The sequence below is a fragment of the Phaseolus vulgaris genome, chromosome 11, assembly GCF_051622355.1.
Source record: "Phaseolus vulgaris cultivar YP4 chromosome 11, ASM5162235v1, whole genome shotgun sequence".
Lineage (NCBI taxonomy): Eukaryota > Viridiplantae > Streptophyta > Magnoliopsida > Fabales > Fabaceae > Phaseolus > Phaseolus vulgaris.
Genome location: NC_143508.1, coordinates 30200565 through 30272653, shown reverse-complemented (window position 1 = coordinate 30272653; position 72089 = coordinate 30200565). Strand labels below are relative to the sequence as shown.

At 38.9% G+C, this 72089-nt stretch overlaps 1 protein-coding gene across 1 annotated transcript; it reads right to left on the bottom strand.

Annotated features, from left to right (window-relative positions):
• Positions 1-61314: 61314 nt before the first annotated feature.
• Positions 61315-66355, bottom strand: TPS7 (trehalose-phosphatase/synthase 7). The gene is made up of 5 exons (XM_068612825.2): positions 66102-66355; positions 65938-66003; positions 63338-65378; positions 62528-62801; positions 61315-61810 (listed from the first exon to the last, which is right to left on the bottom strand). Exons 3-5 carry the CDS (start codon positions 65329-65331, stop codon positions 61490-61492), a joined length of 2589 nt encoding a protein of 862 aa, XP_068468926.2. The 5' UTR covers positions 65332-65378; positions 65938-66003; positions 66102-66355; the 3' UTR covers positions 61315-61489.
• Between the last annotated feature and the right edge of the window lie 5734 nt (positions 66356-72089).

The following is a 72089-nucleotide window of genomic DNA, read 5'->3' as shown; positions in this document are numbered from 1 at the left end:
CGGCGTCGAGGTAACATGGCACACATTTCTCCGCTGCTTGAGGCTGTTCTCATAGCAGCGTCGGGCTTCCTTTTGGTCTGATTTAATGGTGATCACCACCCCCTCCATCGACGACAGCTTTAGCTTCATGTGCCTCGTCGATGGTACGACCCCCAACCTGTTGAGCGTCGGCCTTCCCAACAGTATGTTGTAAGCGGATGGAGCATTGACCACCAAGTACTTGATTTTCTCGGTGCGGGCCACGACACCATCCATGAAAGTAGTCCTTAGCTCTAGGTAGCCTCGCACCTCCACTTGGTCCCCTGCGAAGCCATACAAGCACCCCGGGTACGGCTGCAGATGGTCAGGAGACAACTGCAGCTTGCTGAACGTCGGCCAGAACATTACGTCTGCCGAGCTTCCTTGGTCCACAAGGACCTTGCGCACCCTCCTCCCTGCCGTGACGAGGGAGATAACTATTGGATCGTTGTCGTGGGGCACAACGTCCTGGAGATCTGCCTTGGTGAAAACAATGTCAACGTCAGGGGAGTGATCTTCCTCCACCGAGTCGACTGCCATCACCGACCGCACGTACTTCTTTCTCTGAGAGGCCGTACATCCTCCTCTAGAGAAACCTCCTGCGATCGTGTGCACCTCCCCGTGCACCAGCACTTCGTGCTGCGGATCCTCTGCTGGTGCCCCTAATGCTCGATCACCTTGCGTCTCCCGCAAGTAATTGTTCAGAAAGCCACTCTTCACCAGCTCCGCGAGTTGGTGCCCCAGTGCCAAGCACGTATGGAGTGGGTGGCCATAAGCCTGATGAAATTCACACCACACGTCCTTCTTCCGCCCCAGTACCTTGTCGGTCTTCTCCGGAGCTCGCAGCCTTGCTGCTATGGTTGGAATGGCGATCAGCTCCACCAATTCCACCACAAAATCAAACCTGGGGGGCGCGTTGCTCTCCCTCGTGCGCCCCCTGTTCCGGTCCTGGTCCCTCTGAGGCTCGTAAGGGCGAGGTTTCCCCTGAGCCTTATTCCCTTCTTTGGCCTCATGCACCCTCATCGGCTGCTGAGTCCTGCTCGGTCCTGCGCGCGACTTGGTAGGGATCGCGCTCTCCCTCTTCTCAGACACTGCTGTTTCTGTAGCGATATGCGCCACAGCACGACGCCTAATCTCCGCGAAGGTGCTGGGGCGATTCCTGATTAAAGATTCACTGAAAGGGCCCGCCAGAACCCCTTTCTTGAACGCATGCACCAACATGTCCTCATACTTGCTGGGCAGCCTTACCACTTGAGCCCCAAAACGGCTGAGATAGTCCCGGAGGGACTCGCCTTGGCTCTGGCGGACGTCAAACAGGTCATACGACACCACTGGAGGTGCCCTGTTCACGATATACTGCTCCATGAATAGCTTCGAGAATTGTTGAAACGAAGTGATGTGGTCGTCTGATAGGCTCACGAACCACTCTAGCGCAATCCCGCTCAGAGTGCTCATGAACAATTTGCAGTATACTGCATCTGAGCCTCCAGAAAGCATCATCTGGGTGTGAAACGCCGTCAGGTGCGCTTCTGAATCCTCCACCCCTGTAAACGAAGCCTTCACCCCCACCAAGGCTGGTGGCACTACTGCACCCATGATCTCAGATGAGAAAGGCATGGGAAAGATCCTGGGGGGAGACGGGGGCGGCGCCACTCCTTCCTCCGCCACTCGCTCTTTCTGCGTCTGTAAAGTCATGTGCAATTCTTCGTTAACTCGATTTAATTCTTCATTCCTGCCCTGCGATGCAGCCAAGTCCGCTTGCATCTTTTCTTGCTCCACTCTTGATGCCGCCACATCATCTTGTAGCGCTCGCATTATCTCCAAGACTTGCGCCATTGTCACAGCTCCCTCTTCAGCTGATGGCGCGGGCGAAGTTTGCCTTGTCTTACTCATTCTTTCAACAAAGAATCTCAAGAACACACGTAATCTAACAACACAGTGGATGGGATCACAAATTCACACGGGCCCCACGGTGGGCGCCAAATGATCTTGCAGGTGACTTGATCGTTGAAGGTCTCACCACGTCAAATTCCGTCTTCTACAAGTACGTTCCAGCTAGCTCCGAGCGAACCTGCGAAAACACCACAAACGGCGCCTCTAGCGGCCGATTGCACTCCGATGCTCAAGTCAGTAAACAAGACCACCAAAGAACTGTGTACTCAGAATCTCGGTGAGACTCGTGCACTCTGTGATTCTCCCTTTCTCTCTCTCTGTGTAAAACTAGTCACTTGCCAGTATGAAAACGTACCTTCGCAATGAGCGTGGAACGCCTTTATATACCCTGCCGCGCGCCCAAGTTATTCGCGTACGAGTAACTTAGCGTGTTTCTTTCATTGGATGTCTCGTGCAGCCTCAGCGTGAGTACCAGGTGCGACTTGGACAAGCGCGCATACCAGGCATTACCTATCGCGTGAACGATCACCTCTGTTCTGTCCCATGCATGTTATGGGCTAAGAGAGGTTCAATCACCGACCGACTGCTAGCTCCCTTAGACCATTCTCATGCATGGTACCGTAGAACGCATAACCTCTCATATCTCTGATACTCCGCCACACGAGGCTCGCATGCAACGCTCTCACTGGGAATCCCCTCTCGTTCCTGGCTCAACTGCGTGTGACACGACGACCGATAAGCCTCGTGGCTCATCTGGACGACGATTGTGCATCCCCTCTGATCACCGATCTCCGCCTAACCACCGATCACCGCCTGATCACCCTCTTCAAGCCACATCAGCTTCCTTGACCCACATGTCCCGCTAAGAACCGCCCACGTGGTCATCAGTCGCTGACGTCACCCTAAACCGATGACCGACCGGATCAAATACAACTAGATATTTAGATTGAGAAGTGAAGTTCAGAGAAATCACTAGAGAAAGAAATTATCAATATAGTATAAATGTTGAGATTGAAATAACTTTGTGAATTTTCTTTGTTATTTTTATTTATAAATAACAATGTTTTATTCAAAATCTCTGTTCCTGTTTTGGCAAAACCAAGTCGATTCCTCGCGCAAGGTTATTTAAAGCAATTAGCCATTATTATGACTTATCTCTACATTAAGATGGATCAGTTTAACATAGTCTCAACTTCACGCTAGGAAGTTGCCTTATGGCCTCATCCATGACCTATGGACAATCAATGGTTATTCTTCACCATTAAGCCTTAAGAACACTACCAAACCCAAGGAATTTGAATATAGAAGAGAAACATGCATTCATAAACAACAATAATTCCAAAAATATCACAATCTCATTAAATCCCAATAAGTTAGATTTAGCAACTCATGATAAGATCTTACAGATAATGCCCAGGATGAAAAAATAAATTACAACAAATATGGATCCTTGAGTGTTGCTACCAACTTGGCTTCAAGGGTTCCTCCTTCAGAGATGAATCTTTACTTCTTTTGAGGCTTTGCCCTTCTTAGCCTAATAGATTATGAAGTTCATACTCTCTTAGCCAAAACCCGTAGAACCTTTATATCTAAACCTCTTATAGGATCTCACTTGATCCTTTTAAATCTCTTAAATTTCTCTTTGAGAACTCAAGTTATTTTACTTCTCACTACCTCTCAATGCTTAGAATGTTGCCCCAATGCCCTTATTTATAGATTTTTTGAATGTGATTAAAAATATTTCAAGGATATTCATTATTCGCTTAGTGTAGGCCAATCCGCTCAACAAATTGGCTTTCTTCATCCTTAAGTACTCTTTTTTGGCTTCAGTCCTCAATCCTTTGGCTTTTGGAGATTCGAAAGTCAGAGATTTGTCAGAGATTCACTCCAAATCCTATCAACCCTTGAGATTTCTTGATCATTCAACAAAATTGGCTTGACTTAGGCTTCAAGCAAAATCTTTATATCTCGGTTGTTTAAGTTTAACATGTTTGTCAGTAGTATTCAAATTAATTAAGATTAAGACAAGAAATGTGGGATCGATAAAAGCTTCACTGAATTACTAGAATTGTTGCATTAAATGCTTCCAAAAGGTAATACATTGTTGACTCGTCATTTTGACGCAAGAAGATATTGTGTATGATGGGTATGGAATATCAGAAAATGCATACTTGTCTCAATGATGGTATATTGTATAGAAAAGAGTTTGAATCATTGCACAAGTGTCCAAGATGTGTGGTATCACAATACAAAATGAAGGATAATGATAGTGAGAAAGATTATGTGAGAAAAGGTCATCCTGCAAAAGTACTATGGTATCTTCCAATCATATCGCAATTTAAACTTTTGTCTACCAATGTTAATGATGCAAAAAAACTGACGTGGTATGCAATTGGAAAAAAAAATCTGATGGATTGTTACGACATGATGCCGATTCACCGCAACGGAAGAAAATCGATTCTTTGTATCTTGAGTTTGCGAGTGATCCAAGAAATCTTAGACTTGTTCTTGCAACAAATGATATGAATTCTTACGATAGTTTAAGTAGTAAACATAGTTCGTGACCTATTTTGTTCATTATTTATAATTTTTTGTATTGGTTGTGTATAAAGAGAAAGTATACGATTTTGTCTATGGTGATAACTGTTGAAGATGGTTGCTGCCCCTTCAAGATTATGTTTGATGAAGACTTATATGTAGTGTTTGATGAAGACTTGTATGTACTTTCCATGTATTTGTGCTTTGCTTTAAGTGTGTCTTAGTTAAGTGCTTAGAGGTTGTCTAAGAGTAGCTTTTTGCTGAGTATCTCACCTCATAACCACTGGCCATGTGTTAAGAACAAGCATGAGTTTTCTAAAACTGTTTTTCACATGTTTTACACAAAAACACGCTTTACTGCATAAAAATAAATCTGTTCTTTTCTAAATAAACAGATTCATTTTCTTCACTGATGCCTTGGCTAAAGTCTTATAAAAATTTTGATTTTGTGCATCAGGTATTTTGACTAAGTCTTCTTCTTTTCAAAACGACTGAGTTTCAAATAGTTAAACTTCCTCTGTTTTCGTTTTGAAAAATAAATCTGTTCATCTGTAAATGAATAGATTCTTTTTGCCTCTGGTGCCATGTCATGCTTAAACGTTTTTCAGTTTTATCTCAGCACCAGAATGGTTGACTAAGTCTCCTCACTTAACAGATTCTCTAACTGCTTTTGAAAATAAATCTGTTCATTTTATTTTCAATCTGTTCATTTTATAACAGCTTTAACTGTTTTTCAAAATTCTGTTATAAGCTGGCTTTCTATAAAATGCAAACTTGTTTCTGAGTTAAATAACGATTCAAACAGTTTATACATTTACAAAAAACAAGTTTTGACAGCAGAGAGTTAAGTGTTTTCAAGGATTAGCATTTGTTCTTCAAAGATTTCAAAAATCACAAAGTGCTTGTTCTTGGTTTGGTTCCAAAAGCTTGGTGTGAGGTGCAGCTACTGTTCTAGCAATCTTGCCTACTGGTTTAAGGCTGATCTTTGTTACCTCAATCAGGTGTAGTCGTTTCACTTCTTATTACTTGCAAAAGTTTGGTTGAATCCTCTTCTTGATAGGTGTTCTTGGAGAGTGGATGTGTGTGTATGAGTGCTGAAATAGGTTTTTTCAGCAATAGTACCTAAGTTCTTGTAGGTTTCAAGAACAGTGGGAAGTGTACTTGATTGTACTGTGTGTTAGTGAATTCCACCTGTTGTTGGTGAAGACTGGATGTAGCTCAGGTTGAGTGAACCAGTATAATTGCTTGTGTTCATTCTCTCTCTCTCTCTGCAATTTCGTTTCTGCATAATTGATAAAACAGCGAAGAAATAAATCTGTTCAATTGAAAATAAATCTGTTCTTTCTGGGCACAGTGCATACTGTTCTTGATTTCTGAAAAAGCTGTTTTAATCTGATAAGAACATATAAAATCTGCTAAAAGCCACTGGAACAGATTGATCGTGATAGGTTGCTCAAGAAAACTGTCAACGTCATTAATTGAACCTTAAACAATTGCTTAAAATTAAAGCTTGCTGTTCTGTGATTAAGTGTTCTTAATTTCTGGAAAATTGCTTAACATCAAGAAGAACATTCATAGTCTGTTAAAAGCCACTGAAACAGCTTGTTTGCAAAGATCACTCAATTAATTAGCATGCTACCAATTGAACCTTAATCACTTGCTTGAAATTGAAGCTTGCAGTTTTGTGTTTCACTGTTTTTCAAATCTGATATTTGTGTGTGTGCTGCTGAAAATTTTCACTGCATGATCTTGTGATTAATCTTGCTGAATTAAAAGCTTTTCAAACAAAAACAGTGCTGAAATAAATCTGTTCATTTTTACATAAATCGATTTATTTTCTGTAAAACTGGATTAAACACTGTTTCTGCGAAGAAGTTTTAAAAGGTCAATTCACCCCCCCTCTTGAACTTTGGCACTATTAAACCCAACAATTGGTATCAAGAGCTAGGACTTGTATTTTAATCAAGTTTGTTTGTAATAATGTCTGAGTTCAATGTGCTTTTTGCTGAAGGTTCTGCTGTTAATAGACCATCTATGTTTAATGGAATGAATTATGCATTTTGGAAAGTTAGAATGAGAATTTTTATGGAATCCATTGATGCATTAATTTGGGAAGCTGTGGTCAATGGACCTTATGTGCCAATGCAGGTTGTCAAGGATGAACAAGTTGAAAAGCCAAGATCAGAATGGAATGAGACCGAAAGGAGGAAGGCTCAACATGATCTTGTGGCCAAGAACATCATAACCTCTGCATTGACCATGGATGAGTTCTTCAGGATATCTCAATGTAAGTCAGCTAAGGAGATGTGGGAAGTCTTAGAAGTGACTCATGAAGGTACTGAAGATGTGAAAAGGTCAAGGAAACATGCACTCATCCAAGAATATGAGCTGTTCAGAATGCAACCCGAGGAGAGCATTGCTGATGTGCAGAAGAGATTCACCCACATTGTGAATCACCTCACTGGCTTGGGAAAAGAATTTGACAGAGAGGAGCTCAACACAAAGATATTGAAGTGTCTCGACAGAAGCTGGCAACCAAAGGTGACAGCTATCTCTGAAAGCCGTGACCTGTCAAAATTGGAAACTGCTGCACTGTTTGGAAAGCTGATGGAGCACGAGCTAGAGCTTAAAAGACTTAAAGAGCAGGAAACAACAGAGAGAAAACCCAAAGGTCTTGCACTGAAAGCAACTGAATTGGATGAGATCAAGGAAGAAAAAGAAGATGCTGAAGATGATGATACAATCAGCCTTCTTACAAAAAGATTCAGCAAATTCCTGAGGAAGAAAAGCAAAAACAGGAACCAGCAGAAAAGAAGGTATCCTAAACCCAATGATTCAAATTCCTCTAAATATACTTGCTTTGGATGTGGCAAAACAGGGCATATCAAAACAGATTGTCCAGACAATCAAACTAAGGACAAATCTGCCAGCAAGAAATTTGAAAGGAACAAAGGAAGAAGAGCCTACATCTCATGGGAGGAAAATGAAGTATCCTCAACTAGCAGCTCTTCAACAGAAGATGAGGAGAACAATCTGTGTTTCATGATGAAGGATGAGGAGTCAAGCTCTGAATCAGTAAGTAATTTTTCTGCTGATTCTGATAACTATGATGATTTGCTTGCTGCCTTCAAGGAAACACATGAGGAAGCCAATAGGCTAGCTGTAATATGCAATAAGCTGCAAAAGGTAAATAATGTGCTTGCACCTAAAGTAAAAACACTTGAGGAAGAATTGCATAAGGCCAAAACAGATTTGGTAAGCCTTGAATTGACTTGCTTGCATGCCTCTATTAAAAACTGTGAAAACTGCAAAAGATTGGAAAAACAAGTGGAATATTTGCTGAAAACTCTTTCCAATTTCACCAAGGGCAGAGAAAATCTTGAGTCTCTCCTTGGATCACAGAATGCTGTTTTCAATAAGAATGGACTTGGTTATACCCCTGGAAATACAACCAATGTCAAAAAGCTTTCAAGTTTTTTTGTTCCAGCAAAATCAGTTTTTTCAGCTTTTAACAGTGGCAAAAAGGCATCTCATGTAACCTGTTTTTACTGCATGAAATCTGGTCATACATCTAGGTCTTGCATTGCTAGAAGACATCTTGTGCCTAAGAACTTAGCTAAATGGCTACCAAAGAGAAGGTGTTAATCTGTGCTGGACCCTATACTGAAAAGGGTACCATTTGTATATTTTTTATTCTGTTTTGCAGATTGGAAGCAAGAAAAACCAGTGGTACTTGGACAGTGGCTGTTCCAAGCATATGACTGGAGATCTTACAAAGTTCACCAGCTTAAAGCTCAAAGCAGAAGGACATGTGACCTATGGTGATAATAACCGAGGGAGGATTTTGGGCAGAGAAACTGTTGGAACAGGGAATTCAACAACCATTGAGAATGTGCTGTATGTAGAAGGACTCAAGCATAGTCTTCTCAGCATAAGTCAGCTTTGTGACAAAGGATACAAAGTGAATTTTGAGTCAAGTGGCTGCACAATCTCAAGTAATTCATCTAGTAAGGCATTGTTTACTGGTAAGAGAGTGAATAACATTTACTTGTTGAATATCATGGAAACTAACTCTTCAAATGAGTGCTTGCTGTCCAGAAGTGATGAGTCTTGGTTGTGGCACAGGAGGTTAGCTCACATACACACAAATCACTTGAATAAATTGAAATCTAAAGATTTAGTTTCTGGTTTACCTAACATTAAATTTCAGGATAACAGGCTTTGTGATGCTTGTGTGAAAGGTAAACAAATCAAATCCTCTTTCAAGTTAAAGGATATTGTCTCTACAAAAAATCCATTGGATGTGTTACATATGGACTTATTTGGTCCATCTAGAGTTGCTAGCTTGGCTGGAAATTTGTATGCTTTAGTTGTTGTGGATGATTACTCTAGATTTACATGGACTTTATTTCTTGCACATAAACATGATGCTTATTATGCTTTTAAGAGATTAGCAAAAATTCTGCAAAATGAAAATGGTTGCTGCATTAAATCAATTCGAAGTGATCATGGGGGAGAGTTTCAAAATGCTAAGTTTGAGAGGTTCTGTGAGAAGCATGGGATAGCCCATACCTTTTCAGCCCCTAGGACACCCCAACAAAATGGTGTAGTTGAAAGGAAAAATAGATCACTAGAGGAACTTGCTAGAACTATGTTAAATGAATCTAAGCTTCCTAAGTATTTTTGGGCTGATGCTGTTTATACTGCAGGTTATGTCTTAAATAGGACCTTAATAAGACCAATTCTTAAGAAAACCCCATATGAATTGTATAAGGGCAGAAAACCTAGTGTAAGCCACCTTAGAGTATTTGGGTGTAAATGCTTTGTATTGAATAATGGCAAAGAAAATCTTGGTAAGTTTGATGCTAAATCGGATGAAGGTGTGCACATTGGTTATGCTTTGAATGGTCATGCATATAGAGTCTTCAATAAAAGGCTGCTTATAGTAGAAGAATCAATGCATGTTGTTTTTGATGAAACTGATCATAGCCTATCTAAAACTGCTGATGAACCTGACAGTAATGAATTTAAATCTGTTTTAAATCAAAATGAATCGATTCATTTTGATACTGTTGATACACATACTATACAAGAATCTACTGCAGCTGCAGGTTTGCCAAAAGAGTGGAAAACCCCAAGAGACTTAACCCTTGATAATGTCATTGGGAACATTGAGAAAGGAGTGTCAACTAGAAAATCCTTGAACAATTTCTGTGAAGCAATGGCTTTTGTATCTCAAGTAGAACCCAAGAATTTGAAGGAAGCTCTAAAGGACAGTAACTGGATTTTAGCTATGCAAGAGGAACTGAATCAGTTTGCTCTCAATGAGGTCTGGACTCTTGTTCCTAGAATACCTGAGATGAATGTTATTGGAACAAAATGGGTATTTAGAAACAAAATGGATGAGCATGGAGTGATCACCAGAAACAAGGCTAGGCTTGTAGCTAAAGGGTACAATCAAGAAGAAGGAATAGACTATGATGAGACATATGCACCAGTGGCTCGGTTAGAAGCTGTTAGACTGCTGCTTGCCTTTTCTTGCATCAAAGGGTTCAAGTTATTTCAAATGGACGTGAAGAGTGCCTTTCTAAATGGTTATATAAATGAAGAGGTATTTGTCTCACAACCACCAGGTTTTGAAGACCATCAACATCCAGAATATGTGTTCAAACTCCAAAAGGCTCTCTATGGACTCAAGCAAGCTCCTAGGCAATGGTATGAGAGGCTAAGTGATTTTCTCACCTCACAAGGCTATGACAGAGGCACATCAGATAAGACCTTGTTCATTAAGAAGAAAGGAGATGACTCAATTCTAGTCCAAGTATATGTGGATGACATCATTTTTGGTTCAAACAATGGAGAATTGTGTGAAGCTTTCGTGAAGGTCATGAAGAGTGAGTTTGAAATGTCAATGATGGGTGAGTTGAACTATTTTCTAGGCTTGCAGGTCAAACAACTCAAGGATGGCATTTTCCTAAGTCAAGCCAAGTATTGCAAGGATTTGCTGAAGAAATTTGAAATGGACAAGTGTAAACCAATCAGCACACCCTTCTCAACAAGCTGTCATTTGGATCATGATGAAGCTGGAATTTCTGTTGATGAAACCAAATACAGAGGACTCATAGGATCACTGCTGTATCTTACTGCCAGCAGGCCAGATATAATGTTTGCAGTGTGCATGTGTGCAAGGTTTCAGTCTGCTCCTAAAGAATCACACTACAATGCTGTCAAAAGGATTTTGAAGTATTTGCAAGGAACTAAAGAAGTTGGCTTGTGGTATCCAGGTAATATTTCATTAAGCTTAACTGGTTATTCTGATTCAGATTTTGCAGGTTGCAAAATTGATAGGAAGAGCACAAGTGGAACCTGTCATTTGCTTGGATCAAGCTTGATCTCATGGCAATGCAAAAAACAGGCTTGTGTAGCTCTTTCCACTGCTGAAGCAGAATACATTGCAGCAGGGAGTTGCTGTGCTCAAACTATATGGCTAAGACAACAATTGAATGATTTTGGTATCTTACTTAACCATATACCTCTGCTGTGTGATAATACAAGTGCAATCAACTTAACCAAAAATCCTGTCATGCATTCAAGAACCAAACACATTGAAATAAGGCATCATTTTCTAAGAGAACACATATCTAATGGAACATGTGATATTAAGTTCATTGGTACTGATTTACAACTTGCTGATTTGTTCACAAAACCATTAGCCAAAGATAGGTTTAATTTTCTGCTTAATGAATTGGGTATTTTAAATGTCAATTGTACCTAGCAGTGAAAAATTAAATCTGTTTATTCGCAATTAAATGTGTTTATTTTCTGCACTGATACGCATTGATGACTAGGAGAGAGAAATTCTGATCTTTGACTGCTTTACTGACTTAGTGGGCATTAACCTCTGTACCTTTGACGGTTTTGGTCATGGTTATGTAACCGATTTGATGGTTTGGGTGCTCAATAAGAATTTGAGTGTATGCATCGTGACCCTAAAGATTTGGTGCTTATTTTCAAAGATACTCTGCACAAAATTCAGAAGCATAAAATCTTCATGCATATCTTCTCATAACTGCCATATCAATCCATTTATTCTGCTATAAATCTGTGTGAATACTTGCTACCCACATTGGCCATTCTCTTTCTATTCTCACCATTTGAAATCAAGAAAAGAATTCAGGTTACCATGGCTTCGTCTTCAAGACAAAAACATAAAGGCAAGGGAAAGCAAACCACTTCTCAAGGTGTGTTAGAAGGATGGTTCGCTGGAAATGAAGAAGGCATCAATGCCTACATTCATGAAACAAGCAGGAAGCAGATCAACATACCCAAGGTGCTGGATTTCAACTGGCTGAAATCTGAAAAACTGGTAGAAACAAGGGCTGTGTTGAAGCACCAGAAACTGAAAAAGATGCTGGAATTAACGGGTAATGTCTATCCTGACTTGGTTAAGGTGTTTTATACTAACCTCACATTGGATGGGAATAATGTTGTCTCTTATGTAAAAGGGACAAAGATGAAGATCACAAGTGAGGTGTGGAATTCTGTGGCTGGAATAAAATATGCTGGACTGAAAGTAGGGAAAGGGAACACCAGTGGAATTTCAGAATTCAACAAGCTGCAATATTACAAAAGTTGCATGAGGAATCCTACAGAAAGCATAAACAGATTCCATGCAGGGCATTTGAACCTCACTCCACGTCTAGTTGCATACATCATAGCTTGGCAACTGATTCCAAGAGGAACAAACCATGCTGTCCTACATGAAGAGGATCTCATTCTCCTATATTGCATCATGAACCAGATTAAGGTAAACTGGGTGTTCATTGTCAACGAACACATGCTCAAGTCAAAAAGGTTGGCTGATTACAGATTTCCCTATGCTATTCTTGTTTCCAAATTAATTGATTACTTTGGTATTGATGTTACAAATGAGAGAAATGACCCTATCAAAGCTGTAAGTGAGATTGATACTTCAACTCTCACCAAAATGGGTTTCCACAAGATTGAAAACAAGTGGGTGGTCCTCAAGGAGAAGGACACTCCAGCAGAACATGAAGATGAGGATGAAGCTATTCCTATGGATGATGACTCACCTGCTGCCCAATCTGAACATGAGGAAGTTGCTGCAAATGCCATAGTTGCCTATCAAAGTCCAGAATACCGTGGAGAACCAATGTCTATGTTTGAGAGGCAAGTGCTGTACCGTCTTGATGTCATGTCTGCAGAACAAAGGGCACACTTTGAGGCTACTCATGCAAGGTTCCAACACCTTGATAATCAGATTGAAGGAGTTCAGGCACAACTTGCAGAGCTTTACTACAAGGATTAGTAGTTTTCTGTTTTTAATGCTTTCATTATCAGTTTTCAAGTTTCTGTAATGTTGAACAATTTGGTTTTTTGTTTCTGAACTATTATGATTGTGGTTTTTGCTTTATATCCCTGTATTCCCTATGCTTATATGCTGTTTGATGAATCCAAAGGGGGAGAAAAATAGCTCACCATGCTAGGTGATGCTAGCTGTAACAGGGAGTTAATTCTGCACCTTTAAATCAATTCATATGCTATGCAATACTGCTGTTTTTTCTGGTTTAAAATCTGGTGCAGTGCAGGTGCTATTTTGGTTTAAAATCTGGTGCAGTACAAGTGCTTAAAGCAACAATGCTATGAGGTTAGCTATGGGGATTTGTCTCCATCAAACAGGGGGAGATTGTTGAAGATGGTTGCTGCCCCTTCAAGATTATGTTTGATGAAGACTTATATGTAGTGTTTGATGAAGACTTGTATGTACTTTCCATGTATTTGTGCTTTGCTTTAAGTGTGTCTTAGTTAAGTGCTTAGAGGTTGTCTAAGAGTAGCTTTTTGCTGAGTATCTCACCTCATAACCACTGGCCATGTGTTAAGAACAAGCATGAGTTTTCTAAAACTGTTTTTCACATGTTTTACACAAAAACACGCTTTACTGCATAAAAATAAATCTGTTCTTTTCTAAATAAACAGATTCATTTTCTTCACTGATGCCTTGGCTAAAGTCTTATAAAAATTTTGATTTTGTGCATCAGGTATTTTGACTAAGTCTTCTTCTTTTCAAAACGACTGAGTTTCAAATAGTTAAACTTCCTCTGTTTTCGTTTTGAAAAATAAATCTGTTCATCTGTAAATGAATAGATTCTTTTTGCCTCTGGTGCCATGTCATGCTTAAACGTTTTTCAGTTTTATCTCAGCACCAGAATGGTTGACTAAGTCTCCTCACTTAACAGATTCTCTAACTGCTTTTGAAAATAAATCTGTTCATTTTATTTTCAATCTGTTCATTTTATAACAGCTTTAACTGTTTTTCAAAATTCTGTTATAAGCTGGCTTTCTATAAAATGCAAACTTGTTTCTTAGTTAAATAACGATTCAAACAGTTTATACATTTACAAAAAACAAGTTTTGACAGCAGAGAGTTAAGTGTTTTCAAGGATTAGCATTTGTTCTTCAAAGATTTCAAAAATCACAAAGTGCTTGTTCTTGGTTTGGTTCCAAAAGCTTGGTGTGAGGTGCAGCTACTGTTCTAGCAATCTTGCCTACTGGTTTAAGGCTGATCTTTGTTACCTCAATCAGGTGTAGTCGTTTCACTTCTTATTACTTGCAAAAGTTTGGTTGAATCCTCTTCTTGATAGGTGTTCTTGGAGAGTGGATGTGTGTGTATGAGTGCTGAAATAGGTTTTTTCAGCAAGAGTACCTAAGTTCTTGTAGGTTTCAAGAACAGTGGGAAGTGTACTTGATTGTACTGTGTGTTAGTGAATTCCACCTGTTGTTGGTGAAGACTGGATGTAGCTCAGGTTGAGTGAACCAGTATAATTGCTTGTGTTCATTCTCTCTCTCTCTCTGCAATTTCGTTTCTGCATAATTGATAAAACAGCGAAGAAATAAATCTGTTCAATTGAAAATAAATCTGTTCTTTCTGGGCACAGTGCATACTGTTCTTGATTTATGAAAAAGCTGTTTTAATCTGATAAGAACATATAAAATCTGCTAAAAGCCACTGGAACAGATTGATCGTGATAGGTTGCTCAAGAAAACTGTCAACGTCATTAATTGAACCTTAAACAATTGCTTAAAATTAAAGCTTGCTGTTCTGTGATTAAGTGTTCTTAATTTCTGGAAAATTGCTTAACATCAAGAAGAACATTCATAGTCTGTTAAAAGCCACTGAAACAGCTTGTTTGCAAAGATCACTCAATTAATTAGCATGCTACCAATTGAACCTTAATCACTTGCTTGAAATTGAAGCTTGCAGTTTTGTGTTTCACTGTTTTTCAAATCTGATATTTGTGTGTGTGCTGCTGAAAATTTTCACTGCATGATCTTGTGATTAATCTTGCTGAATTAAAAGCTTTTCAAACAAAAACAGTGCTGAAATAAATCTGTTCATTTTTACATAAATCGATTTATTTTCTGTAAAACTGGATTAAACACTGTTTCTGCGAAGAAGTTTTAAAAGGTCAATTCACCCCCCCTCTTGAACTTTGGCACTATTAAACCCAACAATAACAAGACCAAGACAACCTCAAAATGATATAGATGTTTACTTAAGTTTGTTGATAGAAGACTTGAGGTTGTTATGGGATCAAGGAGTTGAAGTACTTGATGGATATGAGAAGGTCAAATTCAATTTGTGTGCACTGTTATATTGCACCATTAATGATTTTCCAGTATATGGGAATTTGAGTGGTTATAGTATTAAAGAACAAAACGCTTGCCCGATATATGAAGAGAACACAATTTACCATAAACCGAAACATGGGAGGAAAACTTCTTACATTGGGCATCAAAGGTTTGTGAAACATAATCACCCTTATCGTAGGTTAAAGAAAGCTTTTAATGTATCTCAAGAGGACAACATTTCACCTCCACCCTTAATTGGTGAGTAAGTGTCCAACTGAGTCTACTATGTCAATGTGTCTTTGAAAAAAACACAAAACAAAAACATTGTGAAAAACATTTGGAAGAAAAAATCAATATTATTTGAACTTATATATTGGTCAAAGTTAGATGTTAGACATTGCATAAATGTAATGCATGTGGAGTTTTTTTTTTATGTGATAGTATAATTGGCACGTTGTTAAACATTAAAGGTAAGACGAAGGATTATATAAATTCTTTTAAAGATCTAGTTGAGATGGGTGTTCGCTTGGAGTTGAAACCACAAATGGTAATGAAAATATTTGCCTCCAACACGTCATACTTTGTCAAAAGTTGAAAAGTTAAGTTTTTGCAAGTGCCTACGGGGAATTAAAATACCACAAGGATATTTTTCAATGTCAATGCAAGATTTGAAACTTATGGGCTTAAAATCTCATGATGGTCAAGTTCTCATGCAAGACCTTCTCCAAGTTTATATTCGTGAGATTTTACCAAAAAATGTTAGACAAGTGATCACTCGTCTATACATATTCTTCAATGCTATTTGTAGAAAATTCATTGATCCTAATAGCTTGAATGAATTAGAAAATGAAGCTATCATCATCTTGTGTCAGCTAGAGATGTATTTTTCTCCTTCCTTTTTTGACATCATGGTCCATCTTATTGTTCATTTAGTGAGGAAAATTAGAATATGCGGTCCTGTGTGTTAGAATATATGACCTTAAACAAGAGGGGGGTGAATTGTTTATTGTTGAATCAAGTGTGTTCAAGCTTTGAAGAATCCAAATCCTTTGAGTTTGATAGAAGGCTGGATGTGCTTGTTGTTGTTGAGGTGTTTTAAAATAGGATTTGGGGTAGATTATTTGTGTTAATCCACTCTTGATTGAATCCAAAGCTTAAGCATTCTCAAACCTTTTTAATTGAAAGTGTTTTTCAAACTAAGTGAAAAACAATCTGTTGTTTTGTCGAAACAACTGATTATTTTATACTTAGGTGTTTTGAGAAAGGTTGAAAACTGTTTTTGATGGTTGACTTGCTGTTAAACCAAAACAACTGATTGATTCAAGCATTCAACCGATTGTTTGTTTTGGAACCATAACAGAAAATTGTTTTGTGCTTTGACTGAGCTTTAAATGATTTTATAACTGAATGCGCTCTAGTTTTAAATGCTTTGACCAGTCTTTAAAAGCAATAAAGAGTTTGTTCAGATTATGTAACAAACAAGAACTAAGATTTAATCATAGAAAAACAAATTTGAGTTTTTCACAGATTTTGCTTTTGAAGAGTTAAAAGTTTTGCTTTGAGATTTCTTTGATCAAGAGAGAGTGGAATAGGATTTTCATCTTACATTGATTTCAGATCATTCTGTACCAAGTGTAATCCTTATGTACTTTGTGTAAACTCTGTTGTATAAGGCTGAGAAGTGTTGTGTGCTCTTGAGGTTGTCAAGATCAACATTCTTGGTGGTGTATGTGCTGAGCCAAAGGAAGTGTGTGTCTTAAGGGGATCAAGGTCACTTCTTTGGTGGTGTGTAAGTAATCTAGGTTTTATTGCTTAGTGGATTCCCCAGTGGTTTCTGGGAAGACTGGATGTAGCTCTTGGTTTAAGAGTGAACCAGTATAAACTGTGTGTGCAATCTCTCTATCCCTTGAACTCTTTAATTTCAATTTATATTGTTAACTGGTATAAACAACCGATTGTTTCTGCGAAACAACCGATTGTTTATCTGGTGCTGTTCTAAATTGCTTTGTGTTTTGGCAAACTGAATTCTGAATCAAGTTTTCTCGAAGGAATTTCATTGTAGACTAAAAGGTTTGCGAAAACCCTCTTTAAACCATTCACCCCCCCCTCTAGTTTAAATCCATACATTTTAACAATTGGTACTTGAAAGATACTCAAGTTTGATCTGAAAATCTTTTTCAATGGCTGGAAAACTATCTTTCGAGGAAGGTGCTTCAATCTACAAACCACCTTTATTCTATGGTTTTGAGTTATAAGTATTGGGAGGCTAGAATGAAAATCTTCGTTGAATCTATTGATGAAGGAATTTGGGATTCAATCGAAAATGGCCCTTTCATTCCAAAGCTTAAAAGGAATGGATCTTTTATTACAAAACCTTGGTCCCAATGGACCAATGAAGAATGTAAGATCGCCAAGCTTGATTGTACTGCTCAAAACATAATAGCTTCTACACTGGATACTAATGAGTTTTTCAGGATATCTAAATGCAAATCTGCCAAAGAGATGTGGGACACACTCAAAGCTACTCATGGGAACATCAATGAATCAAAGGAAGTAAGAACAAGAAGCCAAGCACAAAGGAAAAGGAGGCAAAACTGAAAAAGCCTCAACCTCTGCTTCATGGCCAAAAAGGAAGATGATTAAAGTAGTGTAAGTTCCTCTAACTCCTCAAATTCTGAAAATTACAGTCAATTGCTTTAAGCTTTTCAAGAAACACATGAAGAAGCTAACCGATTGGCCCTCTTGAACAACCGGTTAAAGGGAATGAATAGCTGTCTTGAAAACAGAGTAAAAACACTGGAAGAAGAGTTGGAAAATTCAAAAACAGATTTTGAAAACCTTGAAATTGTTTACAAAAACTCTTCTTGAAAGTGTGATACTCTTATTTGTGAAAATTGCGAAAATATTGAAAAGAAAGTTCATTATCTTGTTAAAACTGTGGATAAGCTTTCAAAAGGTCAATCCAACTTTGAGAATGTCTTGGCATCTCAAGTGTTTTTGGAAAAACAGGATTGGGTTTTAACCCACAGAACAAGCAAGATAGATTTTCAAAGTCATTTTCGAAACTGCCAGAAAAACAACCGATTGACCTGTCGAAACAACCGGTTGTTACATGCTACTATTGCATGAAAAGAGGTCATTCTGTTAGATTCTGTAAAATCAGAAAATATGTTGTTCCTAGATGCTTTATGAAGTGGATTCCCAAATGTTGTAAAGGTTCAAATGATGAATGTAAACCAAATGGACCCACATTCATAAGGGGACCAAATCTTTGTACTTGAAAATCTTCTTTGTAGGAAACCTTGAAGGAGAGCATGCAACAATGGTACCTGGACAGTGGGTGCTCAAAGCACATGACTGAGGACAAATCAAAATTTTTAAGCATCTCCTTTAAGCAAGAAGGGCACGTTACCTATGAGGACAACAACAAGGGGAGGATTCTAGGAAGAGGTACATAGGAGACAAAGATATCTTGGTCATCCATGATGTTCTCTATGTAGAAGGTTTAAAGCACAATCTATTGAGCATTAGTCAATTGTGTGACAAAGGATATCAAGTTATCTTCAAAACAAACTCCTGTGAAATCTGTCTTCCCAACACAAAAGAGGTTCACTTGGACTCTCTTCTTGGAATAAAAAAGTGATGCCTTCTCTGCATTCAAGAAGCTTGCTAGAAGATTGTAAAATACAAAGAACAGCAACATAGGCTCAATAAGAAGTGATCATGGAGGTGAATTCCAAAATGAAAAGTTCAGCAAGTTTTGTGAAAAGATGGGAATTCTGCACAATTTTTCAGCTCCAAAAACTCAATAACAGAATGGTGTAGTGAAAAGGAAGAACAGATCCCTTAAAGAATTAGCTAGAACAATGTTAAGTGAATCTTCTCTTCCTAAGTATTTTTGGGCTGATGCAGTTAGCACCTCTTGCTATGTGATGAATAGAGTGCTAATAAGGCCAATCTTGAAGAAGACTCCTTATGAACTCTTCAATGGAAGGAAACATAACATCAATCACCTTAGAGTTTTCGGTTGCAGTTGTTTTGTTCTCAACAATGGAAAGGAAAACCTAGGGAAATTTGATGAAAAAGTTGATCATGGTATCTTCATTGGCTATTCTCTAAATAGTCATGCATACATAATCTACAACAAGAGGCTAATGAGTGTAGAAGAGTCTGTTCATGTTGTCTTTGATGAAGTGGATCGCAAAAGCATTCAAATCTCGAAGAACAGTGCTGAAGAGGATGAGCAGAATATTAGTTTGGAGAAGCTGAACATCTGTGCAGAAAAACAACCGGTTGATTGCTCGAAACAACTGATTAAAATTCTGCAGCAGAGTGAGTTGCCCAAAGAATGGAGGATTCCTAGAGATCTGTCAGTGGAGAACATCATTGGGCAGATAAAGGAAGGTGTCTCTACACGTAGCTCTATCTCACAATTCTGCAGGCACACTGCTTTTGTCTCTCAAATTGAACCAAAGTCAATTGATGAAGCTCTCAAGGATGAAAAATGGGTTGAAGTTATGCATGAAGAGCTGAATCAGTTTGCAAGGAATGAGGTATGGTTTCTTGTCCCTAAAATAGCTGAGATGAACATCATTGGTTCGAAGTGGGTCTTCAGAAACAAACTTGATGAGGATGGTGTGATCACAAGGAACAAAGCAAGGCTAGTTGCCAAAGGCTACAATCAAGAGAAGGGAATTGATTATGGTGAAACCTTTGCTCCTGTTGCAAGATTGAAGGCTGTGAGGTTGTTGCTGGCTTTTGCATGTATGAGTGGATTTGAACTCTTTCAAATGGATGTCAATGGTGCTTTTTTAAATGGCTACATCAATGAGGAAGTGTATGTGGATCAACCACCGGGCTTTGAAAATCATCAATATCCTAATCATGTCTTCAAGCTGAAAAAGGCTTTGTATGGGCTGAAGCAAGCTCCAAGGCTATGAAAGGCTTAGCAACTTCCTTTTGTCTCATGGCTATGAAAGGGGAATGATTGACAAGACTCTCTTCATCAAAAAGTCAAATTCTGAAATTATACTTGTGCAAATCTATGTTGATGACATCATCTTTGGTGCTACACAAGATAGTTTGTGTGAAGAATTTGTGGCTGCTATGAAAGGTGAGTTTGAAATGTCTATGATGGGAGAACTGTCTTTCTTTCTTGGATTGCAGGTTAAGCAAACAAAGGATGGAATCTTTCTATGCGAATCAAAGTATTGTAAAGAGATTCTCAAGAAATTTGAAATGGAGTGTTGCAAGGAAGCAAGCACACCTATGCCATTAAGCTACTACATGGATGCAGATGTTGCTAGAAAAGGGGTAGATCAAACAAAATACACAGGTTTGATTTGCTTCTTGCTCTATCTAATAACAAGTAGACCGGACATAATGTTTGCGGTATGTCTTTGTGCAAGATATCAAGCAAATCCAAAGGAATCCCACTTCAAAGCTGCAAAGAGAATTTTGAAATATCTCAAAGGAACATCAATTGTTGGGTTATGGTATCCTTCTCACTCTCCCATTCATTTAATTGGCTATTCAGATTCTGATTTTGCAGGATGCAAGCTAGATAGGAAAAACACAAGTGGCACTTACCACCTTCTTGGTTCAAGCCTCATCTCATGGCATAGCAAGAAGCAAGCTTGTGTGACTCTCTCTATTGTTGAGGCTGAGTACATAGTTGCTGGAAGTTGTTGTGCACAAATCCTCTAGCTCAACCAGCAACTTGCAGACTTTGGATTGCAAATCAGCAAGGTCCCTTTGATGTGTGACAATACAAGTGCTATCAATCTTACCAAAAATCAGATTCAGCACTCAAGAACTAAGCATATTGAGATACGCCATCATTTCATCAGGGATCATGTGAGCAATGGGGATTGTGAAGTGAAGTTTATTGAGACAAAACTACAACTAGAAGATATATTCACAAAACCACTACCAAAAGAGAGGTTCTTCTTTTTGAGAAATGAGTTAGGCATCCTTGACCTTCAAGATCTTTCCTAAATCTGTTTTATACCTGTTATAGTCTATTTGTGAAGACAAATAGGGGGAGAATTGATTGGTTCTTGTGCATCTTTCTCTGGAATTGTTTAAAACTGTTGAAATCTCTAATATCATAATTGTTTCTACTTCTGCTGATAGAAACAACCGATTGTTTGTCTGGAACATTGTTTTCAACTTGTGAAAAACTAACATGTTGTTGTAGGAAACACTGGATTGTATATATGTTGTTTTTACAGGAACTGCTTCAGATTCAATCAAATCCAACACAAGCAACTAGGGATTTGTCTTCATCAAATAGGGGGAGATTGTTGAATCAAGTGTGTTCAAGCTTTGAAGAATCCAAAAACTTTGAGTTTGATAGAAGGCTGGATGTGCTTGTTGTTGCTGAGGTGTTTTAGAATAGGATCTGGGGTAGATTATTTGTGTTAATCCACTCTTGATTGAATCCAAAGCTTAAGCATTCAAAAACCTTTTTAATTGAAAGTGTTTTTCAAACTAAGTGAAAAACATCATGCTGTTTTGTCGAAACAACCGATTGTTTTATACTTGGGTGTTTTGAGAAAGGTTGAAAACTGTTTTTGATGGTTGACTTGCTGTCAAACCAAAACAACCGATTGATTCGAGCATTCAACCGATTGTTTGTTTTGGGACCATAACAGAAAACTATTTTGTGCTTTGACTGAGCTTAAAATCATTTTATAACTGAATGCGCTCCAGTTTTAAATGCTTTGACCAGTCTTTGAAAGCAATAAAGAGTTTGTTCAGATTATGTAACAAACAAGAACTAAGATTTAATCATAGAAAAACAAATTTGAGTTTTTCACTGATTTTGCTTTTGAAGAGTTAAAAGTTTTGCTTTGAGATTGCTTTGATCAAGAGAGAGTGGAATAGGATTTTCATCTTGTATTGATTTCAGATCATTCTGTAAGAAGTGTAATCCTTCTGTACTTTATGTAAACTCTGTTGTGTAAGGCTGAGAAGTGTTGTGTGCTCTTGAGGTTGTCAAGATTAGCATTCTTGGTGGTGTATGTGCTGAGCCAAAGGAAGTGTGTGTCTTGAGGGGATCAAGGTCACTTCTTTGGTGGTGTGTGTAAGTAATATAGGTTTGATTGCTTAGTGGATTCCCAGTGCTTTCTGGGAAGACTGGATGTAGCTCTTGGTTTAAGAGTGAACCAGTATAAACTGTGTGCAATCTCTCTATTCCTTGAACTCTTTAATTTCAATTTATATTGTTAACTGGTATAAACAACCGATTGGTTTTCTGGTGCTGTGCTAAATTACTTTGTGTTTTGGCAAACTGAATTCTGAATCAAGTTTTTTTGAAGGAATTTCATTCTAGACTAAAAAGTTTGTGAAAACCCTCTTTAAACCATCCCCCCCCCCCCTTTAGTTTAAAGTCATACGTTTGATGGTTTAATGAAACTCAATGAAGAAATCCAGAAGAGGAATCAAGTTAGCCAAGAAGACAAATTGTTTTAAAGTGAAACACAGAAAAACAATCGGTTGTTTCTTCGAATCAATCGGTTGTTTATACTAGTTAAAACTTTAAACAACTTAAAAACAGAATTTAAAGGAGATCAAAGAAAGAGAAATGCACACAAACAGTTTATACTGGTTCACTCTTACAACAAGAGCTACATCCAGTTCCTAGAAACCACTGAGTAATCTACTAAGCAATCAAACCAGATTACAAAACACCACACACCAAAGTAGTGACCTTGAACCCCTCAAGAAACAAACTACCTTTGGCAAACCACACCAAGAGTATTGATCTTGAACACCTCAAGAACACAGAACACTCATTGGCAATACAACAACAAAAATACAAAAGATTGAGAAAAGGATTACACCTGATCAAAGTACAACAGAAAAGAATAGAATTGCAATTCTATTCCACTGTCACTTGAAAATCCAAAGCTTGATGTGAATCTTGAAAACTTGAGATCAAATATATCAAACTGAATTTCTCAAAATTGTTTCTTACACTTCAGAAACATATAACAAACTATTTATATTTTCCAAAGATTGGTCAAAACATTTAATGAAGGAGCGTATTCAGTTAGAAATCATTTAAGACAGATTCACCATTCAAAACTGAATTTTGTTAAGATTTTCAAAAAAACAATCGGTGGAAAAGACGAAACAACCAATTGATTGATTGATTTGGTTTGACAGTTAAGTCAACCAAGTCAAAGAGCTTTCAACCTTTTTCAAAACTCCTAAGAGAAAAACAACTGGTTGATTTGACAAAATAACAGGTCGTTTTTCACTTAGTTGGAAAAACATCTAATTTCAAAAATGTTTCAATTCACATCAGTTTTAGATTCAACAAAAAGAGTGGATCAGACTTTATTCTACCCAGATCTCACCCATACATAACAGCAACACCAGCCTTTCATCAAACACCTTGGATTTGTATTCTTCAAAGCTCTTCAACATGATATCCAGTCTACTTGTTGTGAGATAGAGTAAGGAACCAATTAATCCTCTATATTTGGTTTGATCTACCCTTTTTTCCAACCACATCAACATCCATATAACAACTTGACGGCATAGGTGTGTTAGCTTCTTTGCAACTTTCAATTTCAAATTTCTTGAGAATTTCTTTGCAATACTTTGATTGACATAGGAAAATTCCATCTTTGGATTGTTTGACCTGCGATCCAAGAAAGATTGAAAGCTCCCCCGTAATAGACATTTCAAACTCACCTTGCATGGCAGCCACAAATTCCTCACATAAACTTGTTAGAATATATGGCTTTAACCTAAAGGGGGAGTGAATTGTTTAAAGAGAGTTTTCGCAAACTTTTAAGCCTGAAATGAAATTACTTCGAGAATACCTTGATTTAGAAATCAGTTTTTCAAAACACAAAGCTAAAAGCACAACACCAGTAAAACAATCGGTTGTTTCTCAGAAACAATCGGTTGTTTATACCAGTAAACAAATATCAAAACTGAATTTAAAGAGTTAGGGATAGAAAAAAAGTTTTGCAATGAAAGAACCATTCTTTTTAAACTTTGGAATGTAAGGACCATTCTCAATTGAGTCCCAAATTCCTTGATCAATAGATTCCACAAAGATTTTCATTCTAGCTTCCCAGTATTTGTAATTCAATCCACAGAATAGAGGTGGTTTGTAGATTGAAGCACCTTCCTCAAAAGATTGTTTTCCGGCCATAGAAAAAAATTTGGATCAACTTGAATAACTTTCAAGAACCAAGCTCTTGATGCCAATTGTTAGAATATATGGCTTTAAACTAGAGGGGGATGAATTGTTTAAAGAGAGTTTTTGCAAACTTTTAAGCCTGGAATGAAATTACTTCGAGAATACCTTGATTTAGAAATTAGTTTTTCAAAACACAAAGCTAAAAGCACAGCACCAGTAAAACAATTCGGTTGTTTCTCATAAACAATCGTTTCTTTATACCAGTAAACAAATATCAAAACTGAATTTAAAGAGTTAGGGATAGAGAAAAAGTACACAGATGTTTATACTGGTTCACTCTAAACCCAGAGCTACATCCAGTCTTATCAGAAACCACTGAGGAATTCCACTAAGCAATCAAACCTAGATCACTTACACCACAACCAAGAAAGTGACCTTGATCCCTTCAAGACACACACTTCTCTTGGCCAACACACCAACACTAAGAATGCTGATTGTGATCCCCTCAAGAACACACAACACTTCTCAGCAAACACACAGGAGAAACTTGTTCAAAAGAATACAAGGATTACACTTGTTACAGAAGTAAATATGAAATCAATACAAGTAGAAATCCTATCTCACACACTTTGATCAATCTCAATCTCTAAGCAATCTCAATTCTTTCAAAAACTCAAAAACTTGTATTCAAAAATCTTGTTACTCAAATCTGTTTTTCTGAATATATTCAAAGATATTGTTTGTTATCACATCGTAACAAACTTACTCATTGCATTTAAAAGATTGGTCAAAGCATTAAAGACCGGAGCGTAATCAATTAAAACATTTAAAGCTCAGTCAAAGCTAAAATAGTTTTTCTGTTATGGTACCAAAACAAACAATCGGTTGTTTCCTCGAATCAATCGGTTGTTTTGGTTTTAACAGCTCAACCATTTGAAAAACAGTTTTCAATCTTTTTCTAAAATCATCTAAGTATAAAACAATCGGTTGTTTCGACAAAACAATCGGTTGTTTTTCACTTAGTTTGAAAAACACTTTTCTTTTAAAAAGATTGAGAATGCCTATGCTTTGGATTTAATCAAAGAGTGGATTACATACACAATCTACCCCAGATCCTAACTAAGACAGCTCAGCAACAGCAAGCACAACCAAGCCTTCAACATCCTTCAAAGGGTTTGGATTCTTCAAAGCTTGAACACCACTTGGTTCAACAATCTCCCCCTATTTGATGAAGACAAATCCCTAGTGCTTGTGTTTGATCTGATTGAATCTGAAGTAGTACCTGCAAAAATAGCATTTATACTAACCAATGTTTCTTACAGCAACAGGTCAGATTTTTATACATTCAAAGCAAAAAAACTTGATAAACAATCAGTTGTTTACACGAAACAATCGGTTGTTTCTATCAGCAGCAACAGAAAACAGTTTTATATTAGAGATTTTAACAGATTACACAATTTCAGATAAAGATATACAAGAACCAATTAATTCTCCCCTTATTTGTCTTCACAAATAAACTTTAGCATGTATCAAAACAGATTTAGGAGAGATTATTAAGATCAAGGATACCTAACTCATTTCTTAGGAAGAAAAACCTCTCTTTTGGTAATGGTTTCGTGAAGATGTCAGCTAACTGCAGTTTGGTCTCCACAAACTTCACTTCACAGTTCCATTGTTTACATGATCCCTGATGAAATGATGCCTTATCTCAATATGTTTGGTCCTTGAGTGCTGAATCTGATTTTTGGTAAGATTGATGGCACTTGTGTTATCACACATCAAAGGAACCTTGCTGATTTGTAATCCAAAGTCTGCAAGTTGTTGTTTGAGCCACAAAATCTGTGCACAACAACTTCCAGCAGTAGAGAGAGCAACACATGCTTGCTTCTTGCTATGCCATGAGATTAGGCTTGAGCCAAGAAGGTGGCAAGTGCCACTTGTGCTCTTTCTATCTAGCTTGCAACCTGCAAAGTCAGAATCTGAATAACCAATTAAATGAATTGGAGAGTGAGAAGGATACCATAACCCAACAGATGATGTTCCTTTGAGATATTTCAGAATTCTTTTTGCAGCTTTGAAGTGTAATTCTTTAGGATTTGCTTGATATCTTGCACATAGACACACCGCAAACATGATGTTCGGCCTACTAGCTGTTAGATAAAGCAAAGAGCCAATCAATCCTCTGTATTTTGTTTGATCTACACTCTTTCCAGCAGCATCAGCATCCATGTAACAGCTTGATGACATTGGAGTGCTTGCTTCTTTGCAACTCTCCATTTCAAATTTCTTGAGAATCTCCTTACAATACTTTGATTGACATAGAAAGATCCCATCCTTTGTTTGCTTAACCTGCAATCCAAGAAAGAAAGACAGTTCTCCCATCATAGACATTTCAAACTCACCTTTCATTGCAGCCACAAATTCTTCACACAAACTATCTTGTGTAGCACCAAAGATGATATCATCAACATAGATTTGCACAAGAATTATTTCTGCATTTGACTTTTTGATGAAGAGAGTCTTGTCTACCATTCCCCTTTCATAACCATGAGATAGCAGAAAGTTGCTAAGCCTTTCATACCACTGTCTTGGAGCTTGCTTCAGTCCATACAAATCTTTCTTCAACTTGAAGACATGGTTGGGATACTTATGATCTTCAAAGCCCGGTGGTTGATCTACATAAACTTCCTCATTGATGTAGCCATTCAAGAAGGCACTCTTGACATCCATTTGGAAGAGTTTGAAACCACTCATACAAGCAAATGCCAGCAGCAGCCTTACAACCTCCAATCTGGCAACAGGAGCAAAGGTTTCACCATAATCTATGCCCTCCTCTTGATTGTATCCCTTGGCAACTAGCCTTGCTTTATTCCTCGTGATGACACCATCTTCATCTAACTTGTTCCTAAAAACCCATTTCGAACCAATAATGTTCATTTCATCATTTCTAGGGACAAGAAACCATACCTCATTCCTTGCAAACTGATTTAACTCTTCATGCATAGCTTCAACCCACTTCTCATCCTTGAGAGCTTCCTCAATTGACTTTGGATCAATTTGAGAGACGAAAGTTGTGTGCCTGCAGAAGTTTGAGATGGAGCTACGTGTGGAGACACCTTCCTTTATCTGCCCTATGATGTTTTCCACTGACAGATCTCTAGGAATCCTCCACTCTTTGGGAAGCTCACTCTATTGCAGAATTTCAATCGGTTGTTTCTGCGAATCAACTGGTTGTTTTTCTGCACAGATTTCCAGCTTCTCCAAACTGATGCTCTGTTAATCTTCTTCAGCACTGGTCTTCGGGATTTGGATGTTTCTATGATCTACCTCATCAAAGACAACGTGAACTGATTCTTCTACAGTCATCAACCTCTTGTTGTAGATTCTATATGCATGACTTGTGAGTGAATACCCTATGAAGATTCCAAGATCCGCTTTCTCATCAAACTTCCCTAGATTTTCCTTTCCTTTGTTGAGAACGAAACAGCTGCAGCCAAAGACTCTAAGGTGACTAATGTTAGGCTTCCTTCCATTGAAGAGTTCATAAGGAGTCTTCTTCAGAATAGGTCTTATAAGCACTCTATTCATCACATAACAAGAAATGCTCACTGCATCCACCCAAAAGTACTTAGGAAGATATGATTCACTAAGCATTGTTCTTGCTAGCTCTTCAAGAGACTTGTTCTTCCTCTCTACCACACCATTCTGCTGTGGAGTTCTTGGAGCAAAGAAGTTGTGCAGAATCCCCATCTTCTCACAGAATTTGCTGAACTTCTCATTTTGGAATTCTCCTCCATGATCACTTCTAATAGATCCTATGTTGTTGTTCTTTGTATTTTGCAACCTCCTTGCTAGCTTCTTGAATGCAGAAAAGGCATCACTCTTTGATTCCAAGAAAAGAGTTCAAGTGTACCTAGAAAAATCATCAACAATAACAAGCGCATAATAATTTCCACCAAGACTCATAGTTCTTGAGGGTCCAAAGAGATCCATGTGAAGAAGTTCAAAAGGTTTTAAAGAAGAAACAACGTTTTTGATTTTGAAAGAACTTTTCACTTGTTTCTCTTTTTGGCATGCTTCACAAATGTGATCCCTCTCAAACTTGAGCTTTGGTAGCCCAATCACAAGATCCCTTGAAATTAACTTGTTCAAGTGATTCATGTGAATATGAGCAATTCTTCTATGCCAAAGCCAAGATTCATCTTGCTTTGATAGAAGACATCCAATTGAACATGGTGAAGAGATATCTAGAAGATACACATTATTAACTCTCTTACCTACCAACATTACCTCTTCGGTGTTGGGTAGACAGATTTCACATGTGTTTGACTTGAACATCACTTGATATCCCTTGTCACATAGTTGGCTAATGCTCAGCAGATTATGCTTTAGGCCTTCTGCATAGAGCACATCATGGATGACCAAGATGTCTTTGTCTCCTATGGATCCTCTCCCAAGAATCCTTCCTTTATTGTTGTCCCCATAGGTGACATGTCCTTCTTGCTTAAAGGAGATGCTCAGGAACTTTGATCTTTCTCCTGTCATGTGCTTGGAACATCCACTGTCCAAGTACCATTGTTGCTTGCTCTCCTCCAAGATACAAAGAAGATTTTCAAGTACAAGGATTTGCTCCCCTTATGAATGTGGGTCCATTTGGTTTACATTCATCAATTAAAGCCTTATTACCCTTAGGAATCCACTTCATAAAACCCTTAGGAACAACATATTTTCTGATTTTACAGAACCTCACAGAATAGTCTCTTTTCAGGCAGTTAAAGCATATAACAATCGGTTGTTTCGATGGTCCAATCGATTGTTTTTCTGGCATTTTCGAAAATGATTTTGAAAATCTATCTTGCTTGTTTTGAGGATTAAAACCTAATCCAGCTTTTCCAAAAACACAATTTTGAGATGCCAAGACATTCTCAAAATTGGATTGACCTTTAGACAGCTTATCCACAGTTTTAACAAGATAGTGGACCTTATTTTCAAGATTTTCGTAATTTTCACAAACAAGAGTATCACACTTGCAAGAGGAGTTTTTGTAGATGATTTCAAGGTTATCAAAATCTGTTTTTGAATTTTCTAATTCCTCTTTCAGTGTTTTTACTCTGTTTTCAAGCCAGCTATTCTTTTCCTTTAACCAATTGTTCAAGAGAGCCAATCGATTGGCTTCTTCATGCGTTTCTTGAAAGGCTTGAAGTAATTGACCATAATTTTCAGAGTTTGAGGAGTTTGATGAACTTACACTACTTGAGTCATCCTCCTTTCTGGCCATGAAGCAAAGGTTGAGGCTCTTCTTATTTTGCCTTTTTTTCCTCCTTGCTTGACTCTTTGACATTGCCTCCTTCGGTTCATTGTTTCCATGAGCAGCCTTGAGTGTGTCCCACATGTCTTTAGCAGTTTTGCAGTTTGATATCCTGAAAAACTCATTTGTATCTAGTGCAAAAACTATTATGTTTTGAGCAGTACAATCAAGCTTGGCCATTTTACATTCATCATTGGTCCATTGAGACCAAGGTTTTGCAAAGAAAGAACCATTCTTTTTAAACTTTGGAATGTAAGGATCATTCTCAATTGAGTCCCAAATTCCTTGATCTATAGATTCCACAAAGATTTTCATTCTACCTTCCCAGTATTTGTAATTCAATCCACAGAATAGAGGTGGTTTCTAGATTGAAGCACCTTCCTCAAAAGATTGTTTTCTAGCCATAGAAAAAAAAATTTGGATCAACTTGAATAACTTTCAAGAACCAAGCTCTTGATGCCAATTGTTAGAATATATGACTTTAAACTAGAGGGGGGGTGAATTGTTTAAAGAGAGTTTTTTCAAACTTTTAAGCCTGGAATGAAATTACTTCGAGAATACCTTGATTTAGAAATCAGTTTTTCAAAACACAAAGCTAAAAGCACAGCACCAGTAAAACAATCGGTTGTTTCTCAGAAACAATCGTTTGTTTATACCAGTAAACAAATATCAAAACTGAATTTAAAGAGTTAGGGATAGAGAAAAGGTTCACAGATGTTTATATTGGTTCACTCTAAGCCCAGAGTTACATCCAGTCTTATCAGAAACCACTGAGGAATTCCACTAAGCAATCAAACCTATATCACTTACACCACAACCAAGAAAGTGACCTTGATCCCTTCAAGACACACACTTCTCTTGGCCAACACACCAACACTAAGAATGCTGATCGTGATCCCCTCAAGAACACAACACTTCTCAGCAAACACACAGGAGAAACTTGTTCAAAAGAATACAAGGATTACACTTGTTACAGAAGTAAATATGAAATCAATACAAGTAGAAATCCTATCTCACACACTTTGATCAATCTCAATCTCTAAGCAATCTCAATTCTTTCAAAAAGTCAAAAACTTGTATTCAAAAATCTTGTTACTCAAATCTGTTTTTCTGAATATATTCAAAGATATTGTTTGTTATCAAATCGTAACAAACTTACTCATTGCATTTAAAAGATTGGTCAAAGCATTAAAGACCGGAGCGTAATCAATTAAAACATTTAAAGCTCAGTCAAAGCTAAAACAGTTTTTCTGTTATGGTACCAAAACAAACAATCGGTTGTTTCCTCGAATCAATCGGTTGTTTTCGTTTTAACAGCTCAACCATTTGAAAAACAGTTTTTGTACCGATCAGATCATCGGGTGTGATGACGTGGACAAGAGAAAGGTGGGTGGTCAAAAAGTCAACACAGTCACCGTTTATGGAAGTGGCGTTCCGCGGTGTACATAATCAGCTGTCGCCGCTTTATGTGTCACCGACGTGTTAAATAATAGAAGATCAGGTGGTCTGGAATCGCCCGAGAAAGGCATCGCCAAGCAAAGACATCGCCCAAGAGAGGCATCGCCCAAGAGAGGCATCGCCCGAGAGAGGCATCGCCAAGCAAAGCCATCGCCCAAGAGGAACAGTCGCCAAAAGAAGGCGTCGCCAAGAGAAGACATAGCCAAGCGGAGATATCGATGGTGTTACCCCCCGATGCCCATGGGTAGGAAAGACCGTGGAGGGGGCGACACCGTGAGGAAGCCTTGGACCTTGATAGCTCAGAACAGTAACAAAGAAATGTGGCTTCAAGGCCATAAGTTCTAGAACCAGTAGGGGGTAAACCTGAATCGTGAAGTATCCACGCCACTGCTGGGAGACCCTGGGACAGATACGACCCATGAGAGGGCCATGACCAGGGGAGAACCACGTGCATGATACGAGAGAAAGGTAGATACACCCCCAGGGCGAGTGACTAGCGATTGGGGCGCATTAGTTGGCACCCAGAAAGTCACCCCACGCGCCATAAGCACTTCGAGGAAAGAGGGCTCACACAGTGGAATAACCCTAAGTTGGATTGCGGCGCTGTGGGACCCTCTGCGCAGAATAACGATCAAGTCAGAAGGGCACGTGACGATGCGCACGTGCTCATTAAAGGTTTCAGTGAAAGTTTGCCAAGGTACGCGTTAATTCAGTTAAGATTTGAACGTTCCAAGGAATATTTTTATACGCTTTCAATGCGCTTTAACGTGCTTTAAACATGAGAGATGTATAAAAAGGGACCTTGGGGCATTTGAAGGGGATCCGGGAGTTTTAACCTAATTCTCGCAGTTTTACACAGAGCACAAACCCTAGTTGTTTTTGCTGCGCACCCACTGTGAGCACAAGGCAATTAGGGCAACACAGTTTTAGTCACTCAGTTATTTCTGACCACCTTCAGAGCATTTGTTTACGGTGTTCCGATACGGAGGTGCGTCACCTTTGATGTTTCTCGCTAGCTGACTTGATCGTCGGAGTGCAAACGGCCGCGAGGGCGCCCCTTTGTTCACTTCTTTTCAGGTACTCACAGACGGAGCCAAACGAAGGTGCCCTAGCTCGTGAGGACAAGCCACGCGCAAAGACGATCCCGGTCAACCGGCAGGAACATTTGGCGCCCACCGTGGGGCCGATATAAAACATCAGTCCCACCACGCAAGTTTTTCAGTTCCAGTTCTCAAAACCCAAATAAGTTAAGAGAGTTTCCAGAAAGCCATGACCACAAGACCTGCACGCGCTAGGGGTGAAGAGATGACCATGCAACAACTCATGGGCATGATGCAAGGGCTGCAAGAAGCAATGGCAGCGTCGAAAGCATTGTAAGTAGCGATTAATTTGAACGGTTTAAAGCAGTTTCAGTTAAAACAGTTTTTCAAGGGGCACTCTTTTTTCCCTAAGGAGGGTTTTTAGCGAGGCCACCCAATAAAGAAGGTTTCGAAGTTTATCAAAGTTTCCAAGTTTATTAAGTTTGCATGCTCATCGTTTTTCAAGTTTTCGGAGAGAGACTTTATCGCCTTTGCGTAATTTAAAGCAATGGTGAATTCAGACCGCATGCATCCAGAACAAAGTTTTAAGTCCTCATCGCCATCTGGCGATCGGAGGCACGAGTATAAAGTTTTTTAGTTCTCATCGCCATCCGGCGAGAAAAGATTAAAAAAGTCCTCCTCACTATGAGCGAGTGTAGGCGAGAAGAGATTAAAAAGTCCTCCTCGCCGTGAGCGAGTGTAGGCGAGAGGAGATTAAAAGGTCCTCCTCGCCGTGAGCGGGTGTAGGCGAGAAAAGATTAAAAAAATCCTCCTCGCCGTGAGCGAGCGTAGGCGAGAAGAGATTGAAAAGACCTTCTCGCCTTGAGCGAGTACAGGAAAGAACAGATTACAAGACCTCTTTGCGTAAGCAAATTGAAGCAAGTTTGAAAGTCCTCAGTGCATCCAGGGGAGGAGGAGATGTAACCCCTGGGCAAGTTGAGGCATCAGGAAAAGTCCTTCTCACCCTCAAGTGAGTTTAGGCAAGATGAAACTGAAAAGTCAGGGGTGTTAATGATCTTAAGTATGGGAAAGGAAGGTTGATAGAAGACGCCTTTTCCCTTGAGTGAAACAACAATATTGACCTAGTAAGACCAGTTGAAAAAGAAGTTAAGGGGTGGCTGGGGAAGGTTCGCAGAGGACACCTCACCATTTAAATCATTGTTCTAAGACTCAGGGAAGGTAGAGGGGGATCCGAAAGCCAGGTCTCCTTCTAGTCAAGCAAAGATGTTTCAGTTAAAAGGAAAATGGCGTCGCCGAAAGCCTAGGGCTTTGAGATTGAAATAGAAAAAAGATTACACGGCGAGAAACAGGTCAGCAAAGTTTTAGGCCATAACCTAGAAATACACATGTCACTTGGCACATCAGGCAAGCGAGATTTCAGATACTAAGAATGACCCATGCCTACTGCTTAGTAAGTGATTTCGTGTCAAATGTTATTGCTATAGACTAACCGTTTGTTCAAGTTAAGTTGATTTCCAGAGAATTAAGCATCAGTTTGTGCTAAGTTAATTGGGTTGAGTGAAAACCAACCAAGTTATCAGGTGATCGCACAACAGATACGTTAAAGCCACGTAGGTCCCCGAAAATTCAACTTCTTAGTCTTTTCGCTGGACAAATCACAGCTTAAGACTGGGGGGCTTGTGTACCGATCAGGTCATCGGGTGTGATGACGTGGACAAGAGAAAGGAGGGTGGTCAAGAAGTCAACATAGTCGCCGTTTATGGAAGTGGCGTTCTGCAGTGTACATAGTCGGTTGTCGCCAGGTTGGTGTCGTCGCCAGATAAACAAGCAGAGGTCAAATTCAGAGCAAGATAACAGGTATGTCTAGTATAAGTTAAAATCCGGGAGCCTAGTCCTTGATCAGGGGTTAAGGGATTCCTTCGTGACGCCCCCTCCTCAAGTATGAACAGCTAGCCCCGATATCAGATACCAGTATAAGTTAAAGTCCGAAGGCCTAGTCCTTGAGCAGGGGTTAAGGGATTCCTCCGGGACGCCCCCTCCTCAAGTATGAACAGCTAGCCCCGGTAGCAGATAGCAGTACAAGTTAAAATCCGGGAGCCTAGTCCTTGAGCAGGGGTTAAGGGATTCCTTCGGGACGCCCCCTCCTCAAGTATGAACAGCTAGCCCCGGTATCAGATAGCAGTATAAGTTAAAGTCCGAAGGCCTAGTCCTTGAGCAGGGGTTAAGGGATTCCTTCGGGACGCCCCCTCGTCAAGTATGAACAGCTAGCCCCGGTACTAGATATCAGTACAAGTTAAAATCCGGGAGCCTAGCCTTGAGCAGGGGTTAAAGGATTCCTTCGGGACGCCCCCTCCTCAAGTATGAACAGCTAGCCTCGCTACCAGATATCAGTACAAGTTAAAATCCGAGAGCCCAATCCTTGAGCAGGGGTTAAAGGATTCCTTCGGGACGCCCCCTCCTCAAGTATGAACAGCTAGTCCCGGTACCAGATATCAGTATAAGTTAAAATTTGGGAGCCCAGTCCTTGATCAGGGGTTGAGAGATTTCTTCGGGACGCCCCCTCCTCAAGTATGAACAGCTGGCCCCGGTATCAGATGTTAGACATAATTTAAAAACCCGGGCGCTTAGTCCTTGAGCAGGGGTTAAGGGATTCCTTCAGGACGCCCCCTCCTCAAGTATGAATAGTTGGCCCCGGTATCGGACGATAGATATAAGCTAAAATCTGGGTGCCTAGTCCCTGAGCAGGGTTCGAAGGACCCCTTCGGGACGCCCCCTCCTCAAGTACGAACAGCTAGCCCCAGCGTCTGATGTTCAGAACATTTTGCCTTGGTGTTTTTAGACACCCTGAGGACGATACGGCGTTGCAGTAGCAGGCCTCTCCTCAGGTGTGGGCACCAAGCGCAAAAAGATAAGGGCTAAGCTGCCCTGGTGTTTTAGACACTCCATGAACAATGTGGTACCATTGTTTAGACCTCTCCATGGGCGTGGGCACCAGAGTGCGACTTTTGTCCCAAAGTATTCAGGCGCCCTGAGGACACCCAGAGCAGGTCCCTCCTTGAGTGTGGACACCCAGCACAGGTGAGATAAGCCCTTCTCGCCCTTGAGCGACGTTGAGGCACCAGAGACGAACAGATAAGTCCTCCTCGCCTTTGAGCGATGTTGAGGCCATAGTAGAGACCAAATCCTTCTTTGCCTTTAGGCAATGACGCGATTAGCGACGCTTTCATGGAGAAGATTGCTCGCAGAGACGAAGGCCAAGTAAGTTTCTTGGCAGAGAGGCCAAAGGAAGGGTACGCATCACGACTTAAACGGGAAGAGTAAGAGAGGAGATCACGTGCTACCCAAAGAGTTAAAGTCGAACACAATGACAAGGAGTACCGAAGGTAACACACGCGATATAGCAAAGAAAGCAGAAGCAGACACAAGTATGCAAAGATAAAGCAAATAAACATTTAGGTAAGGATCAAGAGTTATAGTTACAGATAAAGTCCATGACAGGTGTAAATTAAGCAAAGGGCAATCACATCATATACACATCAAAATGCCACGTGGACGATAGGGCGACGCCTTAGTCTTTTTGCTGAAACAAGTTATCAGCTCAAGACTGGGGGGCTTGTGTACCGATCAGGTCATCGGGTGTGATGACGTGGACAAGAGAAAGGTGGGTGGTCAAGAAGTCAACACAGTCACCGTTTATGGAAGTGGCGTTCTGCAGTGTACATAATCAGCTGTCGCCGCTTTATGTGTCACCGACGTGTTAAATAATAGAAGATCAGGTGGTCTGGCATCGCCCGAGAAAGGCATCGCCAAGCAAAGACATCGTCCAAGAGAGGCATCGCCCAAGAGAGGCATCGCCCGAGAGAGGCATCGCCAAGCAAAGACATCGCCCAAGAGGAACAGTCGCCAAAAGAAGGCGTCGCCAAGAGAAGACATAGCCAAGCGGAGATATCGATGGTGTTACCCCCCGATGCCCATGGGTAGGAAAGACCGTGGAGGGGGCGACACCGTGAGGAAGCCTTTGACCTTGATAGCTCAGAACAGTAACAAAGAAAGGTGGCTTCAAGGCCATAAGTTCTAGAACCAGTAGGGGGTAAACCTGACTCGTGAAGTATCCACGCCACTGCTGGGAGACCCTGGGACAGATACGACCCATGAGAGGGCCATGACCAGGGGAAAACCACGTGCATGATACGAGAGAAAGGTAGATACACCCCCAAGGCGAGTGACTAGCGATTGGGGCGCATGAGTTGGCACCCAGAAAGTCACCCCACGCGCCATAAGCACTTCGAGGGAAGAGGGCTCACACAGTGGAATAACCCTAAGTTGGGTTGCGGCGCTGTGGGACCCTCTGCGCAAAATAACGATCAAGTCAGAAGGGCACGTGACGATGCGCACGTGCTCATTAAAGGTTTCAGTGAAAGTTTGCCAAGGTACGCGTTAATTCAGTTAAGATTTGAACGTTCCAAGGAATATTTTTATACGCTTTCAATGCGCTTTAACGCGCTTTAAACATGAGAGATGTATAAAAAGGGACCTTGGGGCATTTGAAGGGGATCCGGGAGTTTTAACCTAATTCTCGCAGTTTTACACAGAGCACAAACCCTAGTTGTTTTTGCTGCGCACCCACTGTGAGCACAAGGCAATTAGGGCAATACAGTTTTAGTCACTCAGTTATTTCTGACCACCTTCAGAGCATTCGTTTACAGTGTTCCGATACGGAGATGCGTCACCTTTGATGTTTCTCGCTAGCTGACTTGATCATCATAGTGCAAGCGGCCGCGAGGGCGCCCCTTTGTTCACTTCTTTTCAGGTACTCACAGACGGAGCAAAACGAAGGTACCCTAGCTCGCGAGGACAAGCCACACGCAAAGACCATCCCAGTCAACCGGCGGGAACAGTTTTCAATCTTTTCTAAAATCATTTAAGTATAAAACAATCGGTTGTTTCGACAAAACAATCGGTTGTTTTTCACTTAGTTTGAAAAGCACTTTTCTTTTAAAAAGATTGAGAATGCCTATGCTTTGGATTCAATCAAAGAGTGGATTACATACACAATCTACCCCAGATCCTAACTAAGACAGCTCCACAACAGCAAGCACATCCAAGCCTTCAACATCCTTCAAAGGGTTTGGATTCTTCAAAGCTTGAACACTACTTGGTTCAACAAAACTATCTTTGGTAGCACCCAAAATGATGTCATCAACATAGATTTGGACCAAGATAATTTCAGAATTTGACTTCTTGATAAAAAAAAGTCTTGTCAATCATTCCTCTCTCATAGCCATTGGATAAAAGAAAGTTACTAAGCCTCTCATACCACTTCCTTGGAGCTTGCTTAAGCCCATACAAGGCCTTTTCCAGCTTGTATACATGGTTAGGATGTTGATGATCTTCAAAGCCCAGTGGTTGTTCAACATAGACTTCTTCATTGATGATTCCATTGAGGAAAGCACTCTTAATATCCATTTGAAACAGTTTGAATCCACTCATACAAGCAAAGTCTAGCAGCAATCTTACAGCTTCTAATCTTTCAACTAGAGCAAATGTTTCACCATAATCAATTCCTTCTTACCTTTGGCAACTAGTCTTGCCTTGTTTCTAGTAATCACTCCAGCCTCATCTAGCTTGTTTCTGAAGACCCATTTAGATCCAATGATGTTCATCTCATCTGACTTGGGAACAAGAAACCATACATCATTCCTTCTTAAATGATTCAGCTCTTCATGCATTGCAGCCACCCATTTCTCATCATTAAGTGATTCTTCAATTGTCTTTGGTTCAACTTGAGAGACAAAAGTTGTGTGCCTGCAGAAGTTTGAGACAGTACTTCGTGTAGAAACACCCCCCTTTATCTGCCCAATGATGTTTTCCAGTGACAGATCCCTTGGAATTCTCCATTCTTTAGGAAACTCATCCCACTGAAGAATTTCAACCGGTTGTTTTGACGAATCAATCGGTTGTTTTCTGGACAGGATTCCAGCTTCTGCAGAATGATGTTCTGTTCATCCTCTTTTGTGCTGTTCTTCGAGGATTTCATATCTTTGTGATCAACTTCATCAAACACCACATGAAAAGATTCTTCTACAATCATGAGTCTCTTGTTGTAGACCCTATAAGCATGACTATTTGAGGAGTAGCAAATAAAGATGTCATTGTCATCTTTTTCATCAAACTTTCCCATATTTTCTTTCCCATTATTCAGAACAAAATAGTTGCATCCAAACACTTTTAGGTGACTAATTTTTGGCTTCCTTCCATTAAAGATTTCATAAGGAGTTTTCTTTATGATTGGCCTAATGAGCACTCTACTCATCACATAACAAGAGGTGCTAATAGCATCAGCGAAAAATTATTTGGGTAGGGAGGATTCACTTAGCATGGTTCTTGCTAATTCTTCAAGAGATTTGTTCTTTCTTTCCACTACTTCATTCTGTTGAGGAGTTCTTGGTGCAGAAAAGTTGTGCAGGATCCCCATCTTTTCACAGAATTTGTTGAATTTCTCATTTTGAAATTCCCCTCCATGATCACTCCTTATAGAACCAATGCTACTGTTTTTTGTGTTTTGTAGTCTTCTAGCAAGCTTTTTAAAGGCAGAGAAAACATCACTCTTTGATTCCAAGAAGAGTGTCCATGTGTACCTAGAAAAATCATCAACAATAACAAGAGCATAATAGTTACCACCAAGACTAATGGTTCTTAAAGGACCAAACAAGTCTATGTGCAGCAGCTTAAAGGGTTTTGAAGATGAAACAACATTCTTTAGTTTGAAAGAATGTTTGATTTATTTCCCCTTTTGACATGCTTCACATATGTGGTCCTTCTCAAACTTGAGATTGGGTAACCCTATCACAACATCTTTTTAAATTAATTTGTTCAAATGATTCATGTGAATGTGGGTTATTCTTCTATGCCATAACCTAGATTCATCATGCTTAGAAAGAAGACAACCAATGGAACAAGAAGAAGAGATATCTAAGAGATAAACATTGTTGATTCTTTTACCAATCAACATTACTTCCTTTGAGTTGGGAAGGCAGATCTCACAGGAGTTTGGCTTGAAGATGACTTGATAACCCTTGTCACACAGTTGGCTAATGCTAAGCAGGTTGTGTTTTAGACCTTCCACATACAAGACATCATGAATCAATAAGTTGCTCTTGTCTCCTATAGAGCCTCTTCCAAGAATCCTTCCTTTGTTGTTGTCTCCACATGTCACATGCCCTTCTTGTTTGAAAGTGATGTTCACAAACTTAGATTTATCTCCATTCATGTGTTTGGAACAGCCACTATCCAGGTACCACAACTGCATGCTTTCCATCAAATTTCCCTACAAAAGACAAATTTAAGTACCAAGATTTGGTCCCCTTATAAAAATGGGTCCTTTTGCATTACATTTATCACTGGGAGCTTTAGAATCTTTAGGAATTCATCTCATAATACCTTTATGAACAAAATATTTCCTAATTTTACAGAATCTAACAGAGTGACCTCTCTTCATGCAATAAAAGCATGTAACAACTGGTTGTTTCGATTTTCAATCAGTTGTTTTTCTGGCAGTTTTGAAAAAGAGTTTGAAAACTTATTATGCTTGCTTTGTGGATTAAAACCTAATCCTGCTTTTCTAGAAACACAATTTTGAGATGCCAAGACATTCTCAAAGTTGGATTTACCCTTTAAAAGCTTATCCACAATTTTCACAAGGTAGTGAGCCTTCTTTTCAAGAGATTCACAATTTTCACAAACAAGAGAGTCACACTTGCAAGAAGAGTTTTTGTAAAGCATTTCAAAATTTTCAAAATCATTTTTTGAATTCTCCAACTCTTCTTCTAGTGCCTTGACTCTATTTTCAAGCCAGTTGTTCAACCCTTTCAATCGGTTAGCTTCCTCATGAGTTTCTTTAAAAGCTTGAAGCAATTGACTATAGTTTTCAGCATTTAAAGAAGTACAAGAAGTTACACTACTTACATCATCTTCCTTTTTGGCCATCAAACACAGATTGACTCATTTTTTATTTTGTTTTCTTTTCCTTTTTGCTTGACTTCTTGTCCTTGCTTTCTTTATTTCATTGATACTCTCATAAGTTGCTTTAAGTGTATTCCACATCTCTTTAGCAGATTCACATTTTGAGACCCTGGAAAACTCTTTAGAATTTAAGGCAGAGGTAATAATATTTTGTGCAATGCAATCAAATTTTGCTCTTTTATTTTCATCATCAGTCCATTGGGACCAATGTTTTTCAATAAAAACATCATCTTTTTCAAACTTAGGAATAAAAAGGCCATTTTCAATAGCATCCCATATTCCTCTATCAAGAGATTCAACAAAGATTTTCATTCTAACTTTCCAAAACTGATAGTTCAAACCACAAAACAAAGGTGGCCTGTTAATTGAGGCACCCTCCCCAAAAGGTGTTAGAATATATGGCCTTTAAACAAAAGGGGCGGGGGGAATTGCTTTTAAATACTTTTCGAAATCTTTTGAAGGTTTAATGAAATTCTGTGTATAAATCCAGAACAGGAATCAAGTTAGCTTAGAACATCAACAATTATATAGCAAAGCAACAGAAAAACAATCGGTTGTTTATATCAGTTGAAATATCAAACAGCTTAAAACAGAATTTAAAGGAGTTCAGGGTAAGAGAGAATCACACAAACAGTTTATATTGGTTCACTCTTAAGCCAAGAGCTACATCCAGTCCCCAGAAACCACTAGGTAAACCACTATGTAATCAAACCAAATAACAAAAACACAACACACCAAAGTAGTGACCTTGAACCCCTCAAGAAACACACTACCTTTGACAAACCACACCAAGAGTATTGATCTTGAACACCTCAAGAACACACAACACTCTTTGGCAACACAACACCAGAAATACAGTAGATTTAGAAAGGACTACACCTGATCACAGTACAATCTGAATTGAATATAATTGCAATCCTATTCCACTCTCACTTGAAAATCCAAAGCTTGATGTGAATCTTGAAATCTCAAAAACAAATATGTCAAACTGAATTTCTTAAAGTTGTTTCTTTCACGTTTGAAAACATAAACAAACCATTTATATTTTCCAAAGATTGGTCAAAGCATTTAATGAAGGAGCGTATTCAATTAGAAATCATTTAAAACAGATTCACCATTCAAAGCTGAATTCTGTTAGGATTTTCAAATAAACAATCGGTTGAAATCACGAAACAAACGATAGTTTTGGTTTGACAGTTAAGTCAACCAAACCAAACAACTTTCAACCTTTTTCAAAAACTCCTAAGAGTAAAACAACCGGTTGATTCGACAAAACAACAGGTTGTTTTTCACTTAGTTGAAAAAACACTTAATTTCAAAAAGATTTTAATTCACATTAGTTTTGGATTCAACAAGGGAGTGGATCACCAGTTTTTCATCAAACATCTTGGATTTGGATTCTTCAAAGCACTTGATCACTCTTGATCAACAATCTCCCCCTATTTGATAAAGACAAATCCTTGGTTGCTAGTGTTGATCTTGATTGAATCTAAAACAACACCTGCAAAACAAAAAACTATGCAATCCAGAGCATCTCTTATAGCAGGTTATGGTTAAACAACAACTAGTTTTATGCATAAACATAAGCAGAAAAACCAGCCAAAATCTATGTGAATACACACCAACACAAACCAATATGCAACAGAAAAATTAAATCAGAGTTATAGCAGGTTTTAGCAGTTTTTAAGACAACACATAAACCATATTCTCCCCCTATTTTTCTTCACAAATAGACTTTAGGAAAAGATAAAAACAGAATAGTTCAAAATAAAGCAATACTAGCATAGAAAATTTAAAAAAACTTGACTTCAATCTTCTTTCCCATATTGCAGCTCAAAAAGTTGATTTTGAACAGCTTCACTCTGTTCATCCAGGGTCTGAAAGCGTGTCCATGCTTTGAAATCTGTTGTCAAAGTTATGAAAATTTGTAACACAAAGATCATGAAGATTTCTTTGATTTTCAGCAAAGTTGTCCAGCCTATTGACCATGAATCTCTCAAAAGGAGGCATTGAGAGAATCCTATTTCCTTGATTTCCAGCACTTGTTCCAGCACCTAAGTCAGGAGCAGGTTGATCTTCATCTTGAACATTAACACCAGCACCTTCAGCAACTTCTTGATCTTCTTCATCATGTTCAGCATGAGCACCACTTGAGGAACCACCATGTTCACCATCCTTACTTACCCATTTTCCACCAATCTTGGTAAAACCCATCTTGCTTAGTGAACCATTGTTCACTTCATGTGTTTATTTCACCAATTCAAATGTTTCGTCCTCAAGATTCACTTCAAAATAGTTTAAGAATTTAGAAATCAAGATAGCATAAGGATAATGATAGCCACTTAACCTCATAGATTTTTGTATGTGTTCCTCTATGATATGGATCCAATTTATCTTGACTTTGCTCATAATGCAGTATATGTAGACAAGATCTTCCTCAGTGAGAACATAATGGTTGCTCCCTCTTGGTGTTTGTACAAAACAGTCACAAGCATAGAGAAGAGATCCAGCAATATGAGGAACACGAGGCAAGGATTCGACGCACCAAACGGAGGGGAAAACATCACCATGCAACAAATCATGGAGACAATGCGCGCCCTTCAGGAGACAGTGGCGGCATCCAGAATGGATCAGGAACGCATCCAGATTGACCTGGCTGCGTCGCAAGCAAGGAACGAAGAGTTGCATAGAACCAACGAGGAACTGCGCAGGAATTTGCAGCAGGCAGGGGAACGCGTGGTGGACGAGCGAGCCCTGCCTACACCACCCAAGGCTTTCCCAATGCCATTCTCGCAGGCGATCATGGACGGCGTGATACCAGCCACTTTCGTAGGTCCTAAAACCGCCTTTACAAGTGTAGTGTACCCGGAGGCTCATCTCATGGCCTTCCACACCCAGATGATGTTGTCTGGGGGCTCTGATGCAGTGCATTGCACGTTGTTCATGAGCACGCTGACAGGCACAGCGCTAGACTGGTTTGTCAGCCTCCCTGGCAGACATGTAACATCGTTTGCGTAGTTTTCTACACTGTTCAAAGAGCAATACATCGTCAATCGGGCTCCCCCGCCTGTCTCTTACGATCTTTTCGATGTACAACAGTACCATGGAGAATCCTTGAAGGACTTCTTTAACCGATTTGGGGTACAGGTGGTGAGACTACACACCAAGGACGAGGATATGATGGTGCACGCTTTCAGGAAGGGAATCATGCCAGGATCCTTCAATGAGTCACTCATCAGGTGTCGCCCCAAAACCTTTTGCAAGATCAGGCGTCAAGCGGTATCCCATATCGTCGCATAAGAGGAAGTCACCAAGAAGCGCGGAAGCGTTGCCCCCGTCTGCCCGCGAGGGCCAAGTCGACCTCAGCCCATGAGAGTACATGAGGCGACGACAGAGAAGAAGGCTCCAGGGAAGCAAAAGCCCAACGAGCCCAGGAAGCCCTAAACCAAGGTGCGCGCGAGGGAGGATGCGCCCCCAAGGCACAGCCTCCTAGTGGAATTGAAGGAGCTGATCGTTATTCCCAACATAGCGAAGAGACTGAAGATGCCCCCGAAAACTGACAAGAGATTGGGGCCCAGCAAGAACGCTTGGTGTGAGTTCCACCAAGTATTGGTTACCCCATACGTAACTGCTTATCACTCGGATACCAATTGGACGAACTGGTGAGGAACGGCTTCTTGAAGGACTACTTGAAGGAGCCACAAGGGGTTCAGACGTTCGGGGGGTGATCAAAGGCACGAGATGCCCGTTCATGGTGAAATTCACACCATTTCAAGAGGCTTCTCGGGAGGAGGATGCACCACCTCTCAGCGGAAGAAATACACACGAGCAGTAATGACGGTGGAGGTGTAAGAGGCAGACCAGGCTCTTGACATCGACCTCGTCTTCACCAAGGCCAACCTCTGAGATGTCATCCCCCACGACAATGACCCAGTGGTGATCTCGGTAGTAATAACAAGAAGGAAGGTGCAGCTGTCCTGGTGGACCAGGGAAGCTCGGCAAACGTGATGTTCTGGTCGACCTTCAACAAATTGCAATTGTCTCCCGACTAGTTGAGGCCTTACATCGACTGCTTGTATGGATTTGTTGGAGACCAGGTAGAAATGCGTGGACACATAGAGCTAAGGACCACCTTCACGGATGGTGTAGCTTCCCGCACGGAGAACATCAGGTACCTTGTTCTTAACGCTCCCTCAGCTTACAACATATTGTTGGGTAGACCTGCCCTGAATAGGCTGAGAGCGATAACGTCGACAAGGCACATGAAGATGAAACTACCTTCCTTGGGGGGAACAGTGATCACCATTAGATCAGACTAGAAAGAGGCTAAGAGGTACTACGAGAATAGCCTCAAAACAAAGAGAGGAGTGTTCACTGTCACTACCCGGGCCTCAGGTGCAGAAGGGGTCGCCCGTGCAGAGGTCGCCCGGGAAAGGCGACCCGAACCAACCGAAGACGTCCTGGAGAAGGAGATCGGTGGAAGAATGTTTAAGCTTGGCAAGTCTCTAGGCCAAGGGACGCAAGACCAAATTGCCGAAGAAATAGCACGGCACCTGGATGCCTTCGCTTGGTCCGCCTCGGACATGCCTGGCATAGACCCCGACTTCCTATGCCATCGTTTCACAATGAACCCTCAGGTCTGACCTGTTCGCTAGAGGAGGAGAAAGTTCAATGAGGAAAGGCGGCAGGTCATCAAAGAAGAAACACAGAAGTTGTTAAGCGCCGGCCACATTAGGGAGATTCAGTACCCAGAGTGGCTGGCAAACGTGGTGCTGGTGAAGAAGGCCAACGGGAAGTGGAGGATGTGTGTAGACTTCACAGACCTCAACAGAAGGACTCCTACCCCCTGCCAAGCATTGATGCTTTGGTAGACAACGCCTCGGGCTGTTGGTTGCTAAACTTCTTGGATGCCTTTTCTGGGTACAACCAGATCAAGATGCATTCCAGGGACGAGTGCAAGACGGCGTTTATGACAAAGCTGTCTTGCTAATGCTACACAGTGATGCCCTTTGGGCTAAAAAACGCAGGTGCCACCTACCATAGGCTAATGGACAGGGTACCCGCACCCATGATAGGGCGAAATCTACAAGCATATGTGGATGACATGGTGGTGACCTCACAGGTAAAGGATCAGCACGTCGCTGATCTAGAAGAGTTATTGACGACGATAGCTAAATATAGACTGAAGCTAAACCCTGAGAAATGTGTGTTCGGGGTGGAAGCAGGCAAGTTCTTGGGTTTCCTATTCACCGAACGTGGGATAGAAGCGAACCCGGAGAAGTGCGTGCAATCCTCGCAATGAGGAGCCCGATCTCAGTAAAGGAGGTGCAGTAGTTGACAGGGCGGATGGTCGCTCTGTCTAGATTTGTATCAGCTGAAGGGGATAAAGGTCACCCCTATTTCTAGTGCCTGAGGAGAAACACTAGGTTCATATGGACCAGCGAATTTGAAGAGGCGTTCCTCAAACTGAAAGAGTACCTAGCCAGTCCTCCAGTATTATGCAAACCGCAGCTGGGCACACCGCTTCGCCTATACTTTGCGGTCACTGATCGGGCGATCAGTTCGGTCCTCGTGCAGGAACAGAACCAAGTGCAAAAGCCAATATAATTTGTGAGCAAAGTATTGCAGGGGCCTGAGGTGAGGTACCAGGCCCTAGAGAAGGCAGATTTGGCAGTGGTGTTCTCAGTGAGAAGGCTTCGCCACTACTTCCAGAGTTTCACCGTGGTAGTGATGACAGACCTTCCCATTCGCAAGGTCTTACAGAAGCCAGACGTTGCAGGAAGAATGGTGCGTTGGGAGGTAGAGCTATCAGAATTCGACGTACAGTTTGAGCCTAGAGGCCCTATCAAAGGCTAGGTTTATGCTGACTTCGTGGTAGAGCTTTCCTCGGTAGACATGCTCTCTGTAGATGGTTCCTCTAACCAACAAGGCAGCGGAGCTGGCGTCATCCTGGAAGGGCCAAATGGGCTATTGATCAAGCAGGCCCTGCGGTTCACTTTCAAGGCCAGTAACAGCCAGGCGGAGTATGAAGCTCTGATCGTTGGAATACTATTAGCCAAGGAGATGGGTGTGCAGAGCTTGCTGGCGAAGAGTGATTCCCTACTAGTTACGGGCCAAGTAACAGGAGAATACTAGGCCAAAGACCCTCAGATGGCCACTTATCTAGAATATGTCCAAGTTTTGAAGAACTCATTTGCGGTGTTCGAGTTGGTACATGTCCTTAGAAAGCAGAATGCCCGAGCTGACTTACTGGCAAAGCTCGCCAGTTCGGGCAAGGGGGCAGACAAAGCACAGCCATCTAGGAAACTCTGAAGACACCTCGAACCTTCACTGCAGATAACCTAGTAGGGGTCCATCAAGTTAGTGTTAGAATATATGGCCTTAAACGAGAGGGGGGGTGAATTGTTTAAGGAGGATTTTTGAAAACTTTTAAACTTAGAATGGAAATTCTTTGAAAGAACCTTGATTAAGGATTCAGTTTTTCCAAAACAAACAGCAAAAGCACAAAGCTGGAAACAATCGGTTGTTTATACCAGTCTCAAAAAGAAAAAACTGAATTTAAAGAGATAGGGATAGAGAAATTGTACACAGTTGTTTATACTGGTTCACTCCAAACCCAGAGCTACATCCAGTCTTCTCAGAACCCTGAGGAAATCCACTAAGTAATCACACCTTGATCACTTACACAACAACCAAGAGAATGACCTTGAAAACCTCAAGAAACACACTCTCTTTGGCCAACACTAAGATTGCTGATCTTGAACACCTCAAGAACACACAGCCAATCTCAGCAAAACACACAAACGAATTGTTCAGCAGTTTACAAAGATTACACTTGTTACAGATGAATATCTGAAATTAATACAAGTAGAATCTTATTCCAGCACCTTGATCAATCTCTCAACTCTTAAGCAATCTCAACTTTTTGAAAAACTCTTAGTTAAAAACTTTGTCTCAAGGTTCTTAATCCTTAAAACAGTTTTTTAGAATATATTCAAGGATATAGTTTGTTATCAAATCTTAACAAACTCTTAATTGCATTTAAAATAGATTGGTCAAAGCATTTAATGACTGGAGCGTATTCAGTTAAAGCATTTAAAGCTCAGTCAAAGAAAATAGTTTTTCTGTTATGGTTTCAAAACAAACAATTGATTGTTTCCTTGAATCAACCGGTTGTTTTGTTACTTAACAGATTTCACCATTCAAAAACAGTTTTCAAACTTTCTCAAAACACCTAAGTGTAAACAATCGGTTGTTTCGACAAAACAATCGGTTGTTTCAACTTAGTTTGAAAAACATTTTACTTTGATAAAGATTGAGATGCTAATTGCTTGAGATTTAATCTAAGGGTGGATTACAACATTAAACTACCCCAGAACAAAGCTTAAACCAGCACAACAACACCAAGCAAAGCAGAGGCTTCAACATCCTTCAAAGGATTTGGATTCTTCAAAACATTGAACACCACTTGGTTCAACAGTTAGCACATCAGAAGGGAGGAAGAGGAGTCATCGATCATTGACTCAGGAAACATTGAAAACGCCCAGGATAAGCACATACCGAGTTCTTGGGGGAGAGTCATTGCAGGTCTGCCTGGTTGAAAGAGGAGAAACCTGGATGACGCCCTACAAGCGTTACCTGGCTAATGGGATACTCCCGCTGCAACCCACAAAGGCCAAAAAAATAAATAAAAATTCGACCAAGTACACCCTCATTTACGGAGACTTGTTTAGACACGAGTTTACCCACCCTATTTTGGTATGTGTAAATGGCGAGCAATGCATGCGAATAATGGCAGAACTCCACGAAGGAATATGCGAAAGCCATATTGGTGGCCGATCTCTCGCATCAAAGGCCATTCGTGCGGGATACTATTGGCCAACCATGAGGGAAGACTACACGAGGTACGCACAGCAGTGCAAGCAATGTCAACGACATGCTGACTGGCACAAGGCACCACTAGAAGAGCTCAGATTGATTTATAGCCCTTGGTCGTTCCACACTTGGGGAATCGATATTCTAAGGACTTTCCCTTTGGCGGTACGGCAGATGAAGTACCTCGTGGTTGCCATAGAGTATTTCACGAAGTGGATAGAGGTCGAGCCAGTGGCGCAGATTACAGCCCACAAGATTCGGCACTTCGTGTGGAAAAACATAGTATGTCGCTTTGGAGTACCGAAATGGTTGGTGTCTGATAATGGCACCCAGTTTGCAAGCCAACAGTTGGGAAAACTGTGTACAGAAATTGGGATGAAGTAGGTGTTCGCATCAATCGAGCACCCCAGACGAATGGGCAGGTTGAGTCTACCAACCAAGTTCTGTTGAGGGGTCTGAAGAGAAGGCTGGAGAAGGCCAAAGGGACCTGGACAGAAGAAGTCTCTAGAATTGTGTGGGCCTACCACACCACTCCCCAGTCCACCACCAAGGAAACACCCTTCAGCTTGGTGTATAGTTCGGACATGATGATTCCCATAGAGATCCAGGAGAACTCGCCACGCTTCCAGAACTTCGTGGCTGAAGAGTCCAATGAAGAGAGAAAGGTGAACCTAGACCTACTGGATGAAGTAAGGGAGGAAGCAAGAATCAACGCCGAAGCCTTGAAGAGAAGGGTGGAGTACAAGTACAGCTCCAAGCTGAGACCTCGGCAGTTCCAGGTCACCGACCTGGTGATGCGGAAGGCCCACCCATACCAGCTAGAGAACAAATTGTCTCCCAAGTGGACTGGTCCTTTCAGGGTGACAGAGTTCCTTGGGAACGGGGCGTACAGACTTGAGACGTTAGAGGGCGGCGTGATTCCTCGTACATGGAATGCGACCAACCTCAAGTTTTACTTCAGTTGAACTATTGCATTGTACGCAGTTTTAGGGGACACTCTTTTTCCCTTCCAAGGGTTTTTTAACGAGGTCACCCAATAAAGTTTCGGTTGAAGTATATTCTCAAATATTTTGTACAATGCAGTTATGAATCATTCACCTAGGTTAGAAGTCTCGAGATCGGGAAAGGTAGGTTCGCAGAGAACACCTCCCCCTTGAGTGAAAACGCCAATGTTGAACAGTATGGTTCGACAATTAAATCCTCTTTTGCCCTTGGGCGAGGATGAGGTCAGTCATGAATCATTCACCTGGGTTAGAAGTCTCGAGATCAGGAAAGGTAGGTTCGCAGAGAACACCTCCCCCTCGAGTGAAAACGCCAAGGTTGAACAATATGGTTCACTAGTTAAATCCTCTCTTGCCCTTGGGCGAGGATGAGGTCAGTCATGAACCATTCGCTTGGGTTAGAAGTCTCAAGATCGGGAAAGGTAGGTTCGCAGAGAACACCTCCCCCTTGAGTGAAAACACCAAGGTTGAACAATAGGGTTCACCATTTAAATCCTCCCTTGCCCTTGGGCAAGGATGAGGTCAGCTAAGCACCATTCACATGGGTTAGAGGTCTCGAGATTGGGAAAGGATGGTTCGCAAAGAACACCTCCCCCTTTGAGTGAAAGCGCCAAGGATGATTCGTATGGTTCGTCAGTAGAAGGCCCTCACTTAAACTTTGCATAGATAGGGGGTGACCGGTAAAACGAACCATAGAATGGCATGGTTCACCAGTGTCGCCAGTAAAGCATGTCTTTGGAGGGAAGACCTTTCCTATGTCTTGTTAGGAAAGGGCCAAACGCAGTTAGCACGGATTCCTCTTATCCTTATACGATGAAGGTACTTCAAAGACAATAAGGGTGGTGAGAAGGTAAATTAGGCAGGATGAAGCGTGCTACCTAAGGGGTGAACCCATGTTGAAGACGTTGTTAACAAGTTTTGCTAGGGTGATCAAGTGGTGACCAAGACAAAGAGAGATAAGTTGTGCGGGAAAGGAATAAGCATGCAACATAAATACGCAAAAGTACAAAGTGTTCACAAAGCGGTAAATTATATACAAAATGTTCACAAAACAATGAATTTACAGAATGTTTATGAGGAAAGTTACTACAAATTAAGCGAGCTAGATTCTGGGCGCGAGTTGCCCATCAACAACCCGCTTCGACGATGCAAAGGGGGAGAGGTCCATCTCAGGGTGCACGCAGGCAACCTGAGCAAGGGCATCCTCGAACCCTGCTCCATACGCGTCGGCGGCGTCCTCGATGAGCTCCACCTCAGTCTTGTTGAAGAGCTCGATCTTTTGGGCAAGCTCACCCTCCACGCGGCCAAGCTGGACCTCTTGTTGGGTGGTCCTCTCCTCTAGTTTGGCCATTTTGGCCTTTGCCCCTCTGCCTGCTTCTCCAAGTCGATCACTTTATTGCGCAGAGGTAGGATCTTCGCCTCCAGCTGAAGGGCCTCCTTGTCAAAGAGGAGCATTTTGGTCTCTTTCTCCGATTGACGGAGGCTGCTCAACTCTTGGTTCAAGGTCGTTTCACGGTTGGCGAAGATCTGAGCTTGGAGAGCGAGTTCCCCCTTCATCCTTGCCTTCGCCTGGCTCACGAAGGTGAGGGATTTGACGAGGAACTCCCCAAGACTCTGGCCCATGCGATCCCTCAACATGTCTCCACCCAAAGCCTACACCACCTCCTTCTCTTAGAAGCATTTAAGGGTTTGCTGGAGAATGGCGGGGAGCTCAGGGGCAAGAGGCACTTGGTTGCCCCCAGGAGTGCTCTCCCCACTGCCTTCAAGCGCGAGGAGTCCGCGAGGAGAGGAGGCGCTGGGGGGATTGTCCCTGAATGAAGGAGGGTGGCCATCAGTGGCAGAGAGTGAGGTCGTCGTGACACCCACACTTGGCCTCTTGAAGACAAGGCCCTTGTCGGTGTCCTTGTCCTCGAAGTCAATCGCCACCACCCCTTTTAGCTTATCACCAGGGGCTGGACCAGGCGAGTCTTGAGCAAGAGCGGCAATGGGAGGAGGACCAGTGGGGGCGGAGCCACCTGCACCAGTAAGTGCCGCTTGGCAGCGAGCAATCAGCTCAGCCAGTCTATTCCTTTTTTCTTCATTGAGCACCATACCTGCACCTAGACAAGGAAACATGAGGAGATAATCCTACACAACGTACAACCAGCAACAAGAAACACAAGTAAAGTCAGGCAAGGGGTAGGGATCGATACCAATGTAGCCCTTGAGGCCTGAGGCGTTGTACTCATGCTTGATCAATTGAGCAGTGTTAAACACCGCTCCCAAGCTTGCGAGAAGTTGACACAGTTCGCGATTAGGGGGAGTCAGCTCCTCGAGATCCCTGGGCTTCTTGAACTTCATCTTTTCCACCCAATAAAGTGGGAACCCATCTAGCAGGGTGGGGTCATGAGCGTTGCAGCACACCTTAAAGAACTTCCCTTTGAAGCCCTTGTAAGATTGCTGGAAGAGAGTTAGGAGAACTCTCCCTGCCACCCCATTGAAGCTTACCCAAAGCTTCTTCCCTGGACTCTTTGCCTCGAAGAAGTGGAGGAAGACATCCACTGAGGGGGTGTACCCTAAGTGGTTGCATAGGATCGCAAACGCCCTCACGAAGGCCCAACTGTTGGGGTGCAGCTGGGCAGGAGCCACGTTGATTTCAGTCAAGAGCGTCGCTCGAACCTCGTGAGCGGCAAGTAGAGTTTGATCCGCTTGATGATTGTGACATATAAGAAAAAGAAGGGTTCCCCAGCGTTGGCGCGATCGTCAACACATACAGTTTCGCCCTTCGCGCAAGGTCGAACCGATACGTATGCGTCGCTTTCCCTCCCAAACACACGGCCCTTGGGGTCAGTCTCTTCTTCTTTATGCTTCCTCACGTCCTCGATGGAAGTAAGCCTGGAGGTCTCGGCGAGGAGGTCAGCAGAAGCCCAAGGGTAGAGGGCTTTGTAATCGACGTTGGGAGGAGGGTTGGAGGTGGTTTTGGTTCTGGCCATCTTGAAGAAAGCTAAAAAGGGATAGGAGAAAGGAAGAAAAACGAGGGTTCAGAAGTAGCGACGATGTGGCTCAATGAACCAGAGAAATAGAAACGCAACAGTCGAAGAACGCAACAGTGTAAAATGAAGGAAAACCTAAAGTGCAGAAATCTTAAACAGACCCATAGCAGTTATAGCATGTTGTGAGCAGCGAAATCATGAAACAAGAGCAAGTCATGAGATAAAAATCATACCTTTAAGTAGTTAAGGTTTGAAGGTCGAGATTGATGAAGGAGAAGCGAGAGCGTTTGAGAGAAAGAGAATGATCGAAGAAAGTTTCAGCGACGTGATGGAACAGTGAAGAAGCGCGGGGTTTTGAAAGAGTTTAACGTAAACAAAGGAGCGCAAGCGGCAATAAGTCCTAGTCGTTGATCCAACCACGTGTGCGCAGATTAAAACAAGTACGAAAAGACGTCACTTCGGTGTACTGTTCACGTCCTTTTACCCAGCGCCACGTAGGTCGCCAAGGGCGATGACTTAGTCTCTTTGCTGAACAAGTTAACAGCTCGAGACTGGGGGGCTTATGTACCGACCAGTCCTCGGACATCGATGACCACTAGTAATGGTGGGCCACATAAGCTGGAACCCACAAGCGGCATGAGCCATGTGCTGAGTAGTTGTCGGATGTCGATCACCAAGACATGCCGACATGTCCTTAGCAACAGAGTAAGGCCGATGTGACATCGGGCATCAGTGGTTCAAACAGCTAAATTGAGCCACGAAAGGTGGGTCCTAGGAAACACACCAGTTATCAGTAAAACGCCCAGAAGTAAGGGGAAGTCGAAGTCACAGGGTGCCCATGCAAGTGGTGTGGATAGCGCAACTGGGCATGTCACGAGTAAAGAGTCTTGGAAGCCACGAATGCTCGTGAGGGTTAGGGTTTCCAAGGGAAGTTGCGTGCATGGCACGTGAATAGTTAGGGCACCCCCAGAACAGATGGCCCCAGAGATTAGGTGCACAAGTTGGTACCCAGGTGGCCATTCCGTTAGAGGTTGCACTCCAGCAAGGGGAGCCTTACGCGCTAGATTACACTAAGATTGGGTAATAACGGCGCAAGGGCATTCCTCCATAAACCCTAAATGCGGGTAACGGAAACAGAAGAAACCCTAGGCTATATAAAGGGTCGTAAGAAAACTCACAAGGTACGCAGTTTCTGAGATTAGAACTATTACACTCACATATTGTTTCTTAGCCCCAGTATTGACTTGAGCGTCGGAGTGCAAACAGCCTCTAGGGCACCCCCTTTGTCTTTATAGGTACAGAGTGTTTCGATCCAGTGAAGCGCAAACCTAAGAAGAGATAAGAGGGTGTGAGATCGTCGTTGGAGTCAACCGGCAAAAACAGTGTTAGAATCCAAGTGACAATGAGAGCCAACAACCTTTCATTCAACTTCAACCCTTCAACAGAACAAGTTCTTACTTGTGCTTGAGGATTCTTCAAACAACTTTTATAATATTGAATCTTATTGAAATCTTCCACCACACCAATATTCCCTTTGTTGATTCTCAATCCAACATACTTTAAGCTAGTTACGGCAGCCCATACCTCATGAGTAATCTCAATATCCACACCCTTGACATGAGAAACAAGATAACCTTCAAACTTTAAATTGGTGTAGAAAACCCAAATAAGATCCTGATAGATGTTCCCTTTCATCTCTAAGAACCTCTATAGCAGTTGTTCTTTGAGTAGATTTCTCACATCATCCCGCTTTTGACTCTTCACCCAGCTAAAAGAGACAACTTTTGGATTGTTTATCACTTTTCTACTTGTTTCAAAGCGATATTTCTCAATCAATTCATTGTCTCCTGAAAACCAGCCTTCAAGACGCCCTCCTGATCTTACAGCTCTGGTTTTAATCCTTTTTTATGATGGGGAGTGGAATCCATGATACCAAAATGAGAGAAAACAAAAAAACAAAGGAAGATATGAGACGCAGCAAGAGATGTGATAATTGGTTGTTTTTGTGTAGAAAAATAGTTGCAGAGGGTTTTATAGCAAAACAGAAATCTTCTTTGATGTCTTGGTTGTAGTGGGTTTCAGTCTTCAAGAAAAATAATCTGGTCCAAGCTTGCACAGAACCACGTCAGCCCTTACCAGAAAATCACATGGTCAGCACATGTGGATTTGACTAGTCATAAAGGCACTTGAATTTCCAAGATATGGAATATATTCCTTTTATGACAAAAAGTAACTTTCTCCTGAACCAAATCAAACCTCATGACTGCTTTATTGACTCGTAATCCCTTTAAAAAAGAAATCTGTAAAAGATAGAATGCATAAAGAAATTAAATCAATTCTATGTAGTGCTGTCAGAGAAGAAACAATCAGTTGTTTCGAGGAAACAATCGGTTGTTTTTCTGAAGCAACAACAAGTTTGAATTTTAAAAACAGAGAAGAATCAAAATTTAATTGTACACATATAACACAAATAGATGAAGATTTTAGCATGGATTAATAACAAAAAAACAAAGACAAAAAAAGTCTTATTATTTGTGGACATTATTTTGTGTGGGCCTATATTTTTTTTAAAAGCTTGATGATGAAAATATAAAAAAGGAGTGTCAAATAATTAAAAAATTAGGCCAAACGAATGGGCCAAAATTTAAAGAAATTGATGGATGTATATATAAAAAATGTAAGTGACAAAAAGTAAAAGTATTGGACTAGCCGAATAGGCCAATACCTTCTTTAAAAGACGAAGGTTGAAAATAATAATTGGTTGTGCTCCAAAAGCAAACGGACCTACATTGAAACAAAAGGAACAAAGTTGCACATGAAATTGGAAAAGTTGGGCATAAATAAAGAACAAGGACAAAAGCATTAAAACTAGGGGTGACAATGTGGGTTGGCCCATCCCGCATAGGCCCGCCCCGCACTTGGCCCCGAAAATGTGGGTCGAGTTGCCCCACCCCACGTAATAAGCACGGGTTGGTTTCTCTATTCTGCCCTGCATAAGAGTCCGTCCACAGGTTTGCGGGCCAGTCCGCATTCGGAGATTGTAGCAGAGGGCGTAGCAAAGGGTGCGGCGGAGGGAGCAGCGGAGGGTGTGGCGGCACTGTGCGTCGTGGTGGAGGAAAGAGGAAGGAGCGCGCGGTGGAGGGCGAAGCAGAAGGCGCGGCAAAGGGCATGGTGGCCCCATGCATCGTGGTGGAGGCAAGAGGAAGGAGAGCGTGTTGTGTGTGTGTGCGTTTTGGAGAAAAACGAAAACCTAAACCTAATTAAAATTTAGGTCATTTGTGTGGCGACGGCGAGAAGAGAAACAGAGAGATCATTGATCAACAGCACAATAATGTCACGCCAGCACACACAAAAAACTTAACTTATTTTTGCGGGTGAGGCCACCTTGTCCTGTCCTGTTGTTGGCTCGTGCGGACTGCGAGTTAAAACGATTCAGCGAGTTGAAATACTGAGTCCGCCCCACGTTTTTTGTTAATGGGTAGCAGGTCGGCTCACATGACGCGCCCCACATTGCTATCCCTAATTAAAACACAATACTCCCAACATAAATGCAAAATAGTGTATCAAATTAGTATAAAAGAGAAAATCACTCCCTCAGCTGAATGAGCACACACAAATTCATATCATAAACCCAAATAAATGAGAGTACAATAGAATTTTATAAAAGAAAAATGTTAATTTAATAACTGTACATATATCAAATTTTCTCCATCTCCTTCCTTGAGCATATTTCAATAAAAAAATATTTTTCCTTCTAACTTTAACATGTTGAACTCTTTTATAAAAAGGAGATCAATAAAAATAGATAAAAAATAAAATAATTATATAAATGCATGGATGGTGGCCCCACTCATAAAATCCCACTTACATACCTAAATATCCACACACAAGCGCGCAAAACCTGAAACAAAAATTATTCTACTTTTACTCCAATGTTAATTTTGTATAATAATACATGCTTGGAATGACAAAGCAACAAAATTGGCAATGAGTGATCCCAAGCATGAATACGAAGTAGCAGCAATCAGAAAGGTATGACCACATATGATATGATGGTAGATCTCTAGGTAGAGCACTAACTATTAAGGCAAAAGACTCAACTATTCCAAATAGAGACATACTTTATATATATATATATATATATATATATATATATATATATATATATATATATTATCACCTAGTTGTAAAAAAAATATAATATGATTTTATTTTCCTTGCAAAAGAATTTGGAACAAGTACCATAGATTTTATTTACCAAATCTAAATTCCAGTCATGTGAATCCATATGTGTTAACAATCTATTGCAATATTTTTATTCAAATTTTGTTTCTTGCTATAATCGAATGGTTCTAAATTTGTGTAGAATATATGTTGTTGAGTGCTTTTACTTTATGAATTTTGAGTTCTATACTTGTTAATTAGTTAAGTAACAAGTTCTTAGAGTTAGAATTTACATTGTGTCTTGAGTTTGTGTGACATCATTGGAATCTATTAGCTATCCTATTTTTCTATTTTTCCATATTTGAGTGTTTACTGAAAATTATTTAATGCAATTTACTCCGTGAGAATTAAATTGTGAAATTATGGATTTAAGTACATTTGGGTGTCAAGAAATAGCAGGAAAAAAAGCTCATTAAAATACAAAATAAATAAAAAATGATAAATCAAAGACATGATGCTATATGAATTGCGCCCAGCGCATTGAAGATGCGCCCAACTTGAGTTTTAATTTTTCCAGATTTATCAAGATTAATTGCTGCACTTATTTACTGAAATTCCAATGATACTCTTCGATTTATTGATTCAATTTTCATTGTTAAAACTTCAGAGACCGAAATCAAAAACAAAAATAACATTAAATCAAACAAGTGCATTCATCATTTGCTACAATTTCTTTTATTAATTTTGGTTTTTGTAACCCATTCTAGAGTCAATCTTAGGTTTTGTTCTTGAGTTCTAAATTTTGTTTTAAACTTTAATTTCAATTTGTCAATTCCTTATTATACATTTGTGTTTATCAAATTGAAATTCCTTTTGAGTTGTCCTTGCTTCAAATTAAACTTTTGTTTTTAAATTTTGTTTGACCTTTAGTTGGAGTGTTGAAAAATCTTGGTAAATTTGGAGCTATGATTTGGAGAAAAATAACTCACTAAAGAAAGGAGTACATTTGAACATACAAGGTTGAACATCCTAAGGAGAGTAAGTAAAAGGAAGAGGCATAAAAAACAAGAGAAGGAAAAATACTTGAGAGGCAAAGTGTAGGAAGAAAAATGTGCAAAAAAGAATTTGAATGTATTTCATTTGAGTTGTATTTGTTCAAACTTCAATTAGTGGATCAATCTTTCCACTTTAGTCGGTGGGTGTGTCTCCAAGGTCCAGGTACCAAGGAGTCTCACCTAGGAAACGACTAGTTTTAATTCTAAATAAGTGTTATAGTTTTATTTGTTATCTTTTTGTGTTGTTAAGTTTGACATGTCATTTTTGTTTCCAATAATTTGCTTAGAGAAAAAATTGTGAAGTGTGTTGGGATAGTATCTGGCTAGGAAATGTTTGGTTATTAAGTGATCCTCAGCGGTCCACTTCCCTTTCTTAGGAACCTACCTAGTGCACCGAGCTTAGCTTTTCTCTTTGAGATTGTTCTTAATCTTGTTAATATGTCTAACCATTCTTCTCAACATAGTAGCAGTGACTCAAGTTCTTCTAAAAATATTTTCAAACAAATTTCAGAGTACTTGTAGTCACTACAACTTGGAGAATTCAAGATGAGAGGTAAAGAGAAAAAGAAAGAATTGAAAGAGAAGTTCATCTTGCAATTCTAGAAGAGGAAGTTAGGTTATTAAGAGAAACAAAAATATGAAATTTTGTATGAAAAAAATAAAAACAAAAAAAAATTTACATATAAGGAATCTAGGTCAGGGGATTCTCCTTCTGAAATAGGGAGTTTAAGAATTAATGATTACTATAAACCCCAACCTAGGAGACTTAGAAAAGAAAGCAGGAAACGTGAACCCAGAGTTGACTTACCTTACTTTCATGGGAAGAACAATGTTGAAATCTATCTAGATTGGAAATGAACATATAACAACTTTTTGTCTGTCACCTAGTTAGTGAGGAAAGAAAAGTATTGTTGAACACTTTAAGCATTCAGAGTAATGCTATGTATTGGTGGACTTCCCTCGAAAGAGAGACGCCTCCATATTGAACCTCATATTTTATATTGGAATGATCTTAGGAGTGCATTGAGGTATCACCATATTCCTTCTTACTACAATAAGAAGATTATGGACAAGCTCCAAAGGCTCTAACAGAAAAATATGAGTGTAGAAAAATATAGGCAAAAGATTAAGTTATACATAATGCGAGTGGCCATCGGGGAAGAAGAAAATATCACCATATCTAGGCTCATGAGTGGTCTCAATCTTAAGATAATAGATAAAGTGGAACTTTTGCCCTACAAGGATCTTATGACTTGGTTCAACTTTTCATCAATGTGGAACAACAAATTTGAGAAAAGAACCAAGTCATAAAGAAAGTTCTTACTCTGCTCTTATCTAGAGAAAGAGTACAAAAAGGAGGGAAGTTTTTCAAAAGATAAAATTAAAGAAGAACCCTCTAAGAAACTAGAAAAAGTAAAAGATGTGCAAACCTTCCACGCACACACTAGAGATATTCAATGTTTTAAATGCCTTGGTAGAGCTCACATAACATCTCAATGTCCCAACAAAAAAACCATGATCTTAAGGGGCATAGATGATATAATATCCAGGATGAGGAATCTAGTGAGAGTGTTGCATCAGAAAAAGAGAAAAGTGAGGTTGCATATCCATTTGAAAGATTTATTGATGATTTGTAGAATCCTCGGCAATCAACCTAGTGTTAATAAGAGTCACAAAAAGAGAATATTTTTCATACACGCTACAAAGTTTTAGAAAATATTTGTTTTCTTATTGTTGACAATGGCTCTTGCTGCAACTGTTATAGCACTAGGCTGGTTGAAAAACTTAATTTTTCAGTCATTCCCCACCCTAAGCCTTATAAACTGCATTAGTTGAACGAAGATGGAGTTTTGGCGGTAAATAAACATGTGAAAGTCAAGTTTTATGTGGGTAACAACAATGACAACATTTTGTGAGATGTAATATCCATGGAAGCTTGTCATGTTTTATTAGGAAGACCTTGGAAATTTGATAAGAAAATTATGTACAATGGTCGCACTAAAGAAATAACTTTCACCCACCAAGAGAGGAAGTTTCTACTTTTTCCTTTACACTTTCACATGTAATAGAGGATCAACTAAAAATGAAAAAGAAATTCAGAAAATCAACAAGTAGTCCTTAGGGTTGATTTTGAGGCATGGAAGAAAAGTGCTCCTTCCCACAAGGTCATTCAAATGGAGACAAATTCAATAAAATAAAAAAATTCCTATCTGAACAACCTCTAAGCCTCCTTCTGAAACTAGTACTTTACCTCCTCCTGTCAAAGAACTTTCGAAAGAATTTGGTGATGTGTTCCCTAAGGAAGGACCAGTTGTACTTCCACCTTTCAGAGGCATAGAATATCAAATAGATTTAGTTCTTTGAGCTAGTCTACCAAATAGACCAACATACAAAACTAATCCATATGAAACAAAGGAGATAGAATCCTAGGTTTAGGAATTGAAGGAGAAGGGTTGGGTTTAGAAAGTCTAAGTCCTTGTGTTGTACATGTCTTATTGGTGCCAAAAAAATATGACAAATGGAGAATGTGTTGTGATTATAGAGCCATAAATAATATCACCATTAAGTACAAGCATCCAATTCCTAGACTTAATTACATGCTTGATGAATTGCATAGATTCACTGTGTTTTCCAAAATTGATCTAAAGAGTGGTTATCACCAAATCAGAATTAAAGAAGGTGATGACTGGAAAGACCTTGGTAAGATTGAGTCTAGTTTGGCTGAATGTAGGTCAAGTCGAGTCAAGTCAGATTTAGATTAAGTGGATCTAGGTGTAACCAAGGCCAAGTTGAGTTGGGCGTATTTTTGGCCGAGACATCAAGCCCATATCGGGCTAGGGCCATGTCAAACTAAGTTGATTTTATCCATGTCAAGTCAAGTTAAGCCAATCTATTCCTAGGTTGAATTGAGTCAGTTTATCCCCATATTCAATTGAGTTGTGTTAGGCTTAGGTCAAGTCAAATTCAATCAAGATTAGGTTAGGTTAAACCAAGATCGAGTTGAGTTAATGGGTCTAGATCAAATAGGGCTCAGGTGTGATCAAAATGGATTGAGTCAGGTCGGACCAAGTCAAATTAGACCTATGTCCAACCGATACACATATCAGATCGAATAGGTCAATCATACACCAAATTTAGTCTAATTAACAAAATAAGTTTAATCTAGATTTAATCCAATTTAAATTTAATTGAAAAAATTTAAATTAATATGATTTAATTAAAATAAATCTGCATTTTAAATTCAATCTATTGGATTTGTATTGAATATATACTTATTTTTTAAAATTCAATCAATAAACACCATAATTTATTGTTTTAGTTATTTGCAACAGCAATCAAATCCACATCACATCGGTAAGAAAAAATTATTTCATAAGTAACTTCCAAGTAATAGTGTATGCAGTGAAAATATGGTGACATTGTATAAAGAAGAATTTCATTTAACAGGATTATGCAAAGAATAAGAATTTTAGGATGAAGATTTGTGTATTATTATCATGACAGGTGTACTATGCAAAGCTTATAGAAACAGATATTTTCAACTTTCAATGAAACAGCATTATTTTTCAAATAAATTACAATAATGTTTGCATTTGTTCAATATAAAAGTATTTTAATTGAATCTTTAGTATTATTTTGTGTAAAAATGCTCTAAATCGTTAAACGACGAACATAATTAATAATCTTTAGTATATAACTTTGTCTATGTGTGTGTAGAGTTACTTTTTCTTATTAGCAGAGATTTTACACCTTATGAAACTTGGGAAAACCGTGTGCATGAAGAAGCTATCCAGAATTAAATGAAAGTATATACCCATTCCATCTTCCAATGGATATATTCCTACAAATTGTTAAAGTGGAAAATCAAAATGAATTTTATTCAAATCTTCTAAATAGCAACGAAAATTCAATAAATAAAAAAACTCAAATATAATAATTACTACATTGCAGGCTTCTGGTAAAAATGGTTTAATTTTAGGAACAACTCTAAATAAATAACTTGTTCTGAGAAATCAAAGTCTAAATTTGGAAAGGTTACCGGAGCAAAGCAAGAATTCCACTATTTTCTTCCTTTGTTATAGGACTTAAAAACCAAACTAACATCTTTGTCTGCTAAACCACAACCAACCAAAGATATCAATAACTGGAACAGAAAATGATGACGGGATTCTCCCAAAAATATATGTAATATATAATAGAAGAAAGAAAAGCAAAAGAAGTAAAGAAAAAAATTATGACAACATACTCTGCAAACGCCCCAAATGTCACCACCACGAATATTACATCCCAATTTAAAAAAATCATCATCACCTAAATCAGAGAAACCTCATCTCATACTTGCCTCCTAGAGGAATCCCCAGTTTCTTTTATGCAGGGTGAAGAATCTGATTCTTCGGCCAAAGATTCTAGCATGCATGCTACCTCACTTGTATCGTCCAGATAATACTTTGCTTTGCTTGGCTTTTGTCCAACCGTACAGGCAAACACAGAAGCATTGGTGGCAAGAATATTCCTTGAGATTGCACTACTAACTATTTCAAACATGTCCTCATCTGATCTGTCATCACCAACACACAGCACAAAGTCAGCCTGGTTGCCTTTACCTTCCATTGACGAAAATATCCTTTCGGCCACCAAACCTTTGCTCACATCCTGCAAACAAAATCAACCAAATGAAATCAGATTAATCACTCAATAATTTCCCCCTGAGGGTGCCACAAGTGTTTAAGCATATCAAATCACTTATAAGTTCATGACAAGATTACATAACAACCACCAGCTGCTATGCTCTCCCGATGCATTCAAGATTCTGAAAATTTTAACCTCTGAACCCTTCAACAAGAAGCATCAATTGTATCCAAAAAAAGGGGATTTTATCAAAGCAGAACATCAGAACTATGAAAGAGAATATGTGAGATTTGGAAAAACATAGGCCAGGTTCTATCTGTAGTCCAGCGTAGGGAAAGTTCCTCATCTTTTTTCTACTTTTTGTAACAAAATATTCCTTCCTTCGGTTCCAATAACCTATTTATTTACCACTTTTTTTAACAAATTAATGGCACAGGTAACATTACAATGATACAGTTGCAGAAGCATTAATGAACTCTCAGCGGTTCACACAAACTATATTTTACAAGATTCCTACTTCAAATGCCAAATTAACAGATTTTTTCCTAGTGCCACCAAGAAAATATGAAAGCAAAACAAACAAATATAATGCAGCACATTATGAAAAATATATAAAACTAAGCTTGGTACATATGCTCTTTTTTAGGGTATGATACAACTTAAAAATCCAAACTCAGGAAAGTAGCATTTTAGAAAGGAGATTCTAAAAAGGTTCATTTTCTTCTCAGAAATTATATATACCTGTGGTTTTACTTCAACAATAAACTGGCCACTCTTCACAGCAACAGGCTCATTAGCCAAAACACTTTCTAGATGATCTAACATTTCCTTAGCCTGAGCAGATCCAAAACCAAGGTCTGCATCACGGTACTGCCAGACTAAAGCACTTTCTTTTCTTTCAATTGAGGAACCATCAGTTGCCTCTGTATATAGTTTCATCACAGGTTCAGCTATCTGCATCCATCCAAAGTCGGAGGACTTACCACAAATCTCCCATTCTCCATTGTGGCCCCATCTAAATAAAACAATGTGTTTAAATATAGAAATTTCCATGTTACCAAATCAGAAAATGCAGGACAGAATTTAAGGACTGAAGATCAAGAGAGATGAGAAGCTATATGTTAGCTAATCGCAGAAATACTGAGAAACATTTTCAGAAACAAAATCCCACTCGACTGGAATTTCTTCCTGGCATGGCTGTCAGAAGCCGATGTGTTCTCGACAACGATTTGAACTACATAGCATGACTTACAAACACCACTTGCAAAACCAGATATAAATAGTGTAATATTATATTGGATCTGTTCAATTAGACTTTAAGATCACTTTGATCCTTGTAATGGGCTGGTCAAACTGAGAATAAATGAAAATTACTGTAACCTGATTTATTCCGACAAAAAATGGCACTTTCCAACTCTTCAGCATACATTGTATGATGAAGGTGCCTAAGATATGTTTCATATGACAAGTACAAAAAGCAATCTTTGGAGAACTAATATTAGCAAAACAGACAAAGTTCTGACATTTCAGAGAGATGGAGAGAGAACAGACCTCAAGAAGTACCCATGTTCTGCGGCAATTCCAAGTTTTTTGCAGGGAGCAAACCAGTCACTTAAGCTATTTCTTCCCCTTCCACTAACAATGAAAACAATATTTTTGGGGTCTGCACTAAGTGATTCCATTATAGACAAGACCTCCTTGCTTGGACTCTTATTAATGGAGTTCTGCGGCATCACAGTACCATCATAATCCAACAAAATGGCCCTACTCCTTGCTCTCTTGTAAGCTGAAACCATAGCATCAATCGATAGCTTTTTAAAATTAGGGTCAAGTGCCACAACTCTAAATCCAAAGCTTAGACCTATTCCCCAACATCTTTTCCTTAAAAGGTCTGTGCAAGCCCGCTCCATGTCTTGCAAAAAACTACATGACCAGTAAGCCACATCATGGGTGCTGACATACCGGTAATGCTTCTCATGCCGCAACTGTTTCTCCCCATCACTCATTGAGATAGCCTCATTCATTGCCTCTGAAGTTGCTTCAACATTCCATGGATTGACACGGATTGCCCCACTAAGTGATGGAGAACACCCAATAAATTCTGATATCACTAGCATACTCTTCTTTGGGTCACTGACATTGGAACATGATTCAGAACCAGATATTCCCTGTCTACAAGCAACGTATTCATAAGGAGTTAGGTTCATTCCATCCCTTACAGCTGTGACAATAACACACTCTGCAATGCTGTAATAGGCAACTTTTTCAGCAATAGATACTGCTCTATCAACAAAAACAATAGGTTCATAACCAGGCCGCCCAAACACTCTGTTGATCCGGGTGCAGCTTTCTTGTATTTCAGCATGTATCTCCTCCAGATGTATCCCTTTACCTCTAGCAGGATTAACTATCTGGACCAGAACAGCTCTTCCTTGCCATTTGGGATGTTGTCTGAGCATCTGCTCCATCGCCAGAATCTTCAAATTTATGCCTTTAAAAATGTCCATGTCATCAACACCGAGTAAGATAGTTTTTCCTTCAAATTGCCTTTTGAGCTCCTTAACCTCGGCCTCCTCAACTGCCATTCTCATGACTGAATCAATCCGGCCCATGTGAATCCCAACAGGCATAATCTTAATACTGATTGTCCTTCCATAATACTCCAATCCTAAATAACCCCTCTTAGACTGATACTCCAGACCCAGCATACGACTGCAGCAAGAAAGGAAATGACGAGCATAGTCAAAGGTATGGAATCCGATGATATCAGAGTTTAGTAAAGCTTTCAGTATCTCTTCCCTGACAGGAAGAGTCCTGTAAATCTCTGATGATGGAAAGGGGCTATGCAGGAAAAATCCCATTTTAACCCTGTTAAAACGCCTTCTTATAAAAGTTGGCAACACCATCAAATGATAATCATGAATCCATATGTAATCATCCTCAGGGTTTATTATTTCAACTACTTTCTGAAAAAATAGCTTGTTTGCTAGCACATAAGCTTCCCACATGGTACGATCAAATCGGTGGCTTTTGTCTGTTGAAAATGGTAACATGTAATGAAAAAGTGGCCACAACTGCCTTTTACAAAAACCATCATAAAATTTAGCCAAAACATCAGCGGGTAGAAATGTCGGAACACATTTGAATTTATCCAATAAATTCTGAGACACGTCATCCTGTTCTGCTGGATCAATGTCAACGCGTAAGGAACCAACATAAAGAACTTCCATGTCATCCGGAAGTCCATCCTTAAGCTGTAAAAGTAACGAATCTTCATTCCAACTGAAAGACCATCCTTTGTTGTCCTCTCTTCGCTTTGCCTTCAACGGTAACTGGTTAGCCACAATGATCATTCTATCTGTAGTAACTGTCGACGGGTTATCAGAGGAAACACTAACTGCCTGATCATCATCTACCTCAGTGAGAAACCCTGGGACACTCATAACCCTCGGCATTCGCCTCCTCTCCCTAGACTCCCTGCCCCCCATTGCCGGGAAATTCCCAGAGGCCAAATCTAAAAGATTTGTATACGATCTGGACATCATCTTTGCGCCTTCCTAAATAATACACAAACCCACAAAAGTCCTTCACACTGCAAAATCAACAAAAACAACGGTAAACAAAAACCCATTAATCATTGAAGACACAAGAACAACATAACACACAGCTTTCAAACACAAACACACACGCGCATTCTCATACATCAACACGTTAGAACTGGATTCATTAAGTGATAAATAACCAAACACACTTTACAACAACACATACACACTTTCCTGGTGGCAAATAGTTACCACTATACCAAAATGAAGACACATCGCACACATCGCACACACGCACACGGTAATTCGGGAACACATATTCCAATCTTAGATACTATGCAAAAGCCCCAAATTCTTGACCCCCAACATAGGTTACATCACATTGAGCACAGGAACAGACACCCTCTACAAGGGTTTCAAAAAAAAATAAAAAACCCCATTATTCCAACAAAACTTAAGATATTTTCCGACACAAAGGGATCGACGAAAATCTCACCCGATTAAAAAACCAAACAGAAAAACAAAAAAGACGCCCTCTTTATTGTCCAGAACAGAAAAGGGAACAGCACAGGAAAATTGAGAAAACGGGGAATTGAAATGAAAGCAGACCTTGTTCGATTGAAGCAATGACAAGAGAAGAAGAGATTCCTTATTGGCAACAGTAGCAGTTTGGAGCTGAAAAATTAATGGGAAAATTTAGAAAAATAAGCCAAAAAAGGAAAAACTAGGGTTTCCTTATTTACAAGATCTTCCCCCTCTTTCTCTTTCTCTACCTCTTCTCCCTCTTTCTTTCTTCCTCCTCCTTCTTCTTCTTCTTCTTTCAGCCCGAAACGAATTACGAATTAGGAAAGCGTTATAGTGAAAATATAGAAACGCAGATTCACAGAATTAATATAAAATTTCACAAACCGAATATTAACTATTTAATTAATTAATTAATACACATTCATAGGAACTGAGGCGAAAGCCAAATATGTCCAATTTTTTCGTTTTAAAAATATTATTTGTCTCTCTCTCTTTTAATTTTTTTAAGCATAACAAAATCATGGCCTCTTATCTACAGTGGAGTACGATGGCGCCATAGGGACAACGCGCTGGCGTGACCAGCCAATGTCATGCCGCGTACACTCGCGCGTGGCCAATGGAAGTTGCGGTGAGGGAGCGAGGGTACAGCAAGAGGTGAGGTTAGTGTAACTTTATAAGAAATTGGATAAGGTTGGGTTGGGAAGTGAGTGTAGCGAAATGCCAGCTGGCAACACCCGGCGAGAGCATTGACCACGCGCTCTGCACGTGCTGCTGACCTAACACGTACTCGCAGTACGTTGGCGCGTCACTGTGTTGCACCCACCACGCGGACAGGGGTAAAAAGGGAAATGCAGAAGCAAAAAATAAATTATGAGAAGTGGAAAATCACCGCAGAGGAGAAAAAGTGAAATACTAAGAACTACACATCATGAATGCATGACATCAATCTTTAACATAATCATTCATCTTTATTCTCACACTCTATCAGTTTATCATTTAATTACGATTTTATTTCTTACATTTTTTACTAATTCCTCTCTCAATAATTATATCCAACTACATGTAATATTATAAATATTTAATTAAATTTAAATATTTTTAACTAAATATTTATTAAATTCTTTTTTTTATTAGAATTTAAAAGTTTATATTTTTTAATTAGATCTCTATTATTTAATTTTTGAATATTGTAACTAATTTAAAATGATAAGAAACTTTATTGTTTATATTAATTATAGTATGGTTTTATATTAATCACAAAACTTTTTCACATTTAAAAATATTAAATAACTTCAATTGTACTTTTTTTCGTGTTTTAATAAACGCATTTAAAAAGTTAGATTATTACTCTAACTTTTTTTTATATATATATATTCAATACCTTCTAATTGTGTGATTTCGTGAATGTAATATTTATTAAGTTGTTCGCACTTTCTTTATTTTCAAAAAAGCATCATCTCATTAGACATTCTTTTTTTCCTTTCCTTTTCCTTCTCTCTAAAATTCTAACTTTCTCACTCATCAGTTTGATAATCAGAGTCCGCCATTAGATTCCTGGCAACGAGAACTACAGGAGTACCCAATCAGAATCTCTGATAGAGTAAGTTCAAATTTACTCTTTTTAAGTTGAATTTTGAACTTGTAGATTTGTTTCGTTCTAAGTTTATGCATGTGACTCTTTTTGCTTTAGGATTAGTCTTTGTTAACTTAGAGTCTCAGTGAGATAGTTAGATTTTTTACCAGGACTCTATGGTGCAGGTTAATCTACTCTTAAAGCTTTTGGTAGGTTTGGAGCTTTGTGAGCACCTGGTCAAGTAAACGTAAAGGAAGCTAGTTTAAAATTTTCAATAGAACCCTAGGTTAGAAGATTTGGATGTGGAGGGTGAAGTGATCACCCGTTCCAAATTTTGTTGCAGGATATATTGTTTTGAGTAAATTGTAATTTGATTGAAATTGAAAGTATTGTGATTGAGAATTGGTTGTTTGATTTTAAATGATTATGATTTAAAAATCATATATATGTATAGATCACATAATAATTTTATGATTCAATGAGAATGCTTGTATCATGCTGAGCATGAACTGTCAATTTTAATGTGTAGATTTATAAATGTATCAATTGAATGGGAAGTTTGTTTAGAATTTAACAGACATAACAGGTTTATGCAGAATTTTTCTGCATATTTGCTCAGACAAGATAATTCTTGTTCAAGCGAGAATAAAATGAAAAGGGAGATGTTATCGGGTCCTTTCTCGCTCAAGCGAGTAAATTCTCGCCCAAGCGAGACCTGTGATGAAATTTTGGGTGCTCTCGGCTTGAGCGATAATGGGTCTCGCTCAAGCTAGAATCTCTGTAAATATATATATATATATATATATATTGCTTTTTAAAGCCTAATGTATTATTGCTTATTTTTTTAAGTGAAAAATTCTAAATCTTATTTAAAAATATAATTAAAGGAGTTTAGTTCTGTATTTCAGTGAATTTTAAGATATATTTATATTGTTTTGAAAAGTCTAAAATATGATGTGATTGAATGGTGCATTGATGTGTTACATGAGATATGGAATAGTGTGAAAGTGTGATCAAGGCATAATATTTTTAGGAAAGGAAATACCGTGTTGAGATTGTTATTAAGGTGTATTGATCTGTGAGTATCTTGGGAATCACATAGATGAAGTTATTCAGTTGGTGAGAGTCGAAGGAGGTCCATTTGGCTGAGTCAGAGGTTTGAAAGAACTCATCAGAGCATATCAAATAGATTTACCCTATCATATGAGATGATGGGATGATGAGACATTGAGATGAGTATGTGCATGACTGTGTGGATTTCACATCAAGTAGTATGACATGTGAAGGTCTTTGGATGTTAAGTTCAATACACGAGTTTTCCAGAAGTAGAATCAAGTGTCTATGTGTTGTGAGTCAGTAGAAGTCGTGAAAGATAAATTATGATTTGTGAATTTGTATGAAACTTGATGAGTTATGTTTATTAATTTGAAATTAAAATTATATAGATTTTTTTATAACTACCTTACCCTGTTATTTGACTGTGTTTGTTTATTTATTTGTGATGATCGTGTTGTACACGAGAACAAATGAGATTGCACGTAATAGAGTTCCTAAGTGAGCAATTGGAAGGTGTGATAGTTTTAATTAGAGTGCTCTTTTTGATTTTTTTTTTTAGTAACTTTTGATGTATTATTAAAATCCTTAAGGATATATTTTCGAAATACAATTATGAGATAGTTGTATATATTCATACGTTAATTAAATATTACTTGTTTTATTTTTTTTAGTATATATATGAGTAAAAAATTAGGGATGTTACACATTTTGTCTCTTAAATTAATAATAAAAAAAATATATCGCTTATTAAAAGAATTACTTTTCTTCCTAAATTTAAAAATTATGTTTGTCTATTATAAATATAAATTATTTTTGAAAAAAAATATAATGAGATTAAAAAAAATTCAAGACCAAGAGTGTTAATTAATTTATATTTTTGTTGGCACTCAATTTAGAATGTAGGAGTGATATTTAACAAAAATATTGGTGTACTTTATTTATCTTACACCTTTAACTTTTTACTCCTACATTAAAAATAATAACTAACGTGTCATTTTAAATATATTAAAAAATTCTTACTTTTTCAGTGAACGAATTATTTTTACTTTCTATACAAAGATTAAATTAATTCCTTAAAACTATTTGAAAATAAATAAATAGAGTTTAATTAAAAAATAATCATATTAATCAATTTTGATTTTTTTTAAAACACTAAAAATAAAATAATTTTAAAATACGGGACATTATATAATAAGTTTTGATAAACTTTTCTATCTTTTAGAAAGAAAATAAAAATATTTTTCTATAAATTAACACTAATTTACGTAAAAATGTTTTCATGTAGCTATAAAATTGTTGTATATTATCTGGTTTTAGCTTAAGAAGAAATTTATTTTTTATTTTTTATTAATACTTTAAAGAAAGTCATTCAACACATATATCCTAAATCTAATAAAAAAAAGTTAATTACACTTGGTACGAGATTCAATAAGAAATATTATTTAGTTTTTAAAAGAATGAACAAAAGATAAAGAAAAACTGAAATGAGAGAAAATACAGCAGTGAAGAGATATTTTAGTTATTTATTACAAATAGAAAGAAAAAAAAAAGAGAATAATTATAAAAAATATCTAAAAAGTAGTTAAAACGGGATTTGAACATCATTTCAAAACTGGAACAATAAAATAGACTTTTTGAAGTGAGGTGGACCAAGAACAAAATGTTAACTTGAAACCAAACAAGGAAAAGCACTTACATGGAGTCTTATTTTTATAAAACTATATTATTATGTAACAGCTTCACCACTGAAATCACTACAATGTTGAAATTTTATTACAAAGCCATGAATCTAAACCTCTTTATTACCCTTATAAGAAGAAAAAAACTCCATTGAAAGTTACAATTTGACATGTTACAGAAATTGTGAAACAAAACCAGATGTGATGGCTCAACTTTAATTGCACATGCTCTCAAAGTTGGTAACAATAAATTACTCTTCCCTTCTATTTTTCAAACGTGCAAAATTGCTTTAAATAATAAAAGTAATTAGTATTTTTTTTTATAAATGAGTTTATAAGATTAAAATATCTTCATAAAACTTGTTTATAAAATAAATGAAAACTATATTATTTATATACTATAAATAATTTTTATTATTTTGATTGTAAATACATTTTACGTTGAATATAAAATTAAATATTTATGATAGTAAAATATATACATTAGATTAAATATTTATGATAGTAGAATATATACATTAGATTAAATATTTATGATAGTAGAATATATACATTAGATTAAATATTTATGAATGATCCAATAATAAAAGATGTATGGATGATCTAATAATAATATATATATATATATATTATTAAATATTTATGAATAAATCAATAATCATTTTATATTGAATGGTTCAATAATAACTATATAGTGGATGATTCAATAATTTTAATAAATTTTATTAAAATAGAATTTTTGATCTCATTAAGAAATAAATTTAAATTTAACTAACCATCGAAAAATTTAATTTAACTACTATAATAAAAATTATCTCTATAATAACTTTTTTAAAATATTTTTTTAGAGCAAAAGAATAGTTGGAAAGTAGGATTATACCTTTTATTTGTTGAATTTTGGAAGAACTTCAACAAAAGCAAGCTTATTATTAGGATAGGTTAAATTAATAGGGTTTGATTAGAAATGAATCAAAAGAAAAGAAGGAGCTTTGAATGTGGTGGTCCTATTCCTAGCCCTAGACTTAATGGTTGTGTGCCCTAATATCAGTTTTATGATTGTTAAATGTGAAAAGGGGGTGAAGTGGGTGTATCCTCTATAGACAACAAGAAGTAAGTTAAAGTGAACAAAATGAAGAAACATGAAGAAATAAGATCCTTATACTTTGTTTATTCTAGACCAACATGTCACATTAAAACTATTCCTTGTTCGGGAATGACATAGGAATGAACTTATTTGATTTAGATGAACAGAAAAGCCTTATCATCTTGTCAATAAAAACCAACAAAAAAACGAAAAAGGGCATTGCGGTTGACAATGAAATAGCGTGCCAAACACAACAACGTAATTCAGAAGCAACATAACCCACCCATAAATTATATTATAAATGGAAAAAAAAAAATCTTGTTCTTGGAATACGTATACACTTTTTCTGCAAGGAGATTGCAATTGTCTACCACCTTTACTCTTTTTTTTTTTTTTAATTTAAGAGAGATTAAGCACTGGTTTAATTCCTGAAAGAAGTAAATCAACATTTTTTTTTAATTTCTGAATGCATAAATATGTAATAATTTAGCTTTTGAAAGAATAAAGATTCTTATTTAATCCCGGAATAATTATGTTATCCTAAGTTTTATAAAAGTAAAATGTAATTTAAGAATCAATTTCACAATGTTGTATTATTTGAAAGATTAGTTTGGTATTAAGTTGTATTTTTTTAAAAATATTTAATATTAGTTTATATAACAAAACATAATTAGCATATTTTGACACTTTTAGATATTTAGTTAACATTTATGATTTTTCATAGACTAAATTATCATTAATTCAAAAATTTGTGGACTAAAATAGTTATTTACACCCTTATGAAATTGTATAAGTTCATAACATGATAAATATTAATTATATATAGTATATAATATGTATTAGG

What these genes read in the sequence shown, in the direction of transcription:
- TPS7 (XM_068612825.2), bottom strand. Translation starts at nt 65,331, where the DNA reads ATGATGTCCAGATCGTATACAAATCTTTTAGATTTGGCCTCTGGGAAT. An exon ending in GAACATGGGTACTTCTTGAG is followed by an intron (nt 62,802 to 63,337) that starts GTCTGTTCTCTC and finishes TGTTTTATTTAG; the next exon opens with ATGGGGCCACAATGGAGAAT. An exon ending in TTGTTGAAGTAAAACCACAG is followed by an intron (nt 61,811 to 62,527) that starts GTATATATAATT and finishes TTTTGTTTGCAG; the next exon opens with GATGTGAGCAAAGGTTTGGT.